This window comes from Trachurus japonicus, unplaced genomic scaffold (genome assembly GCF_045865225.1).
Source record: "Trachurus japonicus isolate A0001 unplaced genomic scaffold, Traja_1.0 AP031020.1".
Taxonomy (NCBI): domain Eukaryota; kingdom Metazoa; phylum Chordata; class Actinopteri; order Carangiformes; family Carangidae; genus Trachurus; species Trachurus japonicus.
The window spans coordinates 724,492-796,580 of record NW_028221153.1 but is presented as its reverse complement, the minus strand read 5'-3'; the positions used below and the strand labels follow the sequence as shown (position 1 = coordinate 796,580).

Genomic DNA, 72,089 nt, shown 5'->3' with positions numbered 1-72,089 from the left:
ACACTGATACTAATATATTCATGTTCATATATATATTCATATGTTCAGAGGAGCTGCAGCAACACCTGTAGTATGGAGAAACAACTTTATTTGACCGACGGGTTTCAGCTCGTGGCCTTCAACAGGGTCATGGCCACAAGCTGAAACGTCAAAGCGTCGGTCAGATAAAGTTGTTTTTCCATATTACCAGTGTGTTTTCACTCTCCATGCACCACAGACCACTCTCTACTTCCAAGCACTGATATATTCATGGTAGTAGATTCAGATCTTAAAGGGATAGTTCCCTCATGATCCCCCCCCCCCCCATGTGGACTAAGGGCTGGGAGAAGTTTCAGAGTCCTCCGTGGCTTCTCTGAGTTACAGGGGGTCTCGGCGTAGCAGTGCATGTCCATATGATGGTTGCAAATGGATACCAACTGTCTTCGTAACAAAAAGACACACCAGAAAACATCCAGATACCTCCATGCTGCTCGTATGTAATGTCCGTCTTGTATTGTCTTGTATTGTATCTTCCCAGGTCGTCAAATTTGGACGAACTGGGAACAGAAGCTTCGAGAAGCTTCCGCTACAAAACAAGCTTGAAATATAGACTTATTTAATTTTCTTCGGGACAATTTCGCATTTATAATGAGTGAAATTTCAATTTTGGGTGAACTATCCCTTTAACAATAATAATAATAAACCTTGTTCATTACTACGGACTGGACCTTTAACCGACTGCTGGTCTGGAGCAGAACAGGTCTCCATGGTAACAGACTAAGGGGGGGCTAAACTCAGACAGGATCAAATCCAGGATTAATCCACTATCTCAGTTTAGTGGGGTGGGGGTAGTTAGTGTGTACTTACCCCCCCACTGCCCCCCGCTGACACACTGAGGGTTAAAAGAGAAACTCACACTCACTATGGAACTACATTATTATAACAACACACACATATGGATGTATATATCCTATATCCTAGAACCTTGTTACGTCCTGGAGGTCAGAGGTCAGAGGTCAGAGGTCAGAGGGGCTGAACACTGCAAAAACTCTACATCTTACCAAGAACATGTCATTTCTAGTCAAAACTAATCTCATTCTACTTAAAATAAGACTCATCACATTAAAAGCAGCTTGTTTTTAGACACTTTTTACTTCTTTCAAGCAGATTTTCACTTGAAATAAGTAGAAAAATCTGATAGTGGAGCAAGTTTTTCTTTCTTATTACAAACACACAAAAAAACTTGCTTTCACTGGCAGATTTTTCTACTTATTTCAAGTGAAAATTAGTTTGAAACAAATGAAAACTGTGTAAAAACAATCAGAATGTCTTTATTGTCATTATACTACTGTATAACGACATTTTAAGCCCTACCCTCCTTCAGTGCAAACAAGCATAGCCTACTATAAAAATACAATATAAAACCACTTTCAATAATATTGAAAGTGGTTTTATATTGTATTTTTATAGTAGCCTATGCTTGTAAACGAGTGAAAACTGTGTAAAAACAAGTTCATTTTTAGGTGATGAGTCTTATTTTAAGTGGAAAGAGATTAGTTTTGACTAGAAATGAGACATTTTGACAAGAAATAAGACAAATATTCTTGGAAAGATGTAGAGTTTTTGCATTGAATCTCTTACCTATCAAACAAACTGAACTCTGGACTGTGGAAGTCTGGACAGTCAAAATACAGAAGTCCATGACGTGAACAGTCTGTATATGTATATTTATATGTATATTTAAATGTATATTTACAGCCCAGAGTCACATAAACTAACTCTGAGGTCAGAAGCAGTTCTGTGTAACGGACCAATCACAGAGCTCCGTGGCCCCGTGTCAGACAGCATCTCTCTCTTTATGTTCTGTTGAAGTTTATGAGATGAGATGATGATAGGTGTAGTATAGAATATACAGCGGGGAAAATAAGTATGTGGCCTCCATGCACACACACCATGCAAGACATGGAGGCCATGGCGGTTGAGTGCATTACTTATTGTTTTCTTTCAAACAACTGTACCTGCTGATCCCAGGTCTTTCTGAAGCTCTCCACCAGTGGTCCTGGACTGTTAGGGAACCCTTCTGATTATTGTTTTGACTCTTCTGTCTGAAATCTTTGGTTGCGTAGGTCTTTAGACAGCTCTTAGACAGCTCTTTGCTATTACCCATCATGCAATTCTTCTTGTCTGACTCCTTGGTGGTGAGAAACCTTTTTAAAAGGCATCAATCAGGACTAAACCAGCAGATATTACTTTGCACTGATAGGAGACAGGATGACAAACTCCAGCTGCTTTCTTGGCTTTCCTTCTTTACCTTTTTGCCCCTCCCTTTCTTCATGTGTTCAATACTTATTCCCTGTGTCACTTCACTTTATTACACACAACTTAATTTATGGACATTAATGTTCGGATTTCTTTGTATGTGTGCATTACTTGGGTTGATGCCGACATCTGGTGAAAATTTCATGTCAATAGTTCTGTTAGAAATATATTTTCTGAGAAAAATGTTGACGTGTTCAATACTTATTTTCCCTGCTGTAGGTGAATATATATTGACTCTCTGATGCTGAGGCTGCCTGTGATTGGCTGAGAGAGATGAGAAGTTAGTTTCATCTGTCTGGTCCCTCCTCTGTTGCTCACCCTGAGCTTTCTCCTCTGTTGCTCACCCTGAGCTTTCTCCTGGTTTTCCCTGTTAAAGGGTTTTCCATGGAGTTTTTCCTCAGTGGATGTGAGGGTCTAAGGACAGAGGATGTTGTTATGATGGGATGTAAAGCCCTTTGAGACAAACTGGTGGTAACAACGGGCTATACTAATAAAACTGTCTTGCCTTTCTATCTGTTCATTCAGTCAGGATGAGTTTCTGTCAGGAGTTTGATGTGACGGGACGATGGTGTAGAGATATATCGGCTAAATATATAAATATATAAATATCTATGGTCGGTTTTGTACTTATTCTCCCCCATTTGTATTTATTTATTTATTTATTTTTTAAATTACTTTTGTAGTATGTGTATTATTATTTTATTGTGTATTTAAGTTCCTTTCTTTCGTTAGTGATTTATATTCATCATTTGTGTTGTTATGTCTTGATGGTGAATTGAAGACATGGCTTCTACACGGTTTGGAGATGTATATGGGTGGATGACGACGTGACATGGCTTTACTGTCTTCAGTATCAAACATGTATGAATAAAAAATATATTTGCCAAAAACCTTCTCAATATTGTGCAGAGCATTTTACATACTCAACATTTAAACAGTTCATCACTCATTCTTTCAGAATTTCCAACCAAACATAACAAAACTCATATGGTGTGACTGTCCAGCACTTGTTTCTCAAAGTGAGAACTTGAGTAAAACTAAGAAAAATAGGTGCAAGAATTCTCAAAAAAATACAGAAAAATAATACAGATGTCTATTTGTGAGCCTACTCGTTTCACTGTCCAAGCATGATGTTTTGAGTCAGTTCTAATCAAAAAGATTTTGTCACACAAATCAAAATCATATGGTGTGACACTGTTTTGGGATATTTCAACGGGCAATTGTTTTGACACCCTTGGGAAGGAGAGGACCCTCTTCAAGAAGACTGTAGTCCAGTCATTTTATGAGAAAAGGTTAAACAAATTGCAACAGAATCAAACTCAACTGGTTTTGTATCCTCAACATGTCCTGAGTGAGGGAAAAAAAGCCCAGAAGAATCCCATTAGGGGAAAGTTTAGAAAAACACCCAAACATATCCCATTTATACGCATATAAAAAAAAATTTTCACGTGAATAGGGTAAAATTTTTAACCTTTAGATATCTCCATGAAAATTACTGAGTTGATTACTTACATTAAGACAAACAAAAAATGTATTACAAGTTTTTTGAAATTCTTTGTTAACATGAGCAAATTTGCATAAATTTGCATAAATTGCACCGTTTTGACGGCACATGTATATATGAAGTTGCTGTGGTGGTACCGGCATGAAAACTGGAATGAGTTGACTCCATCGGTCAACCGACAAGTTGACCACTTTAAATTTCAAGATGACTGCAATTTTTCAAGACAGCCACATCCTTAGTAGAGCAGGTATGACATGCTCCATCTCTATTAATGCTCATGGGCCTAAATTAGTTCCATTGCTTTTTTAACTGTAATATCATATTGCAGTTGAAAATGTCTTGTTCAATCTTGTTAACATATTATATGTTAACAAGATTGAACAAGACATTTTCACCTGCTCTACTCAATGTTTAGATCAGGTGTTGTATGTATGCAAATGAGCCATACGTAATTGGATTATGCACTGTTGGCTCATGTCATACCTGCTCTACTAAGGATGTGGCTGTCTTGAAAAATTGCAGTCATCTTGAAATTTAAAGTGGTCAACTTGTCGGTTGACCGATGGAGTCAACTCATTCCAGTTTTCATGCCGGTGCCACCACAGCAACTTCATATATACATGTGCCGTCAAAATGGTGGAATTTATGCAAATTTATGCAAATTTGCTCATGTTAACAAAGAATTTCAAAAAACTTGTAATACATTTTTTGTTTGTCTTAATGTCAGTAATCAACTCAGTAATTTTCATGGAGATATCTAAAGGTTAAAAATTTTACCCTATACACGTGAAATTTTTTTCTTATATGCGTATAAATGGGATATGTTTGGGTGTTTTTCTAAACTTTCCCCTAATGGGATTCTTCGGGGCTTTTTTCCCCTCACTCAGGACATGTTGAGGATACAAAACCAGTTGAGTTTGCTTCTGTTGCAATTTGTTTAACGTTGACCCCTTTTTTGGCCTAAAATTACTGGACTACTGTACAGTACTGGCAATGTATTGCTAGTACTGTCTGTAACCTGAGTTGTGCCATCATTTTTATTTTTACAATAAATCAGATCTTGTTGGCACTCTGATAAAGGTCCCACTTCCAGATGTCTTTTGGTGTGACACATTTTTCATAAAAATGCAAAATAAATTTTTATTATCTTGTCATATTTACATGTAAACCTATGTTGCTTTGTTACATCTAGCATGTTGTTGGTATGCTAATGTGTAGCTACAAGACTCAAGGTTGTGCTAAGTGCAGAAAACATCATGTGGTGTGACACTTGGTCATAATGGTGTGACATGTCTGCCTGTCACACCATATGATTTTATTGTCACACCATGATATGAATTGTAAGTGTGTGTTATTATGTCTGAAAACAAATAAAGATATAGTTGGGGGGAAAAATATATATATATATATAAATATAAATATCTGTGCTGATTCAGATGGTTGCATTGAATAGTGGTTGTTGTGATTATGTCTCTGTATTTACATGAGCCTGTTATCCTGTAAACCTGGAAATAACGGATATTGATTGATTGATTGATTGATTGATTGATTGATTGATTGATTGATTGATTGATTGATTGATTGATTGTGCTGACAGACAGACAATTCCAGCCGTGTGACGTCACCACGCCGCTCAGGATTGGTGGAGGGATTATTACGCTCAAGAGAAATGTAGCCCATTTGTTTTATGGTTGTTTATATATATAGTAGTACATGTTGGAAAGAACTTGAGAATTATATATTATGTAAAACAAAACACAAAATCAACATTGAGGAGAAGAATGTTATCACTTATTCTGATTTCAAAGAAAAGAAACTATGTACTATAGTAAACCTTTTAGTAAGGGCATTTTAGCAGACATTTGACCAATCTGGGAACTAAATCCTTACCAAGAAATTTCTTCACAATTGTCCTTAGGAACATGTGTAATATCATGTCTTAAAATGTTGAAATTCAACTCCCGTGGGAAACCCCCTAAAAAACTACTCAAAGTTGGGGTACCCGTAACTGGATTTTTGAACATTCCGTAATGTTAAATTTGGCCTTAAGTAACTTGTGACGGGTCAAACTAGGGGTTTTTCATGATCCTGAGTTGATCGCAAACATTAGTTTTACGCCCAAAACACTCCTTGGTGGAGAAAAAAACAGCCACACCCACTTTTCTTGTTCATCGGAACCCCCATCACTACCACCAATAGAATGTATTGCAGAGAAGCCATTCCTTATCATTACAGAGGTTGTGTTACATAATACTACTAAATACTCAATATAATATAACTTTTATTCTACCCTTTTTTCTATTTATACAGACCCTCCAGGATTTTGTGGTGTCGCTAAATTTATTAAAAAAGTTATTATAAATGTAATTTATTATGCGGACCGGTAGCAAGCAGCGAGAGAGAAAAGACAGTGGACATGCACCAGATTTCACATACCAGCAACAACTGAAACAAGTTTGTTCGAAATGAAGATAGGAAAAGTACAAAAAATACACAGTGGTGCTACATTGATTGCAAACATGATCATGTTAATCTGCACACACACTGAGCATCAATCTCCATCGAGCATCCAGACTCTTTTTGAAGAATGGAAAAAGATAGATGTTGCAGTGTGTCACAAACTTGTTCATTCCAGCTTGGGCCTATTGCTTGGTCATGACTGTACGGTAGCTGTTGTAGTGTATTATGGGATTTGTAATGTGAGTAATGTGAATGCTATATTGGTGGGCCATTATTAACATAATATTTTGTATACACTTTTATATTATAAAAGTGTATCGCAGGACAGATCTCCCCCAGGTTTTTGACATGACATTGACGTGTGTGCTAGATTAATGTCCAACAATGTAAAAAGGTAGAATATAAGTTATATTAAGTATTCAGTAGTAATAGTAGAAGTTTTTTGTGACATTAAAGAAATCCTCTGTCATGCAGGAATAGCTTACTGTATCTCTAATGTATTCTATTGAGTATAGTAGATCACCGCCTAAACCTAACTGCATAAATCCTCGCGAAGACAATAGGCCTACACCATGTTATCCTAGTTTGATAGCTAATGGAGCAGTCAGCTAGCATTTAGGAAAATAAAATGGTCAGATGGTCATCAGATTCAGTCGCACATAGGAGTTGGCTAACTAACCATATTATTTACTGTTAGCCAACTAACAACCATTTTGGTAAGACTTTGATGCCTATCTCTATAATGCATTATAACTATACTTATAATGAGTTATAATGTGGTTATAGCACTGTATAACTATAATTATAATCATTCATAAATGATCATAATACTTTATAACAATAATCGTAACACACTATAAAGCATTTTATTGTGACTTATAAGGTCAGGTATTATAATACGTTATAATTGTTAGTAACTCACTGACAATGCCCACATCGATAATACATTATAAATATAGTTATAATGTGTTATAATTTGCTTATAAACGTGTATAACCATCATTATAAATACTCATAAATTATCATAAGGCTTTATAACATTTAGCATAACACATCATATAGTCCAGTCATTTTATGAGAAAAGGTTAAACAAATTGCAACAGAATCAAACTCAACTGGTTTTGTATCCTCAACATGTCCTGAGTGAGGGAAAAAAAGCCCAGAAGAATCCCATTAGGGGAAAGTTTAGAAAAACACCCAAACATATCCCATTTATACGCATATAAAAAAAAATTTTCACGTGAATAGGGTAAAATTTTTAACCTTTAGATATCTCCATGAAAATTACTGAGTTGATTACTTACATTAAGACAAACAAAAAATGTATTACAAGTTTTTTGAAATTCTTTGTTAACATGAGCAAATTTGCATAAATTTGCATAAATTGCACCGTTTTGACGGCACATGTATATATGAAGTTGCTGTGGTGGTACCGGCATGAAAACTGGAATGAGTTGACTCCATCGGTCAACCGACAAGTTGACCACTTTAAATTTCAAGATGACTGCAATTTTTCAAGACAGCCACATCCTTAGTAGAGCAGGTATGACATGCTCCATCTCTATTAATGCTCATGGGCCTAAATTAGTTCCATTGCTTTTTTAACTGTAATATCATATTGCAGTTGAAAATGTCTTGTTCAATCTTGTTAACATATTATATGTTAACAAGATTGAACAAGACATTTTCACCTGCTCTACTCAATGTTTAGATCAGGTGTTGTATGTATGCAAATTAGCCATACGTAATTGGATTATGCACTGTTGGCTCATGTCATACCTGCTCTACTAAGGATGTGGCTGTCTTGAAAAATTGCAGTCATCTTGAAATTTAAAGTGGTCAACTTGTCGGTTGACCGATGGAGTCAACTCATTCCAGTTTTCATGCCGGTGCCACCACAGCAACTTCATATATACATGTGCCGTCAAAATGGTGGAATTTATGCAAATTTATGCAAATTTGCTCATGTTAACAAAGAATTTCAAAAAACTTGTAATACATTTTTTGTTTGTCTTAATGTCAGTAATCAACTCAGTAATTTTCATGGAGATATCTAAAGGTTAAAAATTTTACCCTATACACGTGAAATTTTTTTCTTATATGCGTATAAATGGGATATGTTTGGGTGTTTTTCTAAACTTTCCCCTAATGGGATTCTTCGGGGCTTTTTTCCCCTCACTCAGGACATGTTGAGGATACAAAACCAGTTGAGTTTGCTTCTGTTGCAATTTGTTTAACGTTGACCCCTTTTTTGGCCTAAAATTACTGGACTAATAGAGCATTTTATAATGGCTTAAGGTCAAGTATTATAATAGAGTTATAATGCTCTATAATGTGTTATGCTTATTGTTATAAAGCCTTATGATAATTTATGAGTGTTTATTATGATAGTTATACACGACTATAAGCCAATTGTAACACATTATAACTATATTTATAATGCATTATAAATGTGGGCATTGTCAGCGAGTTACTAACAATTATAACGTATTATAATACCTGACCTTATTAGTCATGATAAAATGCTTTATAGTGTGTTATTTGTTATAAAGCATTATGATCATTTATGAGTGTTTATAACTGTAGTTATACAGTGCTATAACTGCATTATAACTTTTATTATTATAACCCATTATAAGTATGATAATAATGCATTATAGAGATAGGTATCAAATAAAGTGTTACCACAATTTTTAAGTTTCTTATGCATGTTATCAACGCATTGACATGACGTATTTCAAGTTCTTAAAAAAAGATGTAGATAACACATATCAGGTGTAAAAAGTAGTATGTCTGTCAATGGTCGAAGGTTGTAAATGGCTTCAACATGTCTAGCACTATAGCTAACTCCAAAATTCTTCACTTTTAATGCTAACCAACTACAACTACCACTAAACAATACTTAGGCCGATTTACCATGGCAATAAATAAAAAGTAGAAGAAAGCAACATTTTAATGTACATGTACCCAATAGTGAGAAGTGTGTGTGTGTGTGTGTGTGTGTGTGTGTGTGTGTGTGTGTGTGTGTGTGTGTGTGTGTGTGTGTGTGTGTGCGCTATGTGTATGTTTCCGTTTTTACTGGTATGTGAACTGGTGTGCACCTGATGTCTTTCCTTCTCTCTCGCTCCCGATCCGCATAAAACTTAATGTTATATGAAAACAATAACTAGTAATAAAAACACAGACATGCAAAAAAAAAAAACATAATGGAAACACTGTGGCAGCTGACCACAGCGGTCCATGACAGCAAATTTGCTGAAAAGTTGCAGTGGCAAGGCCAAAGAATTCATGATTGAATTTGCATTAATAGTTGAAATCGTCACCATAAAATCCTGGACAGTCAGTATAATGTCCTTTAGAAAAAAGGGTGGAATAAAAGTTATATTATATTGAGTATTTAGTAGTATTATGTAACACAACCTCTGCGATGCTAAGGAATGGCTTCTCTGTAATACATTCTATTGGTGGTGGTGGTGATGGGGGTTCCGATGAGCAGGAAAAGTGGGTGTGGTTGTTTTTTTCTCCACCACGGAGTGTTTTGGGTGTAAAACTAATGTTTGCGATCAACTCAGAATCATGAAAAACCCCTAGTTTGACCCCTCACAAGTAACTCAAGGCCAAATTTAACATTACGGAATGTTCAAAAATCCAGTTACGGGTACCCCAACTTTGAGTAGTTTTTTAGGGGGTTTCCCACGGGAGTTGAATTTCAACATTTTAAGACATCATATTACGCACGTTCCTAAAGACAATTGTGAAGAAATTTCTTGGTAAGGATTTAGTTCCCAGATTTTCATATGTTGCCCTTACTATTTATATTTTATTGGGGAAGCTTCATATCCATAAATGCAAATTTCAGAATTCTTCACCATCATTTAAGTTGTTTTTGATTGAAGTTGATTATTATTTTAAGTCTCTTAATTGAATTACAAACAAGAAATGTATAACAATAATGAACATACATTCAGAAATGTCTAATGAATAATCTGTCACAATAACTATTATTGTAATCTTCATGGGATACGAGGTCTGTCACCACATTTATTTCCTTTATTGTTAACTTGATTGTTTAGAGATATCTCCTCCCTCTGTGATTGTGAGAATAAGAAGCTGTTAAAACGTATGATCTCTGTAAGCTTTACAACATATTTATCTAAGTTTATGTTTTTTCTGTCATGTTGTCAACCCCTGGCGTATTTATGATGGTTTGGTTGTGTATTAAATCAATGTTTATTTAATTTTATATTTAATTTATTTTTGACTATTTATTTTGAGACATTTTTAATTTCATTTCAACTGCTCTAAATGTATTCTACTGAAGCACTAATGTGTATGTTCCTATTGTGAGTTAACTTGCACTAATGTTGAATGATGTTCATCCGGCATTCCCTTTATGGTATATGCACTATGAAAAATGCCAGTATTGTTGATTTTTGTACTTTTTCAATAAAAATAAATAAATAAATAAAATAAACCAAAAAAAAAAAAAAGTTGTATACACTTATTTAATCTAACTCAGGGGTGTCAAACATGCGGCCCGTGGGCCAGGACCGGCCCTGCAGAGGGTCCAATCTGGCCCTCACGATGAATTTGTCAAGTGTGAAAATTTGAAATTGCACATATTTTTATCAATAAATTTCAGGTGGTTCATAATATGTTTTGTAAAAGGATAGTTCAGTAACTGTAAACATCTTATTAATGTACTAAAACAGAGGAAAATCGCAATTTTTAAAGTATATTTAAAGGTTATTATGCTATTATTTTACTGGTCCGGCCCACTTGACATTAAATTGTGCTGTTTGTGGCCCCTGAACTAAATTGAGTTTGACATCCCTGATCTAACTGTATTCAGTCCTGTGTATACTCTTGGTGTCAATAAAGTTGTTTAAAAAAAAAAAAAAAAAAGGGATTACGCTGAGGAATTCCAGTCCTGGCCGCCTATTGGCTGCCGCTGCTGCCAGTCATCGGCTGATCCCAGAGCTCCATGGAAGAAGGAGGAAAAAAACCTCAAAATAATCTGAGCAGAGGAGCCGCCATCTTGGATCTAGGAGCTGCTGGAGGAGACGGAGGAGGAGAGAAACAACACAACAACACAACACAACACACAGCGGCGTTTCACTGCGACTCAGGCCGGGAAACCCTCACCGGCCGCCGGCCAGCAGAGCAGAGCAGAGCCGCTGTCCTGGTCCTCTCTCCCCGCGGAGCTCCGCTGAAGAGGCGGCGAGCTGCGGAGCTAAGCTAACCGCTGAGCTAACGGCTAGGCTAACCGCTAAGCTAACGGCTAAGCTAACGGCTAGGCTAACGGCTAGCTGAGCTAACGGCTAAGCTAGCGGCTAGCCGAGCCGCTGCGCTGTGACTGTCCGAGGTTGTGGTGGTGGTGGTCGGCGGCGGCGGCGGATGGAGGCGACGGACACCGGAGCCGGTCGGCGGTGACGTCACACAGCACCGGGGAAGCGTCACTGGGTCGTGTGACGTCAACAGGTCCGGTTCGGCTCGGCTCGGCTCGGCTCGGTCCGGTTCGTTTTAGCCCCGGTGTCGGTGTCGGAGCTGCAGCCGGAGATCAGGTCATCTCCTCCGGACTCAGCTCAGGAGAGAGGCCGCTGGAGGAGAGGTCCAGGACCAGGACCAGAACTAGAGACCTGGACCAGAACCAGGACCAGGACTAGAGACCAGGACCTGGACCAGAACCAGGACTAGAGACCAGCACCAGGACCAGGACCAGGACTAGAGACCAGCACCAGGACCAGGACCAGGACTAGAGACCAGGACCAGGACTGTATCTGCTGTTGGAGCTGTTAATGTGTTGGGTCGGTACCGGTTGGTGATGACAGTCCGGCTGTGACCGGGTCAGGCCTCTGCTGCTGCTTCTCCTCTCTCCTCCTGGTTCTGGTTCTGGTTCTGGTTCTCCTGGTCCCGGAGAGACGGTCTGCAGCTGCCGGTGTCGGTGTGAAGCTCCAGGACCAGGACCAGTCCCAGTCTGGTTCTCAGTCCCGGTCCAGTTCTCTGCTCCAGAACCAGACCCAGACCCAGTCCCGGTCCACCATGGGCTCAGCCACCAAGCTGGCCTTCAGCGTGTTCCTCATCTCCTGCTCCTCAGGTGAGTTCACCTGGTCTCACCTGGACCGTGTCCCTCCTCCCTACTCACTATACATCAGGTCCGTTTCCTAACATCCACAACGCTGGGTGTTTTGTCACTTCTCTCAAAATCCAAAACATTTCATATTGCAGCCTTATCTTTATCTCAATAAGTGTAACTAAAATATATATTCAATTTTCTAATTCATATCAATGCCTTGTTAAAGTTCAGCTTAGTTTCCAATTTTCTCTCTGCTGGAATTGCCCATAGTGAATTCAATATAGTGACTCACTGGTCAAATAAAAAAACACTTTTGAACACGACTCCGCCGCACATTTAAAGGGACAACCAGGAGTTTTGTTAAAGTGAAGTGTTTCCACACTACATTTATGAGCCTCCGCACCGTGAAATTCTTTGACCGGTGCAAGACAGACTCATGTTTTCATTCATCAAGAATTAAAGTCAGAGGTTGGAAGACGATCACATACCGTCGTAGTTCCCACCATAAACGGAGATTCATACGGCGGCGTTATTCTCATGACTCGCCACGAAACCGAAAGTAAAGAAACGCTGGTCGGCTCGCCCAGCATTTCCACCACCACTAATAATAACAAAATAACCATAGAGACAAAACCATAGATTTATCTAAAATGGACCATTAACAAGTGGTAACGGAGATTCATCCACATTAATATCAGACTTTTTTATTGTAGCGGAATTTTTCATTTTGCCGATGGAGAAACTCCTCGTTGTCCCTTTAATTACGTATTATGTCGCGTAATTAAAACGCTCCGACCTCGATCGTAATGGCCGGTGTAGTTACCATGGATACAACCATGGTAGGTACCAACATAAAAAGAGGAGTAAAGCAATATATTAAGCGGTAATATTTATTTTGTTCAATCAAACCCACATAGTTTGAAACAACGTTCAAAACACACACAGCCAGTGTCACAACTAAGCATAAAGTCTGCTAGCTTAATGCTAACGTATAATGTAAAACACCATAGACGGGCTAACAGAAATTAGCCTCGCTATCCAGAGTCTGTGGTCAGTTTAGAACACTTGTTAGGAAACTTGCTCCGACGTTTGTTGTGGGAGTCTGTGGAAGCTGCAACCGGACAACTCTGGCAGCTGGACACATTTATTGAGGCTGCTGCACTACTGCATTTATTTGGTAGCTACACCGGTCACTACTTCATTTATTTGGTAGCTACACCGGTCACTACTGCATTTATTTGGTAGCTACACCGGTCACTACTTCATTTATTTGGTAGCTACACCGGTCACTACTTCATTTATTTGGTAGCTACACCGGTCACTACTGCATTTATTTGGTAGCTACACCGGTCACTACTTCATTTATTTGGTAGCTACACCGGTCACTACTGCATTTATTTGGTAGCTACACCGGTCACTACTGCATTTATTTGGTAGCTACACCGGTCACTACTGCATTTATTTGGTAGCTACACCGGTCACTACTTCATTTATTTGGTAGCTACACCGGTCACTACTTCATTTATTTGGTAGCTACACCGGTCACTACTGCATTTATTTGGTAGCTACACCGGTCACTACTGCATTTATTTGGTAGCTACACCGGTCACTACTTCATTTATTTGGTAGCTACACCGGTCGCTACTGCATTTATTTGGTAGCTACACCGGTCGCTACTGCATTTATTTGGTAGCTACACCGGTCACTACTTCATTTATTTGGTAGCTACACCGGTCACTACTTCATTTATTTGGTAGCTACACCGGTCACTACTTCATTTATTCGGTAGCTACACCGGTCACTACTTCATTTATTCGGTAGCTACACCGGTCACTACTTCATTTATTTGGTAGCTACACCGGTCACTACTGCATTTATTTGGTAGCTACACCGGTCACTACTGCATTTATTTGGTAGCTACACCGGTCACTACTGCATTTATTTGGTAGCTACACCGGTCACTACTTCATTTATTTGGTAGCTACACCGGTCACTACTTCATTTATTTGGTAACTACACCGGTCACTACTGCATTTATTTGGTAGCTACACCGGTCACTACTTCATTTATTTGGTAGCTACACCGGTCACTACTTCATTTATTTGGTAGCTACACCGGTCACTACTGCATTTATTTGGTAGCTACACCGGTCACTACTTCATTTATTTGGTAGCTACACCGGTCACTACTTCATTTATTTGGTAGCTACACCGGTCACTACTGCATTTATTTGGTAGCTACACCGGTCACTACTGCATTTATTTGGTAGCTACACCGGTCACTACTGCATTTATTTGGTAGCTACACCGGTCACTACTTCATTTATTTGGTAGCTACACCGGTCACTACTGCATTTATTTGGTAGCTACACCGGTCACTACTTCATTTATTTGGTAGCTACACCGGTCACTACTGCATTTATTTGGTAGCTACACCGGTCACTACTTCATTTATTTGGTAACTACACCGGTCACTACTGCATTTATTTGGTAGCTACACCGGTCACTACTGCATTTATTTGGTAGCTACACCGGTCACTACTGCATTTATTTGGTAGCTACACCGGTCACTACTGCATTTATTTGGTAGCTACACCGGTCGCTACTGCATTTATTTGGTAGCTACACCGGTCACTACTGCATTTATTTGGTAGCTACACCGGTCGCTACTGCATTTATTTGGTAGCTACACCGGTCACTACTTCATTTATTTGGTAGCTACACCGGTCGCTACTTCATTTATTTGGTAGCTACACCGGTCACTACTTCATTTATTCGGTAGCTACACCGGTCACTACTTCATTTATTCGGTAGCTACACCGGTCACTACTTCATTTATTTGGTAGCTACACCGGTCACTACTGCATTTATTTGGTAGCTACACCGGTCACTACTGCATTTATTTGGTAGCTACACCGGTCACTACTGCATTTATTTGGTAGCTACACCGGTCACTACTTCATTTATTTGGTAGCTACACCGGTCACTACTGCATTTATTTGGTAGCTACACCGGTCACTACTTCATTTATTTGGTAGCTACACCGGTCACTACTTCATTTATTTGGTAGCTACACCGGTCACTACTTCATTTATTTGGTAGCTACACCGGTCACTACTGCATTTATTTGGTAGCTACACCGGTCGCTACTGCATTTATTTGGTAGCTACACCGGTCGCTACTGCATTTATTTGGTAGCTACACCGGTCGCTACTGCATTTATTTGGTAGCTACACCGGTCACTACTGCATTTATTTGGTAGCTACACCGGTCACTACTGCATTTATTTGGTAGCTACACCGGTCACTACTGCATTTATTTGGTAGCTACACCGGTCACTACTGCATTTATTTGGTAGCTACACCGGTCACTACTTCATTTATTTGGTAGCTACACCGGTCACTACTGCATTTATTTGGTAGCTACACCGGTCACTACTTCATTTATTTGGTAGCTACACCGGTCACTACTGCATTTATTTGGTAGCTACACCGGTCACTACTGCATTTATTCGGTAGCTACACCGGTCACTACTTCATTTATTTGGTAGCTACACCGGTCACTACTGCATTTATTTGGTAGCTACACCGGTCACTACTTCATTTATTTGGTAGCTACACCGGTCACTACTGCATTTATTTAGTAGCTACACCGGTCACTACTGCATTTATTCGGTAGCTACACCGGTCACTACTTCATTTATTCGGTAGCTACACCGGTCACTACTTCATTTATTCGGTAGCTACACCGGTCACTACTGCATTTATTTGGTAGCTACACCGGTCACTACTGCATTTATTTGGTAGCTACACCGGTCACTACTGCATTTATTTGGTAGCTACACCGGTCACTACTGCATTTATTTGGTAGCTACACCGGTCACTACTGCATTTATTTGGTAGCTACACCGGTCACTACTTCATTTATTTGGTAGCTACACCGGTCACTACTGCATTTATTTGGTAGCTACACCGGTCACTACTGCATTTATTTGGTAGCTACACCGGTCACTACTGCATTTATTTGGTAGCTACACCGGTCACTACTGCATTTATTTGGTAGCTACACCGGTCACTACTTCATTTATTTGGTAGCTACACCGGTCACTACTGCATTTATCTGGTAGCTACACCGGTCACTACTGCATTTATTTGGTAGCTACACCGGTCACTACTTCATTTATTTGGTAGCTACACCGGTCACTACTTCATTTATTTGGTAGCTACACCGGTCACTACTTCATTTATTTGGTAGCTACACCGGTCACTACTTCATTTATTTGGTAGCTACACCGGTCACTACTTCATTTATTTGGTAGCTACACCGGTCACTACTTCATTTATTTGGTAGCTACACCGGTCACTACTGCATTTATTTGGTAGCTACACCGGTCACTACTTCATTTATTTGGTAGCTACACCGGTCACTACTTCATTTATTTGGTAGCTACACCGGTCACTACTGCATTTATTTGGTAGCTACACCGGTCACTACTTCATTTATTTGGTAGCTACACCGGTCACTACTGCATTTATTTGGTAGCTACACCGGTCACTACTTCATTTATTTGGTAGCTACACCGGTCACTACTTCATTTATTTGGTAGCTACACCGGTCACTACTGCATTTATTTGGTAGCTACACCGGTCACTACTTCATTTATTTGGTAGCTACACCGGTCACTACTGCATTTATTTGGTAGCTACACCGGTCACTACTTCATTTATTTGGTAGCTACACCGGTCACTACTGCATTTATTTGGTAGCTACACCGGTCACTACTTCATTTATTTGGTAGCTACACCGGTCACTACTGCATTTATTTGGTAGCTACACCGGTCACTACTGCATTTATCTGGTAGCTACACCGGTCACTACTGCATTTATTTGGTAGCTACACCGGTCACTACTGCATTTATTTGGTAGCTACACCGGTCACTACTTCATTTATTTGGTAGCTACACCGGTCACTACTGCATTTATTTGGTAGCTACACCGGTCACTACTGCATTTATTTGGTAGCTACACCGGTCACTACTGCATTTATTTGGTAGCTACACCGGTCACTACTGCATTTATTTGGTAGCTACACCGGTCACTACTTCATTTATTTGGTAGCTACACCGGTTGCTGTGGTAACGGCGATCCGTGACCGCAATGCATGATGGGATATCTTGCTCCGGTTAGTGACCATCGGATGTTCACTACATTTGGCGGTGAATTATGGGATAGATTCAGTCACTAGATATTGAACATTAGGGTTGCAAAATTCTGGGAATTTTCAAAGTTGGAAATTTTCCATGGGAATTAACAGGAATATATGGGAATTAACAGGAATATATGGGAATAAATCCTAAATTTACAAAATTCAAGGTCGGCCTTTAACATGGAATTTAAATATAGGCTAGTTGGTGAAAATATATCATAGCATCATCTTGGCTAAAACAACCAGATTTAATGCAAGTACTTGAATATCTGCTATTCCTCAATCACATGCAGCAAAATCTGTTGAAATGTCATGTTTTTTATAGGGATGACCCAAAAAAATTGAAGCTTCGAAGCTTCGTTCGTTGCCATGGTAATCAATCATGAAGTCCGTGATGGATTGTTTTTTTTTTTTTTTCTTTTTTCCTTTTTGACACCGGTTCTCATCGGTAATTGTTACATTAAAATGAGTCGGCTACTTGGCACCTGCCTGATTGTGGCGTTACAAACGCGCACCCCCCCCCGGCCGTCGGAGCTTCGATTTTGATCGATTTTATGTCCGCGAAGCTTCGATTATCAAAATATGATAATCGGGTCAGCCCTAGTTTTTTAATTGTATTATTTTGCATGGATGTGTGCTTATGACAAAACTAAATATTCACATGATACCAGGGTTCCTACACAAGTATGGAAAGTATGGAAAAGTATGGAATTTGATTTTATACATGTCCAGATTTGGAAAAGTATGGAAATGGAAACTATTTTATGGAAATATATATTTATCTTAATACTTATCTGGGTTTGGGTTATTTGGGTTAATTTATTTGTATGTGCTATTAGCTACAATCTCCTGGAAATTGTTTGGTGACATAATGGCATACAAATTCAGAATAATGAAAACAAATGATTAATTGCATAATTTAGTTACACAATACGCATCTAATTACTCAAATGTCACAAATTATTTGAATTTTGAGAAACTGAGAAGTCTGGAAATTAGGGTCTGGAAAAAGTATGGAATTTTGAAATTTCAAATGTGTAGGAACCCTGTGATACAGTTTGTTTAAATTTCCAGTTGATTTCCATAAATTCCCATGGCAAGTTTCCAATTTGGAATATTTCCGAAATTCCCCAGCTTAAAGCAGAAGTAAGTGGTCCAGTGGTTTTGGCTAATGCTGCGTTCCAGGCAGGCTTTTGAAATCGTAAATTACAGCTTCAAGTCACGACTTACGACTTTGTAGCGTTCCAGGCAACCCACTCGTGTTTCTCCGACCTGTTTTACCTGTGAAAGTCACTATAACGGCCACTCGTAACTTCTGACCCGTGAACTCGTACCAGATCGAACTGGTACCACTTCACAGGTCGGAAAAACACCAGTTACGAGTTTCCTTGAACGCACCATAACAGTCCTCGTCCCTACGTCACCACATTCAGGCGCATCCCTTGGCTGCACACACAGAGAGGACTGCCCCTTTATGCCGTTCTCTCTCCTCATTGGATAAAGGTTGTAGGATACAAGAAAAGTTTTCTCCTGGGCTCAGAGCAGAGCAGAGTGACTGACAGACCCGTGTTTCAGACCAAACACTCTATAGAAGTGATTGCTGTCGGAAGATACAACTATTTAAGACTTAGATTAACACAAATATATCACTTACTTCTGCTTTAACTTCCCATGGAAAGTTTCTGGAAATTTACTGGAAATGTTCTGCCCCTTTGCAACCCTAGTGAACATTAATAATCACTGAACATTCAGACACCACGACAACAACTGGTCTCTAGATAGAGGGGGGGGGTGGTTAGGACTCAGCCCTGGTCTCTGATTGGTTACTGATCGATGCAGTGTGAGGTGTCAGTACAACATCTGGACACGTCGTGCTGCTGCTGCAGGACTCACATCTGGATGACAACCCCCTGCTGTGTGTGTGTGTGTGAGTGTGTGTGTGTGTGTGTGTGTGTGTGTGTTGCGTGCAGCTCATACACATTTGATGAGAGTGAATATTTAAAGCAGCTGCTCCATGTTTTCAGTGATGGAGCTGCACGCACACACACGGCACGCAACACACACACACACACACACTGACAGACACACACACGGCACGCAACACACACACACTGACAGACACACACACGGCACGCAACACACACACACTGACAGACACACACTGCACGCAACACACTGACACACACACACAGACACACACTGCACGCAGGTGGAGGCGAGGCAGGTTCCAGTTTGTCTCTTAGTTCTTTACACAGCATCAGAACAACATCGTCTGACCTTTGACCCCTCACATCCACTGAGGAGAAACCAGGAGGAGAAGGAGGGGGAGGGGGGGGGAGAGGAGAGGGGGAGGGGAGGGGAGAGGAGAGGAGAAGAGAGAGGAGGAGGGGAGAGGAGAGGAGGAGAGGAGAGGAGAGGAGGGGAGGAGAGGAGAGGAGAGGAGAAGAGAGAGGAGGAGAGGATAGGAGGGGAGAGGAGGGGAGGGGAGGAGATAGGAGGAGAGGAGGAGATAGGAGGAGGGGAGGGGAGAGGAGGGGAGGAGAGGAGAGGAGGGGAGAGGATAGGAGGGGAGGGGAGAGGAGGGGAGGGGAGGAGATAGGAGGAGAGGAGAGGAGGAGATAGGAGGAGAGGAGAGGAGGGGAGAGGAGGAGAGGAGTAGAAGAGATGAGAGGAGGAGAGGAGAGGAGAAGAGGGGGGAGGAATGGAGGGAGGAGAGGAGAGGAGGGGATGGAAGGAGAGAGGAGAGGAGAGGGGGAGATGAGAAGAGGAGAGGGCTCCATATAACCAAATGTGTCCCTCAACAGTCTAATTGCAGCGTAGCTGTTAAATGGTTCAGAGCAACTAAAGGTTTTAACCCTGGACTTGAAGTAGAGAGGGTGGAGGTCTCTCTGACCCATGGAGAGGAGAGGAGGAGAGGAGGGGAGGAGATAGGAGGAGAGGAAGGGAGAGGAGAGGAAGGGAGAGGAGAGGAGAGGAGAGGAGAGGAGAGGAGAGGAGGGGAGGGGAGGGGAGGGGAGGAGATAGGAGGAGAGGAAGGGAGAGGAGGAGAGGGGAGAGGAGAGGGGAGAGGAGAGGAGGGGAGGAGAGAGGAGGAGAGGAGGGGAGAGGAGAGAGGGGAGGAGAGGAGGAGAGGGTAGGAGATAGGAGGAGAGGAAGGGAGAGGAGGGGAGGGGAGAGGAAAGAAGAGAGGAGGAGAGGAGAGGAAGGGAGAGGAGGGGAGGGGAGAGGAAAGAAGAGAGGAGGGAGGAGGAGAGGAGAGGAGAGGAGAGAGGGCTCCATGTAACCAGATGTGTCCCTCAACAGTCTAATAGCAGCGTAGCTATAAAATGGTTCAGAGCTACTAAAGGTTTTAACCCTGGACTTGAAGTAGAGAGGGTGGAGGTCTCTCTGACCCATGGAGAGGAGAGGAGGAGAGGAGGGGAGGAGATAGGAGGAGAGGAAGGGAGAGGAGAGGAAGGGAGAGGAGAGGAGAGGAGAGGAGAGGAGAGGAGAGGAGAGGAGGGGAGGGGAGGGGAGGGGAGGAGATAGGAGGAGAGGAAGGGAGAGGAGGAGAGGAGAAGAGGAGGGGAGGAGAGGAGAGGAGGGGAGGAGAGAGGAGGAGAGGAGAGAGGGGAGGAGAGGAGGAGAGGGTAGGAGATAGGAGGAGAGGAGAGGAGGGGAGGAGATAGGAGGAGAGGAGGGGAGGAGATAGGAGGAGAGGAAGGGAGAGGAGAGGAGAGGAGGGGAGGGGAGGAGATAGGAGGAGAGGAAGGGAGAGGAGAGGAGAAGAGGAGGGGAGGAGAGGAGGGGAGGAGAGGAGAGGAGGGGAGGAGAGAGGAGGAGAGGAGGGGAGAGGAGAGAGGGGAGGAGAGGAGGAGAGGGTAGGAGATAGGAGGAGAGGAGAGGAGGAGATAGGAGGAGAGGAAGGGAGAGGAGGGGAGGGGAGAGGAGAGGGGAGAGGAGAGGAGGGGAGGAGAGAGGAGGAGAGGAGGAGAGAGGGGAGGAGAGGAGGAGAGGGTAGGAGATAGGAGGAGAGGAAGGGAGAGGAGGGGAGGGGAGAGGAAAGAAGAGAGGAGGAGAGGAGAGGAAGGGAGAGGAGGGGAGGGGAGAGGAAAGAAGAGAGGAGGGAGGAGGAGAGGAGAGGAGAGGAGAGAGGGCTCCATGTAACCAGATGTGTCCCTCAACAGTCTAATAGCAGCGTAGCTATAAAATGGTTCAGAGCTACTAAAGGTTTTAACCCTGGACTTGAAGTAGAGAGGGTGGAGGTCTCTCTGACCCATGGAGAGGAGAGGAGGAGAGGAGGAGAGGAGGGGAGGAGATAGGAGGAGAGGAAGGGAGAGGAGAGGAGAGGAGAGGAGGGGAGGGGAGGGGAGGGGAGGAGATAGGAGGAGAGGAAGGGAGAGGAGAGGAGGGGAGGGGAGGGGAGGGGAGGGGAGGAGATAGGAGGAGAGGAAGGGAGAGGAGAGGAGAAGAGGAGGGGAGGAGAGGGGAGGAGATAGGAGGAGAGGAAGGGAGAGGAGGGGAGGGGAGAGGAAAGAAGAGAGGAGGAGAGGAGAGGAAGGGAGAGGAGGGGAGGGGAGAGGAAAGAAGAGAGGAGGGAGGAGGAGAGAGGAGAGGAGAGGAGAGGAGAGAGGAGGAGAGGAAGGGAGAGGAGAGGAGAGGAGAGGAGGGGAGGGGAGGGGAGGGGAGGAGATAGGAGGAGAGGAAGGGAGAGGAGAGGAGAAGAGGAGGGGAGGAGAGGAGAGGAGATAGGAGGAGAGGGGAGAGGAGAGGAGGGGAGGAGATAGGAGGAGAGGAAGGGAGAGGAGAGGAGAAGAGAAGAGGAGGGGAGGAGAGGAGATAGGAGGAGAGGGGAGAGGAGAGGAGGAGAGGAGGGGAGAGGAGAGAGGGGAGGAGATAGGAGGAGAGGAAGGGAGAGGAGAGGAGGGGAGAGGAAAGAAGAGAGGAGATAGGAGGAGAGAGGGGAGGAGAGGAGGAGAGGGTAGGAGATAGGAGGAGAGGAAGGGAGAGGAGAGGAGAAGAGGAGGGGAGGAGATAAGAGGAGAGGAGGGGAGGAGATAGGAGGAGAGGAAGGGAGAGGAGAGGAGGGGAGGAGATAGGAGGAGAGGAAGGGAGAGGAGAGGAGGGGAGGGGAGAGGAAAGAAGAGAGGAGGAGAGGAGAGGAGGGGAGGGGAGAGGAAAGAAGAGAGGAGGAGAGGAGATAGGAGGAGAGGAAGGGAGAGGAGAGGAGGGGAGGGGAGGAGAGGAACGGAGAGGAGAGGAGGGGAGGAGAGGAAGGGAGAGGAGAAGAGGAGGGGAGAGGAGAGGAGGGGAGGAGATAGGAGGAGAGGAAGGGAGAGGAGGGGAGGAGATAGGAGGAGAGGAGAGGAGAGGAGAGGAGAGAGGAGGAGAGGAGAGGAGGAGGGGAGGAGATAGGAGGAGAGGAGAGAGGAGAGGAGGGGAGGAGATAAGAGGAGAGGAGGGGAGGAGATAGGAGGAGAGGAAGGGAGAGGAGAGGAGATAGGAGGAGAGGAAGGGAGAGGAGAGGAGGAGGGGAGGAGATAGGAGGAGAGGAGAGGGGAGAGGAGAGGAGGGGAGGAGATAGGAGGGGAGGAGATAAGAGGGGAGGAGATAGGAGGAGAGGAAGGGAGAGGAGAGGAGAAGAGGAGGGGAGGAGATAGGAGGAGGGGAGAGGAGAGGAGAGGAAGGGAGAGGAGGGGAGGAGATAGGAGGAGAGGAAGGGAGAGGAGAGGAGAGGGGAGAGGAGAGGAGGGGAGGAGATAGGAGGAGAGGAAGGGAGAGGAGAGGAGAAGAGGAGGGGAGGGGAGGAGATAGGAGGAGAGGAAGGGAGAGGAGGGGAGGGGAGAGGAAAGAAGAGAGGAGGGAGGAGGAGAGAGGAGGGAGGAGGAGAGAGGAGAGGAGAGGAGAGAGGGCTCCATGTAACCAGATGTGTCCCTCAACAGTCTAATTGCAGCGTAGCTATAAAATGGTTCAGAGCTACTAAAAGGTTTTAACCCTGGACTTGAAGTAGAGAGGGTGGAGGTCCCGTTGCCCCGGTAACTGTAGACTCCCGTTGCCCCGGTAACTGTAGACTTCCGTTGCCCCGGTAACTGTAGACTCCCGTTGCCCCGGTAACTGTAGACTCCTGTTGCCCCGGTAACTGTAGACTCTGTCTCTCTTTCAGGCGCCATCTTGGGTCGATCAGAGACTCAGACGTGTGTCCACTACAACTACAGCCCTTCTTCTTCCTCCTCTTCATCCCTCTCCTCCTCTTCCTCCCTCTCCTCCTCCTCCTCCTCCTCCTCCTCCTCCTCCCCTCTCTCCCCCTCCTCCCCCCTCTCCCCCCTCCCCTCCCCCCCCCGGGCCAACCGGAGCGTGGTGAGCTGCTCTGGGGAGAAGGACAAGAGAGTCCACTGCTTCGCCACCTGGAAGAACGTGTCGGGGTCGGTCCGGGTGGTGAAACAGGGCTGTTGGCTGGACGACCTCAACTGCTACGACAGGTAGGGTCCACTACAGACCACTACAGACCATAATAGACCACTATAGACCACTATAGACCACTACAGACCACTACAGACCACTACAGACCACTACAGACCACTACAGACCACTACAGACCACTACAGACCACTACAGACCACTACAGACCACTACAGACCTCTACAGACCACCTCAGACCACTACAGACCACTACAGACCTCTACAGACCTCTACAGACCACTACAGACCTCTACAGACCACCTCAGACCACTACAGACCACTACAGACCACTACAGACCACTACAGACCACTACAGACCACTACAGACCACTACAGACCACTACAGACCTCTACAGACCACCTCAGACCACTACAGACCACTACAGACCACTACAGACCAGTGTACCGGGTGGTGAAACAGGGCTGTTGGCTGGACGACCTCAACTGCTACGACAGGTACTGGTCCACATGAGTCCACTACAGACCACATCGGTCCACTACAGACCACTACAGACCACTACAGACCACTATAGACTACTATAGACCAGTACAGACCACTATAGACCACTACAGACCACTACAGACCACTATAGACCACTACAGACCACTATAGATCACTACAGACCACTATAGACCACTACAGACCACTATAGACCACTATAGACCACTATAGACCACTATAGACTACTACAGACCACTACAGACCACTATAGACCACTATAGACCACTACAGACCACTACAGACCACTACAGACCAGTGTACCAGGTGGTGAAACAGGGCTGTTGGCTGGACGACCTCAACTGCTACGACAGGTACTGGTCTACATGAGTCCACTATAGACCACTACAGACCACTATAGACCACTATAGACAACTATAGACCACTACAGACCACTACAGTCCACTATAGACCACTACAGACCACTATAGACCACTACAGACCACTATAGTCCACTACAGACCACTACAGTCCACATCGGTCCACTACAGACCACTACAGACTACTATAGACCACTATAGACAACTATAGACCACTACAGACCACTACAGTCCACTATAGACCACTACAGACCACTATAGACCACTACAGACCACTATAGACCACTATAGACCACTACAGACCACTATAGACCACTATAGACAACTATAGACCACTACAGACCACTACAGTCCACTATAGACCACTACAGACCACTATAGACCACTACAGTCCACTACAGACCACTACAGTCCACTACAGACCACTACAGACAGTCCAGAAAATAAGAATTTTGTTCTTAATTTGCTCGCCTGGTTGAATAAAGGTTAAATAAAATAAAAAAATAAAATACAGACCACTATAGACCACTACAGACCCCTTCAGTCAGTCCAGACCACTACAGTCCACTACAGACCACTATAGACCACTACAGACGACTTCAGTCAGTCCAAACCCCTTCAGACCACTTCAGACCTCTTTAGTCTTCAGACCCCTTGAGTCCAGACCACTACAGACCTCTTTAGTCTTCAGACCACTACAGACCACTACAGACCACTACAGACCACTACAGACCACTACAGACCACTTCAGACCACTACAGACCACTACAGACCACTACAGACCACTACAGACCACTACAGACCACTACAGACCACTACAGACCACTTCAAACCCCTACAGACCACTACAGACCACTTCAAACCCCTTCAGACCACTTCAAACCCCTACAGACCACTATAGACCACTACAGACCACTACAGACCTCTTTAGTCTCCAGACCACTTCAGACCACTACAGACCACTACAGACCACTACAGACCACTTCAAACCCCTATAGACCCCTACAGACCCCTACAGACCACTACAGACCACTACAGACCACTACAGACCACTACAGACCACTACAGACCACTACAGACCACTACAGACCACTACAGACCACTACAGACCACTACAGACCACTACAGACCACTACAGACCACTACAGACCACTATAGACCTGTTTCCTGTGTGTTCCAGGAGTGCCTGTGTGGAGAAGAAAGATGCTCCTGAAGTTTTCTTCTGCTGCTGTGAAGGAAGTTTATGTAACGACCAGTTCTCCTACAGTCCTGAAGGCACCACGGCCCCCGTTCCCAGTAAGACTCACCTGTCTCTAATACACCTGTATACACCTGTATACACCTGTATACACCTGTAGTAGTTCTCCTACAGTCCTGAAGGCACCACGGCCCCCGTTCCCAGTAAGACTCACCTGTCTGTAATACACCTGTATACACCTGTACTACACCTGTATACACCTGTATACACCTGTATACACCTGTATACACCTGTATACACCTGTACTACACCTGTATACACCTGTATACACCTGTACTACACCTATACACACAGTACTACACCTGTCTCTACTACACCTGTACTACACCTATACACACCTGTAGTAGTTCTCCTACAGTCCTGAAGGCACCACGGCCCCCGTTCCCAGTAAGACTACTACACCTGTACTACACTGTACTACACCTGTACTCACCTGTATACACCTGTATACACCTATACACACAGTACTACACCTGTATACACCTGTACTACACCTATACACACCTGTAGTAGCTCTCCTACAGTCCTGAAGGCACCACGGCCCCCGTTCCCAGTAAGACCTGTACTACACCTGTACTACACCTATACACACCTGTAGTAGTTCTCCTACAGTCCTGAAGGCACCACGGCCCCCGTTCCCAGTAAGACCTGTACTACACCTGTACTACACCTATACACACCTGTAGTAGCTCTCCTACAGTCCTGAAGGCACCACGGCCCCCGTTCCCAGTAAGACCTGTACTACACCTGTACTACACCTATACACACCTGTAGTAGCTCTCCTACAGTCCTGAAGGCACCACGGCCCCCGTTCCCAGTAAGACCTGTACTACACCTGTACTACACCTATACACACCTGTAGTAGTTCTCCTACAGTCCTGAAGGCACCACGGCCCCGTTCCCAGTAAGACTACTACACCTGTACTACACCTATACACACCTGTAGTAGTTCTCCTACAGTCCTGAAGGCACCACGGCCCCCGTTCCCAGTAAGACTACTACACCTGTACTACACCTATACACACCTGTAGTAGTTCTCCTACAGTCCTGAAGGCACCACGGCCCCCGTTCCCAGTAAGACTACTACACCTGTACTACACCTATACACACCTGTAGTAGTTCTCCTACAGTCCTGAAGGCACCACGGCCCCCGTTCCCAGTAAGACTACTACACCTGTACTACACCTATACACACCTGTAGTAGTTCTCCTACAGTCCTGAAGGCACCACGGCCCCCGTTCCCAGTAAGACCTGTACTACACCTGTACTACACCTATACACACCTGTAGTAGTTCTCCTACAGTCCTGAAGGCACCACGGCCCCCGTTCCCAGTAAGACTACTACACCTGTACTACACCTATACACACCTGTAGTAGTTCTCCTACAGTCCTGAAGGCACCACGGCCCCGTTCCCAGTAAGACCTGTACTACACCTGTACTACACCTATACACACCTGTAGTAGTTCTCCTACAGTCCTGAAGGCACCACGGCCCCGTTCCCAGTAAGACTACTACACCTGTACTACACCTATACACACCTGTAGTAGTTCTCCTACAGTCCTGAAGGCACCACGGCCCCCGTTCCCAGTAAGACCTGTACTACACCTGTACTACACCTATACACACCTGTAGTAGTTCTCCTACAGTCCTGAAGGCACCACGGCCCCCGTTCCCAGTAAGACTACTACACCTGTACTACACCTATACACACCTGTAGTAGTTCTCCTACAGTCCTGAAGGCACCACGGCCCCCGTTCCCAGTAAGACCTGTACTACACCTGTACTACACCTATACACACCTGTAGTAGCTCTCCTACAGTCCTGAAGGCACCACGGCCCCCGTTCCCAGTAAGACCTGTACTACACCTGTACTACACCTATACACACCTGTAGTAGCTCTCCTACAGTCCTGAAGGCACCACGGCCCCCGTTCCCAGTAAGACCTGTACTACACCTGTACTACACCTATACACACCTGTAGTAGTTCTCCTACAGTCCTGAAGGCACCACGGCCCCCGTTCCCAGTAAGACTACTACACCTGTACTACACCTATACACACCTGTAGTAGTTCTCCTACAGTCCTGAAGGCACCACGGCCCCCGTTCCCAGTAAGACTACTACACCTGTACTACACCTGTACTACACCTATAGTACCTGTACTAGGGCCGATTATAGCCCGTTTGAGAATAATCGGTAATGGGCCAAAACTCGCAGATAGTGGCCGATATTTTCAGAAATGAAATGCAGGGAATAAGACTTGGTTTGACTTTGAAAAGATCCCCGACATGAGGCTGTTTATCCTGTAGAGGGCGCCGTGCATCCAACTGCATCCCATAATATAATACATCCAACTGCATCCACTATCCACTAACCAGCTCACAGCACAGCACAGCAGAGTGACTGACACGCTCTGCCAAAGCCTCGTCACACACACATCACACAGCTTATTACAACTTGATTAAAGGGATAGTTCACCCTAGAATGATATTTCGCTCATTATCTACTCACCCTCATGTTGACTAAGGGCTGGAAGAATTCTCAGAGTCCACCGTCCCTTCTCTGAGTTACAGGGGGTCTCAGCGTAGCAGTGCATGTCCATATAACGGTTGCAAAGGGACACCAGAGCTCTTCGTAAAAAAACACACACAAAAAAACATCCAAGTCGCTTTTGATTTAAAAAAAAAAAAAGAGAGAGAGAGACCTGCCGTGCCGTGTAAAAAAACAAAACAACAAAAAAGTGTCACGTGTCATGACTTCCTGTACCTGGCCCTTCAAAATAAAAGCCCCATAGCCTTTCCTATACAGTTCAGTCATATTGATTTTGACTTAATTTTGACAAGACTCGGCTCCAAATGTTGTTGTTTTTTTTCCTGCGACCAATGAGATTTTGGTCGACCAGTGCTTGGTCGACTATTTGGGGGCAGCCCTAATTTATATATTATATATTATATAATATATATAGATATATTACTTAAATTAATACAATTTTAAAACTTTATTTAAAAAAAAATAATCGGCCAATTAATCGGTTATCGGATTTTCCCCCCCTAATAATCGGCCCCAAAAAATCCATATCGGTCGGGCCCTAACCTATACACACAGTACTCACCTGTCTGTACTACACCTGTACTCACCTGTGCTGTGAAACCCCTTGTGATGATTAACATGTGTTGTTGCTGTGTTGCCGTAGCGACCAACCGGCCGGTGGAGGCCCCTCCCCCGGTGCTGACCACTCTGATGTACTCTCTGGTCCCCATCATGGCCGTCACCGCCATCGTCCTCTTCTCCTTCTGGATGTACACTCACCACAAGCTGCAGTACCCGCCGGTGCTGGTGCCCACACAGGTACAGACACACAACTACACACAGACACACACACACAGGAACATGTAGACAAACAGTGACATCACAGTGAGTCATATAAACACGTAGCTGCCTCCTCTGACGCTGCTGCTCCATTGGAACGATGCGTCAACGCGGCGGCCATCTTGGTGAGGGGGAAGCCGTGTCTACTTCCTGCATCAGAGGTCTATCAACCATTAACATCACCACAACTCACTGGATATTCAACCCATTCCCAAGCCCTGTGGTTTATTATAAATGATGATATTGATATGATATTTATGATTCAACAAAAAAAAAAAAGTATTAAACATGCACTAACATACTCAGACACACACCCACATGCATAAACACACTGTAACATGTTCTACAAGGGTCTGACTGCTGGTCAGACGTTTATATGTCTATGGTCAGAAACCCCTCACCAAGATGGCCGCCGTGTTGACGTACGCTGAGAAGCCCGAATGCAGCATAGACCAGAGCGGCTTTTTTATGCAAATGAGAATGACTGATGCATCCTGGGTAATTCAGGGGCAGCGCCCGGCATCCCTCCATTGTAAAGTTCAGCCTAACTGTCTTGACAAACTAAGTAACAAAAAGTTGTCTATTAACAGGCTGTTTCCAGACAACACTGAGCCAAAACCTCCCGGTGATTCCACCAAATACATGTAGATGTCTGGGTCAGACATTTCTGGCCACTGTGGGAGGCTAAAGGAGCATACCGTAGATTCATTCAGACATTTCTGGCCACTGTGTGGAGTCATTGATCACTGTGGGAGGCTAAAGGAGCATACCGTAGATTCATTCAGACATTTCTGGCCACTGTGTGGAGTCATTGATCACTGTGGGAGGCTAAAGGAGCATACCGCTAGATTCATTCAGACATTTCTGGCCACTGTGTGGAGTCATTGATCACTGTGGGAGGCTAAAGGAGCATACCGCTAGATTCATTCAGACATTTCTGGCCACTGTGTGGAGTCATTGATCACTGTGGGAGGCTAAAGGAGCATACCGTAGATTCATTCAGACATTTCTGGCCACTGTGTGGAGTCATTGATCACTGTGGGAGGCTAAAGGAGCATACCGTAGATTCATTCAGACATTTCTGGCCACTGTGTGGAGTCATTGATCACTGTGGGAGGCTAAAGGAGCATACCGCTAGATTCATTCAGACATTTCTGGCCACTGTGTGGAGTCATTGATCACTGTGGGAGGCTAAAGGAGCATACCGCTAGATTCATTCAGACATTTCTGGCCACTGTGTGGAGTCATTGATCACTGTGGGAGGCTAAAGGAGCATACCGTAGATTCATTCAGGACATTTCTGGCCACTGTGTGGAGTCATTGATCACTGTGGGAGGCTAAAGGAGCATACCGTAGATTCATTCAGACATTTCTGGCCATTGTGTGGAGTCATTGATCACTGTGGTGGAAGGCTAAAGGAGCATACCGTAGATTCATTCAGACATTTCTGGCCACTGTGTGGAGTCATTGATCACTGTGGGAGGCTAAAGGAGCATACCGTAGATTCAGTCAGACATTTCTGGCCACTGTGTGGAGTCATTGATCACTGTGGGAGGCTAAAGGAGCATACCGTAGATTCATTCAGACATTTCTGGCCACTGTGTGGAGTCATTGATCACTGTGGGAGGCTAAAGGAGCATACCGTAGATTCATTCAGACATTTCTGGCCACTGTGTGGAGTCATTGATCACTGTGGGAGGCTAAAGGAGCATACCGCTAGATTCATTCATTGTAGTTTGTCAAGATAGCGTGAACGGTTGGTTTCAAAGACGGTGTCAAAATAATTATGAGACATAGTGCTACAAAAGAAACACAAAATAAAACATTCAAATTGATTGTTAGTTAGTCTACGCTCCATCAAAACACACAAAGCCACTGAGGGCAATGTAAAAATGCCGGGCGCTGCCCCTAAATTACCCAGGATGCATCAGTCATTCTCATTTGCATAAAAAAGCCGCTCTGGTCTATCTACGTGTATATATCTATGACAGTGACAGTGAGTGAGCTGATACTGTCAGAGCAGTGACATCACAGTGACATCACAGGGTGCAGCTCACCTGTGTGACCGTGTCTCTCTCTCTCAGCACGCCTTTCACATAATGATCGAGGTAAGGACACAAACCGCCGCCGCTACGCTGCATCAACCTCCTTTTACTTTCAGTTTGCACTTCCTGTTTGGCCTGACACCACCTTCACCTTTATTTTGAAATCACGCCTGAGACCACCTTTATTTTGAAATCACGCTGTGTCTCTGCCACTGTGTGTGTGTGTGTGTGTTGTTGATGCTGTGATGTTGTGGTTGTGTGTGCGCAGCGGGACCCACAGTGTGTGCAGGGGTGTGCGGTACGGACAACAATAACATCAATGTTGCTGCTGTAACGATAACTGATCATAATAATAATAATAATCAATCTCTAAAGTTTAAAGAATCCTAACAACACGTTGGTGAATGAACCAGCTTTTAGTTCAGTTCAGTTTATTTGGGTGTTGAAAAACAAAACAAAAAAAATCAAGTTAATATTAAAAACTAAGAATCTACTAGTTCCTTTTAGCAGCAAATAAACAGAGTCAAAACAAGAAAAAACCAAAAACAGCTGTACATCCCATCACTCTAACTGGTATAAACTGATCCTCCTGTTTCTGAGTGTTTTTTAGATGAGATTATGGTTCTGCGTGTTTTTAAATCATTCTCCAGATGATTCCACAGATGACGGCTGTTTTTCCGTCGTACGTCTTAGTTTAGTGTTGGGTAACGTGTTATTTAGAGGCCGGTTTATAGGTGGTAAAACACTGTGGCACTGCTCCTTTAACGTCTGCTGAGTGTCTTCATTCTGCAGCCGGAGCAGCTCTCCAGTCGTCCAGCAGGTGGCGCTGTCACACTGACTGAACCTGCACAGACTTACTCAGGGTTCACACACCATTTATCCAGGCTTAATTACTTAGTAGGGCTGGGCAACGATTAACATGTTTCCAATTCATCCAATAATGAATTCAACAGTAAAGTGAACTTTTATTTCAGTGTTCTGCTGCCATATGAACTAAAGTGCCATCACATTTGTTGTTAAATAAAATAAAACAAAACTCATCAGTCCAGTCACTTTGCCACCTTTTGAATTTGAATTTGAATTTGAATGTATTTATTCAGGATAGCCCCGTGAGATGAATCATCTCATTTTCGAGGGGGTCCTTCCACAAAAAGATACAATGATACAATGTCAAGTAAAGAAATAAAAGAAAAACAAATACATTGAAACACATTACAGGACTTACATACACACACACACACACACACACTCACTCACACACACACAAGACAAGGCTCTCCTAACCCCAGCTTATCCACAAACGGCCAGATATCAGAATAATAGTCAACTTGTGATATCTAAACTTACAAATGGGAAAAAGAAAGAAAGAAAGAAAATAATAATATTATAATAGTAAAAAATAAGTAAATAAATAATCAGATAAGAGAATCACACACACAAAAAAGAAAAATATTACAGTTAATGTTAATAATAGTCTAATGTGAGCAACATATGTTAATGTGCGATAAAATAAATGTCGGCGTTAATAGTTTAACTTGCCCAGTCCTATTAATTAGATTCATTGATTTGAATTGATCGCATGCATTGCATCATTTTTTTAATTTATTTTTTTTGCCGGACACCCTAGCCCAGGCGCTATAGCTTTCAGGCCGGGGGGGGCGCGTGGCCAAATAAGGTCAGCAGGAAACCCTGGATGTATGGCACCCCCCTGTCTGTGTCCATGTGCATGTTAGCAGGAGGAGCATGGACTACGTTTCCCAGCATCCCTCACTCAGCCGGTCCTGATGATGATGATGTGACAGTGTGTTGTTCTTCTTGTTGCCCCCCCAGGACCCCGGGCCGCTGCCCCCCTCCCCCCCCCTGGGGCAGAAGCCCCTGCAGCTGCTGGAGCTGAAGGCCCGAGGTCGCTTCGGCTGCGTGTGGAGAGCTCAGCTGCTCACCGAGACCGTGGCCGTCAAGGTCTTCCCCCTGCAGGTGGGTTGGCTACTGATGACACCTGACCTCTGACCTCTAATGACTACTGACCTCTAACCCTCTGCCCCTGACCCCTGATGACCTCTGACCTCTACTGACCTTTAACCTCTGACCTTTAACCCCTGACCTCTGCCCCTGCAGCACAAGGCGTCGTGGCAGAACGAGTTTGAGATCTACAACACGACGGGGATGAGACACGACAACCTGCTGCACTTCCTAGGAGCTGAGAGGAGAGGGAGAGACCACGAGGCTGAGCTGTGGCTGGTCACACAGTACCACAACAAGGTACTACTACTACTGTTATACTACTACTACTACTATACTACCACTATACTACCACTATACCACTACTACACACTATACAACCCACTACACTACCACTATACCACTACACCACTACTACAGCACAGTGGAGCTGAGAGGAGAGGGAGAGACCACGAGGCTGAGCTGTGGCTGGTCACACAGTACCACAACAAGGTACTACTACTACTGTTATACTACTACTACTACTATACTACCACTATACTACCACTATACCACTACTACACACTATACAACCCACTACACTACCACTATACCACTACACCACTACTACAGCACAGTGGAGCTGAGAGGAGAGGGAGAGACCACGAGGCTGAGCTGTGGCTGGTCACACAGTACCACAACAAGGTACTACTACTACTGTTATACTACTACTACTACTATACTACACTATACAACCCACTACAGCACACTACAACACACTATACTACCACTACACCACTACCACTACACTACACCACTACACTACAGTGGAGCTGAGAGGAGAGGGAGAGACCACGAGGCTGAGCTGTGGCTGGTCACACAGTACCACAACAAAGTACTAGTACTGTTATACTACCACTACTATACTACTACTACACACTATACTACTACTACACTACTACTACACACTATACAACACACTACTATACCACCACTACACCACCACTTCCTAGGAGCTGAGAGGAGAGGGAGAGACCACGAGGCTGAGCTGTGGCTGGTCACACAGTACCACAACAAGGTACTGGTACTGTACTACTACTACTATACTACTAACCTAAAGGTAACCAACTAACTAACCCTAACAGCCAGGTAACCAAGGTAACTGTCTGAACTCTAGCGTTCTGAGCGGTCCCAAATCATCAGAAAAATTGAAAAATGGACGACATCAGGTGTTTTTTTTACATGGAAAAGGGGAGATGTTTCTGCAGTCGTGGTGGCTCGCGGCGGCGGCAGGGTGGGTCAGTGGACCGGCCCGGTACGGCGTGGTGCTGCAAGTGACACGCTGACGTTAGTGTGTTTACATTTTTCTAACGTCTATGAGCGCGAGGAGTGCCTACCGTAATTCATTTATTCTCGGTCCGAATCCGCCCCAGTCCCAGCCAGGCCAGACCAGGCCGAGTCATATGCTCAGCTAACGCTACAGAGGCTCATGGTATTTACGGGCATTCTCTCAAAACTCATCAAATACACAATCCAACAACTCCAAAACGCTCTGGTGGGGTGGTGCCCCCAGACCCCCCTGCTAAAGTGCTTTAGATAGACAGCAAACCGAGGGGGGGGTCTTGAAAATTCATTGAAAAGTTATGGAAAACCATTGAAAAGTTATAGAAAACCATTGAAAAGTTATGGAAAACCATTGAAAAGTTATAGAAAACCATTGAAAAGTTATGGAAAACCATTGAAAAGTTATAGAAAACCATTGAAAAGTTATGGAAAACCATTGAAAAGTTATAGAAAACCATTGAAAAGTTATGGAAAACCATTGAAAAGTTATAGAAAACCATTGAAAAGTTATGGAAAACCATTGAAAAGTTATAGAAAACCATTGAAAAGTTATAGAAAACCATTGAAAAGTTATGGAAAACCATTGAAAAGTTATAGAAAACCATTGAAAAGTTATAGAAAACCATTGAAAAGTTATAGAAAACCATTGAAAAGTTATGGAAAACCATTGAAAAGTTATAGAAAACCATTGAAAAGTTATGGAAAACCATTGAAAAGTTATAGAAAACCATTGAAAAGTTATAGAAAACCATTGAAAAGTTATAGAAAACCATTGAAAAGTTATAGAAAACCATTAAAAAGTTATAGAAAACCATTAAAAATTTATAGAAAACCATTGAAAAGTTATAGAAAACCATTAAAAAGTTATGGAAAACCATTGAAAAGTTATAGAAAACCATTGAAAAGTTATGGAAAACCATTGAAAAGTTATAGAAAACCATTGAAAAGTTATAGAAAACCATTGAAAAGTTATGGAAAACCATTGAAAAGTTATAGAAAACCATTGAAAAGTTATGGAAAACCATTGAAAAGTTATGGAAAACCATTGAAAAGTTATAGAAAACCATTGAAAAGTTATGGAAAACCATTGAAAAGTTATAGAAAACCATTGAAAAGTTATGGAAAAACCATTGAAAAGTTATAGAAAACCATTGAAAAGTTATGGAAAACCATTGAAAAGTTATAGAAAACCATTGAAAAGTTATAGAAAACCATTGAAAAGTTATGGAAAACCATTGAAAAGTTATGGAAAACCATTGAAAAGTTATAGAAAACCATTGAAAAGTTATGGAAAACCATTGAAAAGTTATAGAAAACCATTGAAAAGTTATAGAAAACCATTGAAAAGTTATAGAAAACCATTGAAAAGTTATGGAAAACCATTGAAAAGTTATAGAAAACCATTGAAAAGTTATGGAAAACCATTGAAAAGTTATAGAAAACCATTGAAAAGTTATAGAAAACCATTGAAAAGTTGTAGAAAACCATTGAAAAGTTATAGAAAACCATTGAAAAGTTATAGAAAACCATTAAAAAGTTATAGAAAACCATTGAAAAGTTATAGAAAACCATTAAAAAGTTATAGAAAACCATTAAAAAGTTATAGAAAACCATTAAAAAGTTATAGAAAACCATTGAAAAGTTATAGAAAACCATTAAAAAGTTATGGAAAACCATTGAAAAGTTATAGAAAACCATTGAAAAGTTATGGAAAACCATTGAAAAGTTATAGAAAACCATTGAAAAGTTATGGAAAACCATTGAAAAGTTATAGAAAAACCATTGAAAAGTTATGGAAAACCATTGAAAAGTTATAGAAAACCATTGAAAAGTTATGGAAAACCATTGAAAAGTTATAGAAAACCATTGAAAAGTTATAGAAAACCATTGAAAAGTTATAGAAAACCATTGAAAAGTTATAGAAAACCATTAAAAAGTTATAGAAAACCATTGAAAAGTTATAGAAAACCATTAAAAAGTTATAGAAAACCATTAAAAAGTTATAGAAAACCATTGAAAAGTTATAGAAAACCATTAAAAAGTTATGGAAAACCATTGAAAAGTTATAGAAAACCATTGAAAAGTTATGGAAAACCATTGAAAAGTTATGGAAAACCATTGAAAAGTTATGGAAAACCATTGAAAAGTTATGGAAAACCATTGAAAAGTTATGGAAAACCATTGAAAAGTTATGGAAAACCATTGAAAAGTTATAGAAAACCATTGAAAAGTTATAGAAAACCATTGAAAAGTTATAGAAAACCATTAAAAAGTTATAGAAAACCATTAAAAAGTTATAGAAAACCATTGAAAAGTTATAGAAAACCATTAAAAAGTTATGGAAAACCATTGAAAAGTTATAGAAAACCATTGAAAAGTTATGGAAAACCATTGAAAAGTTATAGAAAACCATTGAAAAGTTATGGAAAACCATTGAAAAGTTATAGAAAACCATTGAAAAGTTATGGAAAACCATTGAAAAGTTATGGAAAACCATTGAAAAGTTATAGAAAACCATTGAAAAGTTATGGAAAACCATTGAAAAGTTATAGAAAACCATTAAAAAGTTATAGAAAACCATTAAAAAGTTATAGAAAACCATTGAAAAGTTATAGAAAACCATTAAAAAGTTATGGAAAACCATTGAAAAGTTATAGAAAACCATTGAAAAGTTATGGAAAACCATTGAAAAGTTATAGAAAACCATTGAAAAGTTATAGAAAACCATTGAAAAGTTATGGAAAACCATTGAAAAGTTATAGAAAACCATTGAAAAGTTATGGAAAACCATTGAAAAGTTATGGAAAACCATTGAAAAGTTATAGAAAACCATTGAAAAGTTATGGAAAACCATTGAAAAGTTATAGAAAACCATTGAAAAGTTATGGAAAACCATTGAAAAGTTATAGAAAACCATTGAAAAGTTATGGAAAACCATTGAAAAGTTATAGAAAACCATTGAAAAGTTATAGAAAACCATTGAAAAGTTATGGAAAACCATTGAAAAAGTTATGGAAAACCATTGAAAAGTTATAGAAAACCATTGAAAAGTTATGGAAAACCATTGAAAAGTTATAGAAAACCATTGAAAAGTTATAGAAAACCATTGAAAAGTTATAGAAAACCATTGAAAAGTTATGGAAAACCATTGAAAAGTTATAGAAAACCATTGAAAAGTTATGGAAAACCATTGAAAAGTTATAGAAAACCATTGAAAAGTTATAGAAAACCATTGAAAGGTTATAGAAAACCATTGAAAAGTTATAGAAAACCATTGAAAAGTTATAGAAAACCATTAAAAAGTTATAGAAAACCATTGAAAAGTTATAGAAAACCATTAAAAAGTTATAGAAAACCATTAAAAAGTTATGGAAAACCATTGAAAAGTTATAGAAAACCATTAAAAAGTTATGGAAAACCATTGAAAAGTTATAGAAAACCATTGAAAAGTTATGGAAAACCATTGAAAAGTTATAGAAAACCATTGAAAAGTTATGGAAAACCATTGAAAAGTTATAGAAAACCATTGAAAAGTTATGGAAAACCATTGAAAAGTTATAGAAAACCATTGAAAAGTTATGGAAAACCATTGAAAAGTTATAGAAAACCATTGAAAAGTTATAGAAAAACATTGAAAAGTTATAGAAAACCATTGAAAAGTTATAGAAAACCATTAAAAAGTTATAGAAAACCATTGAAAAGTTATAGAAAACCATTAAAAAGTTATAGAAAACCATTAAAAAGTTATAGAAAACCATTGAAAAGTTATAGAAAACCATTAAAAAGTTATGGAAAACCATTGAAAAGTTATAGAAAACCATTGAAAAGTTATGGAAAACCATTGAAAAGTTATGGAAAACCATTGAAAAGTTATGGAAAACCATTGAAAAGTTATAGAAAACCATTGAAAAGTTATGGAAAACCATTGAAAAGTTATAGAAAACCATTGAAAAGTTATAGAAAACCATTGAAAAGTTATAGAAAACCATTGAAAAGTTATAGAAAACCATTAAAAAGTTATAGAAAACCATTGAAAAGTTATAGAAAACCATTAAAAAGTTATAGAAAACCATTAAAAAGTTATAGAAAACCATTGAAAAGTTATAGAAAACCATTAAAAAGTTATGGAAAACCATTGAAAAGTTATAGAAAACCATTGAAAAGTTATGGAAAACCATTGAAAAGTTATAGAAAAACCATTGAAAAGTTATGGAAAACCATTGAAAAGTTATGGAAAACCATTGAAAAGTTATAGAAAACCATTGAAAAGTTATGGAAAACCATTGAAAAGTTATAGAAAACCATTGAAAAGTTATGGAAAACCATTGAAAAGTTATAGAAAACCATTGAAAAGTTATAGAAAACCATTGAAAAGTTATAGAAAACCATTGAAAAGTTATAGAAAACCATTGCTAAAAAAGTGTATGAACCCTGTGTGACCTCACCGTGACCTTTGCCCACACCGTGACCTCTCTGTGACCTCACCGTGTCCCCAGGGTTCCCTTGGCGACCACCTGAAGGCCAACGTGTTGTCGTGGTCTCAGCTGTGTGTCATCGCCCAGACGACGGCCAGAGGTCTGGCCTATCTCCATGACGACCTACCGGCTCAACACAAGCCGGCTATCGCACACAGGTACACACACAGACGTACACACACAGACACACACACACACAGGTACACACACAGAGACACACACACACACAGGTACACACACACAGGTACACACACACAGGTACACACACACACACACAGGTACACACACACAGGTACACACAGGTACACACACAGACGTACACACACAGACACACACACACACACACAGGTACACACAGGTACACACACACACACACACAGGTACACACAGGTACACACACAGACACACACACACACACAGACACACACACAGACACACACACAGACACAGACACACACACAGACACACACACACAGACACACACACAGACACACACACAGACACACACACACAGACACACACACAGACACACACACACACACACACACAGACACAGACACACACACAGACACACACACACAGACACACACACAGACACACACACAGACACACACACACAGACACACACACAGACACACACACACACACACACAGACACACACACAGACACACACACACACACAGGTACACACAGGTACACACACACACACACACAGGTACACACAGGTACACACACAGACACACACACACACAGGTACACACACAGACACACACACACACACAGGTACACACACAGGTACACACACAGACACACACACAGACACACACACACACACAGGTACACACACAGACACACACACAGACACACACACACAGGTACACACACAGACACACACACAGACACACACACACACAGACACACACACAGACACACACACACACACACACAGGTACACACACACACACAGGTACACACACACACACACACAGACACACACACACAGGTACACACACACACACACACAGACACACACACACACACACACACAGGTACACACACTCTGTTTTTCGTCACTTTGCCGTGGTTGTGTGTGGTTGTGTGTCTGTGTGTGTCTGTGTGTGTCTGTGTGTGTCTGTGTGCGTCTACAGGGACTTTAAGAGTAAGAATGTGTTGCTGAAGGCCGACCTCACCGCCTGGTTGTGTGTCTGTGTGTGTCTGTGTGCGTCTGTGTGCGTCTACAGGGACTTTAAGAGTCAGAATGTGTTGCTGAAGGCCGACCTCACCGCCTGGTTGTGTGTCTGTGTGTGTCTGTGTGTGTCTGTGTGCGTCTACAGGGACTTTAAGAGTAAGAATGTGTTGCTGAAGGCCGACCTCACCGCCTGGTTGTGTGTCTGTGTGTGTCTGTGTGTGTCTGTGTGCGTCTGCAGGGACTTTAAGAGTCAGAATGTGTTGCTGAAGGCCGACCTCACCGCCTGGTTGTGTGTCTGTGTGTGTCTGTGTGTGTCTGTGTGCGTCTGTGTGCGTCTACAGGGACTTTAAGAGTCAGAATGTGTTGCTGAAGGCCGACCTCACCGCCTGGTTGTGTGTCTGTGTGTGTCTGTGTGTGTCTGTGTGTGTCTGTGTGCGTCTACAGGGACTTTAAGAGTCAGAATGTGTTGCTGAAGGCCGACCTCACCGCCTGGTTGTGTGTCTGTGTGTGTCTGTGTGTGTCTGTGTGCGTCTACAGGGACTTTAAGAGTCAGAATGTGTTGCTGAAGGCCGACCTCACCGCCTGGTTGTGTGTCTGTGTGTGTCTGTGTGTGTCTGTGTGCGTCTGTGTGCGTCTACAGGGACTTTAAGAGTCAGAATGTGTTGCTGAAGGCCGACCTCACCGCCTGGTTGTGTGTCTGTGTGCGTCTGTGTGTGTCTGTGTGCGTCTACAGGGACTTTAAGAGTCAGAATGTGTTGCTGAAGGCCGACCTCACCGCCTGGTTGTGTGTCTGTGTGCGTCTGTGTGTGTCTGTGTGCGTCTACAGGGACTTTAAGAGTCAGAATGTGTTGCTGAAGGCCGACCTCACCGCCTGGTTGTGTGTCTGTGTGTGTCTGTGTGTGTCTGTGTGCGTCTGCAGGGACTTTAAGAGTCAGAATGTGTTGCTGAAGGCCGACCTCACCGCCTGGTTGTGTGTCTGTGTGTGTCTGTGTGCGTCTACAGGGACTTTAAGAGTCAGAATGTGTTGCTGAAGGCCGACCTCACCGCCTGGTTGTGTGTCTGTGTGTGTCTGTGTGTGTCTGTGTGTGTCTGTGTGCGTCTACAGGGACTTTAAGAGTCAGAATGTGTTGCTGAAGGCCGACCTCACCGCCTGGTTGTGTGTCTGTGTGTGTCTGTGTGCGTCTGTGTGCGTCTACAGGGACTTTAAGAGTAAGAATGTGTTGCTGAAGGCCGACCTCACCGCCTGGTTGTGTGTCTGTGTGTGTCTGTGTGTGTCTGTGTGTGTCTGTGTGCGTCTACAGGGACTTTAAGAGTCAGAATGTGTTGCTGAAGGCCGACCTCACCGCCTGGTTGTGTGTCTGTGTGTGTCTGTGTGTGTCTGTGTGTGTCTGTGTGCGTCTACAGGGACTTTAAGAGTAAGAATGTGTTGCTGAAGGCCGACCTCACCGCCTGGTTGTGTGTCTGTGTGTGTCTGTGTGCGTCTGTGTGCGTCTACAGGGACTTTAAGAGTAAGAATGTGTTGCTGAAGGCCGACCTCACCGCCTGGTTGTGTGTCTGTGTGTGTCTGTGTGTGTCTGTGTGCGTCTACAGGGACTTTAAGAGTCAGAATGTGTTGCTGAAGGCCGACCTCACCGCCTGGTTGTGTGTCTGTGTGTGTCTGTGTGTGTCTGTGTGCGTCTGCAGGGACTTTAAGAGTCAGAATGTGTTGCTGAAGGCCGACCTCACCGCCTGGTTGTGTGTCTGTGTGTGTCTGTGTGTGTCTGTGTGTGTCTGTGTGCGTCTGCAGGGACTTTAAGAGTCAGAATGTGTTGCTGAAGGCCGACCTCACCGCCTGGTTGTGTGTCTGTGTGTGTCTGTGTGTGTCTGTGTGTGTCTACAGGGACTTTAAGAGTCAGAATGTGTTGCTGAAGGCCGACCTCACCGCCTGGTTGTGTGTCTGTGTGTGTCTGTGTGTGTCTGTGTGTGTCTGTGTGTGTCTGTGTGCGTCTACAGGGACTTTAAGAGTCAGAATGTGTTGCTGAAGGCCGACCTCACCGCCTGGTTGTGTGTCTGTGTGTGTCTGTGTGTGTCTGTGTGCGTCTACAGGGACTTTAAGAGTAAGAATGTGTTGCTGAAGGCCGACCTCACCGCCTGGTTGTGTGTCTGTGTGTGTCTGTGTGTGTCTGTGTGCGTCTGTGTGCGTCTACAGGGACTTTAAGAGTAAGAATGTGTTGCTGAAGGCCGACCTCACCGCCTGGTTGTGTGTCTGTGTGTGTCTGTGTGTGTCTGTGTGTGTCTGTGTGCGTCTACAGGGACTTTAAGAGTAAGAATGTGTTGCTGAAGGCCGACCTCACCGCCTGGTTGTGTGTCTGTGTGTGTCTGTGTGTGTCTGTGTGCGTCTACAGGGACTTTAAGAGTAAGAATGTGTTGCTGAAGGCCGACCTCACCGCCTGGTTGTGTGTCTGTGTGTGTCTGTGTGTGTCTGTGTGCGTCTACAGGGACTTTAAGAGTAAGAATGTGTTGCTGAAGGCCGACCTCACCGCCTGGTTGTGTGTCTGTGTGTGTCTGTGTGTGTCTGTGTGTGTCTGTGTGCGTCTACAGGGACTTTAAGAGTAAGAATGTGTTGCTGAAGGCCGACCTCACCGCCTGCATCGCTGACTTCGGTCTCGCTCTGCGCTTCCAGGCCGGGAAGTCTCCGGGGGACACGCACGGCCAGGTGAGTCTCTGTTCCCATGGTGACGGACCACAGGTGTGTCTGACCTCTGCCCCCGTGTTGACCTCTGACCTCTGCCCCTCCCCCCCCCCCCCCCCCCCCCCCCCCCCCCCCCCCAGGTGGGCACCAGGAGGTACATGGCCCCCGAGGTCCTAGAAGGAGCCATCAACTTCCAGAGAGACTCTTTCCTCCGCATCGACATGTACGCACTGGGCCTGGTGCTGTGGGAGCTGGCTGCTCGCTGCACCGCTGCTGATGGTAAGACCTGGACCTGGACCTGGACTAGACCTGGACCTGGACTAGACCTGGACTAGACCTGGACTAGACCTGGACCTGGACTAGACCTGGACCTGGACTAGACCTGGACTAGACCTGGACTAGACCTGGACTAGACTAGACTAGACCTGGACTAGACTAGACTAGACTAGACTAGACTAGACCAGGACATGTACGCACTGGGCCTGGTGCTGTGGGAGCTGGCTGCTCGCTGCACCGCTGCTGATGGTAAGACCTGGACCTGGACCTGGACTAGACCTGGACCTGGACTAGACCTGGACTAGACCTGGACTAGACCTGGACCTAGACTAGACCTGGACTAGACCTGGACTAGACCTGGACTAGACTAGACTAGACTAGACTAGACCAGGACATGTACGCACTGGGCCTGGTGCTGTGGGAGCTGGCTGCTCGCTGCACCGCTGCTGATGGTAAGACCTGGACCTGGACTAGACCTGGTCCAGGACTAGACCTGGACCTGGTCTAGACCTGGACCTAGACTAGACCTGGACTAGACCTGGACTAGACCTGGACTAGACTAGACTAGACTAGACTAGACCTGGACTAGACCTGGACTAGACCTGGACCTGGACTAGACCTGGACTAGACCTGGACCTGGACTAGACTAGACTAGACCAGGACCTGGTCTAGACCTGGACTAGACCTGGACCTGGTCTAGACCTGGACCTAGACTAGACCTGGACTAGACCTGGACTAGACCTGGACTAGACTAGACTAGACTAGACTAGACCTGGACTAGACCTGGACTAGACCTGGACCTGGTCTAGACCTGGACTAGACCTGGACCTGGACTAGACTAGACTAGACCAGGACATGTACGCACTGGGCCTGGTGCTGTGGGAGCTGGCTGCTCGCTGCACCGCTGCTGATGGTAAGACCTGGACCAGGACTAGACCTGGACCTGGACCTGGACTAGACCTGGACCTGGACTAGACCTGGACCTGGACTAGACCTGGACTAGACTAGACTAGACTAGACTAGACCAGGACATGTATGCACTGGGCCTGGTGCTGTGGGAGCTGGCTGCTCGCTGCACCGCTGCTGATGGTAAGACCTGGACCTGGACTAGACCTGGACCAGGACTAGACCTGGACCAGGACTAGAGCTGGACCTGGACTAGACCTGGACCTGGTGTAGACCTGGACCTGGACTAGACCTGGACTAGACCTGGACCAGGACTAGACCTGGACTAGACCTGGACTAGACTAGACCTGGACTAGACTAGACTAGACTAGACCAGGACATGTACGCACTGGGCCTGGTGCTGTGGGAGCTGGCTGCTCGCTGCACCGCTGCTGATGGTAAGACCTGGACCTGGACCTGGACTAGACCTGGACTAGACCTGGACTAGACCTGGACTAGACCTGGACTAGACCTGGACCTGGACTAGACCTGGACCAGACTAGACCTGGACTAGACCTGGACTAGACCTGGACTAGAGCTGGACCTGGACTAGACCTGGACCAGACTAGACCTGGACCCGGACCTGAACTAGACTAGATCAGACCAGACCCTGAACTGTCAACCTGTGTAGATGAACACCAACAGAAGCAGCTCTCAGTGGTCTGGACCTGGACCTTCTCCTCAGCCTCAGACCTCCAGACAACATGTTGATGTTCAGGTTTTCAGCTCCTGGTTCTGGTCTGTTCTGGTCTCTGACGGTCCCCCTTGTCTCCGGTTCTCTGTTGTCGACTCTGATGTCCCCCTTGTGTCCGGTCCAGGTCCAGAGCTCTGTATCTGTTCTGGACTCTGTTCTGGTCTGTTCTGGACTCTGATGTCCCCCTTGTCTCTGTATCTGTTCTGGACTCTAACGGTCCCCCTTGTCTCCGGTCCTCTGTTCTGGTCTGTTCTGGTCTCTGACGGTCCCCCTTGTCCCCGGTCCTTTGTTCTGGACTCTAACGGTCCCCCTTGTCCCCGGTCCTCTGTTCTGGTCTGTTCTGGACTCTAACGGTCCCCCTTGTCCCGGTCCAGGTCCAGTAGACGAGTACTCCCTGCCGTTTGAGGAGGAGGTGGGGCAGCACCCGTCCCTGGAGGACATGCAGGAGGTGGTGGTCCACAAGAAGCTGAGGCCGGTGCTGAGGGAGTGTTGGCAGAAACACACTGTGAGTTACTACGTTACCCATAATACACCACACCACGTTACCCATAATACACCACACTACGTTACCCATAATACACCACTCTACGTTACCCATAATACACCACACTACGTTACCCATAATACACCACACTACGTTACCCATAATACACTGCTCTACGTTACCCATAATACACCGCTCTACGTTACCCATAATACACCACACTACGTTACCCATAATACACTGCTCTACGTTACCCATAATACACCGCTCTACGTTACCCATAATACACCACATTACGTTACCCATAATACACCACACTACGTTACCCATAATACACCGCTCTACGTTACCCATAATACACCACACTACGTTACCCATAATACACCACACTACGTTACCCATAATACACCACACCACGTTACCCATAATACACCACACCACGTTACCCATAATACACCACACCACGTTACCCATAATACACCACACTACGTTACCCATAATACACTGCTCTACGTTACCCATAATACACTGCGTTACCCATAATACACCACTCTACGTTACCCATAATACACCACACTACGTTACCCATAATACACCACACTACGTTACCCATAATACACCACTCTACGTTACCCATAATACACTGCTCTACGTTACCCATAATACACCGCTCTACGTTACCCATAATACACCACACTACGTTACCCATAATACACCACACTACGTTACCCATAATACACCACACCACGTTACCCATAATACACCACACCACGTTACCCATAATACACCACACCACGTTACCCATAATACACCACTCTACGTTACCCATAATACACTGCTCTACGTTACCCATAATACACTGCGTTACCCATAATACACCACTCTACGTTACCCATAATACACCACACTACGTTACCCATAATACACCACACTACGTTACCCATAATACACCACTCTACGTTACCCATAATACACTGCTCTACGTTACCCATAATACACCGCTCTACGTTACCCATAATACACCACACTACGTTACCCATAATACACCGCTCTACGTTACCCATAATACACCACTCTACGTTACCCATAATACACCACTCTACGTTACCCATAATACACCACACTACGTTACCCATAATACACCACACTACGTTACCCATAATACACCACACTACGTTACCCATAATACACCACACTACGTTACCCATAATACACCACTCTACGTTACCCATAATACACCACACTACGTTACCCATAATACACCACACCACGTTACCCATAATACACCACTCTACGTTACCCATAATACACCACACTACGTTACCCATAATACACCACTCTACGTTACCCATAATACACCACACTACGTTACCCATAATACACCGCTCTACGTTACCCATAATACACCGCTCTACGTTACCCACAATACACCACTCTACGTTACCCATAATACACCACACTACGTTACCCATAATACACCGCTCTACGTTACCCATAATACACCACACTACGTTACCCATAATACACCACACTACGTTACCCATAATACACCACACTACGTTACCCATAATACACCGCTCTACGTTACCCATAATACACCACACTACGTTACCCATAATACACCACACTACGTTACCCATAATACACCACACTACGTTACCCATAATACACTATGTTACCCATAATACACCGCTCTACGTTACCCATAATACACCACTCTACATTACCCATAATACACCACACCACGTTACCCATAATACACCACACCACGTTACCCATAATACACCACACTACGTTACCCATAATACACTGCTCTACGTTACCCATAATACACTGCGTTACCCATAATACACCACTCTACGTTACCCATAATACACTGCTCTACGTTACCCATAATACACTGCGTTACCCATAATACACCACTCTACGTTACCCATAATACACCACACTACGTTACCCATAATACACCACACCACGTTACCCATAATACACCACACTACGTTACCCATAATACACCGCTCTACGTTACCCATAATACACCACTCTACGTTACCCATAATACACTGCGTTACCCATAATACACCACTCTACGTTACCCATAATACACCACACTACGTTACCCATAATACACCACACCACGTTACCCATAATACACCACACTACGTTACCCATAATACACCGCTCTACGTTACCCATAATACACCACACTACGTTACCCATAATACACCACTCTACGTTACCCATAATACACCGCTCTACGTTACCCATAATACACTGCGTTACCCATAATACACCGCTCTACGTTACCCATAATACACTGCTCTACGTTACCCACAATACACTGCTCTACGTTACCCATAATACACCACACTACGTTACCCATAATACACCACACTACGTTACCCATAATACACCACTCTACGTTACCCATAATACACTGCTCTACGTTACCCACAATACACTGCTCTACGTTACCCATAATACACCACACTACGTTACCCATAATACACCACTCTACGTTACCCATAATACACCACTCTACGTTACCCATAATACACCACTCTACGTTACCCATAATACACCACACTACGTTACCCATAATACACCACACTACGTTACCCATAATACACCACTCTACGTTACCCATAATACACCACACTACGTTACCCATAATACACCGCTCTACGTTACCCATAATACACCACTCTACGTTACCCATAATACACCACACCACGTTACCCATAATACACCACACCACGTTACCCATAATACACCACACTACGTTACCCATAATACACCACACTACGTTACCCATAATACACCGCTCTACGTTACCCATAATACACCACACTACGTTACCCATAATACACCGCTCTACGTTACCCATAATACACCACTCTACGTTACCCATAATACACCACACCACGTTACCCATAATACACCACACCACGTTACCCATAATACACCACACTACGTTACCCATAATACACTGCTCTACGTTACCCATAATACACTGCGTTACCCATAATACACCACTCTACGTTACCCATAATACACTGCTCTACGTTACCCATAATACACTGCGTTACCCATAATACACCACACTACGTTACCCACAATACACCACACTACGTTACCCACAATACACTGCTCTACGTTACCCATAATACACTGCGTTACCCATAATACACCACACTACGTTACCCATAATACACTGCTCTACGTTACCCATAATACACTGCGTTACCCATAATACACCACTCTACGTTACCCATAATACACCACACTACGTTACCCATAATACACCACACTACGTTACCCATAATACACCACACTACGTTACCCATAATACACCACTCTACGTTACCCATAATACACCACTCTACGTTACCCATAATACACTGCGTTACCCATAATACACCACTCTACGTTACCCATAATACACCACACTACGTTACCCATAATACACCACACCACGTTACCCATAATACACCACTCTACGTTACCCATAATACACCACACTACGTTACCCATAATACACCACTCTACGTTACCCATAATACACCACACTACGTTACCCATAATACACCGCTCTACGTTACCCATAATACACCGCTCTACGTTACCCACAATACACCACTCTACGTTACCCATAATACACCACACTACGTTACCCATAATACACCACACTACGTTACCCATAATACACCACACTACGTTACCCATAATACACCACACTACGTTACCCATAATACACCGCTCTACGTTACCCATAATACACCACACTACGTTACCCATAATACACCACACTACGTTACCCATAATACACCACACTACGTTACCCATAATACACTATGTTACCCATAATACACCACACTACGTTACCCATTATACACTGTTACCCATAATACACCACTCTACGTTACCCATAATACACCACACTACGTTACCCATAATACACCACACCACGTTACCCATAATACACCACACTACGTTACCCATAATACACCACACTACGTTACCCATAATACACCACTCTACGTTACCCATAATACACCACACTACGTTACCCATAATACACCGCTCTACGTTACCCATAATACACCGCTCTACGTTACCCACAATACACCACTCTACGTTACCCATAATACACCACACTACGTTACCCACAATACACCACACTACGTTACCCATAATACACTGCTCTACGTTACCCACAATACACCGCACTACGTTACCCATAATACACCACACTACGTTACCCATAATACACCACACTACGTTACCCATAATACACTGCTCTACGTTACCCACAATACACCACACTACGTTACCCATAATACACCACACTACGTTACCCATAATACACCGCTCTACGTTACCCATAATACACCACACTACGTTACCCATAATACACCACACTACGTTACCCATAATACACTGCTCTACGTTACCCATAATACACTGCTCTACGTTACCCACAATACACCACACTACGTTACCCATAATACACTGCTCTACGTTACCCACAATACACCACACTACGTTACCCATAATACACCGCTCTACGTTACCCACAATACACCACACTACGTTACCCATAATACACCACTCTACGTTACCCATAATACACCACACTACGTTACCCATAATACACCACTCTACGTTACCCATAATACACCACACTACGTTACCCATAATACACCACTCTACGTTACCCATAATACACCACTCTACGTTACCCATAATACACCACACTACGTTACCCATAATACACCGCTCTACGTTACCCACAATACACCACACTACGTTACCCATAATACACCACACTACGTTACCCATAATACACCACTCTACGTTACCCATAATACACCACACTACGTTACCCATAATACACTGCTCTACGTTACCCATAATACACCACACTACGTTACCCATAATACACCGCTCTACGTTACCCATAATACACCACACTACGTTACCCATAATACACCGCACTACGTTACCCATAATACACTGCTCTACGTTACCCATAATACACCGCACTACGTTACCCATAATACACTGCTCTACGTTACCCATAATACACCACACCACGTTACCCATAATACACCACACTACGTTACCCATAATACACTATGTTACCCATAATACACCACACTACGTTACCCATTATACACTGTTACCCATAATACACCACTCTACGTTACCCATAATACACCACACTACGTTACCCATAATACACCACACCACGTTACCCATAATACACCACACTACGTTACCCATAATACACCACACTACGTTACCCATAATACACCACTCTACGTTACCCACAATACACCACACTACGTTACCCACAATACACCACACTACGTTACCCATAATACACCACACTACGTTACCCATAATACACCGCTCTACGTTACCCATAATACACCGCTCTACGTTACCCACAATACACCACTCTACGTTACCCATAATACACCACACTACGTTACCCACAATACACCACACTACGTTACCCATAATACACTGCTCTACGTTACCCACAATACACCACACTACGTTACCCATAATACACCACACTACGTTACCCATAATACACCACACTACGTTACCCATAATACACTGCTCTACGTTACCCACAATACACCACACTACGTTACCCATAATACACCACACTACGTTACCCATAATACACCGCTCTACGTTACCCATAATACACCACACTACGTTACCCATAATACACCGCTCTACGTTACCCATAATACACCACACTACGTTACCCATAATACACCACACTACGTTACCCACAATACACCACACTACGTTACCCATAATACACCGCTCTACGTTACCCATAATACACTGCTCTACGTTACCCACAATACACCACACTACGTTACCCATAATACACCACACTACGTTACCCATAATACACCACACTACGTTACCCATAATACACCACACTACGTTACACATAATCCACCGCTCTGCATTCACCCATACACCACTCTACGTTACCCATAATCCCCTGCACTACCTTACCCATAATCTCCTGCTCTACTTTACCCATAATCTCCTGCACTACTTTACCCATAATATCCTGCACTACATTACCCATAATCCCCTGCACTACTTTACCAATAACACCTTGCACTACTTTACCCATAATCTCCTGCACTACTTTACCTATAATCTCCTGCACTACTTTACCCATAATCCCCTGCACTCCGTTACCAATAACACCTTGCACTACTTTACCCATAATCTCCTGCACTACCTTACCCATAATCCCCTGCACTACTTTACCAATAACACCTTGCACTACCTTACCCATAATCTCCTGCTCTACATTACCCATAATCTCCTGCACTACTTTACCCATAATCCCCTGCACTCCGTTACAAATAATACCTTGCACTACCTTACCCATAATCCCCTGCACTACCTTACCCATAATCTCCTGCACTACCTTACCCATAATCTCCTGCACTACCTTACCAATAACACCTTGCACTACCTTACCCATAATCTCCTGCACTAATTTACCCATAATCCCTTGTACTCCGTTACCAATAATACCTTGCACTACTTTACCCATAATCTCCTGCACTACTTTATCCATAATCCCCTGCTCTACTTTACCAATAACACCTTGCACTACTTTACCCATAATCTCCTGCACTACTTTACCCATAATTTCCTGCACTACTTTACCCATAATCTCCTGCACTACATTACCCATAATCCCCTGCACTACTTTACCAATAACACCTTGCACTACTTTACCCATAATTTCCTGCACTACTTTACCCATAATCTCCTGCACTACATTACCAATAACACCTTGCACTACCTTACCCATAATCTCCTGCACTACTTTACCCATAATCTCCTGCACTACTTTACCCATAATCCCCTGCACTACTTTACCAATAACACCTTGCACTACTTTACCCATAATCTCCTGCACTACTTTACCCATAATCCCCTGCACTACTTTACCAATAACACCTTGCACTACCTTACCCATAATCTCCTGCTCTACATTACCCATAATCTCCTGCACTACTTTACCCATAATCCCCTGCACTCCGTTACAAATAATACCTTGCACTACCTTACCCATAATCCCCTGCACTACCTTACCCATAATCTCCTGCACTACCTTACCCATAATCTCCTGCACTACCTTACCAATAACACCTTGCACTACCTTACCCATAATCTCCTGCACTAATTTACCCATAATCCCTTGTACTCCGTTACCAATAATACCTTGCACTACTTTACCCATAATCTCCTGCACTACTTTATCCATAATCCCCTGCTCTACTTTACCAATAACACCTTGCACTACTTTACCCATAATCTCCTGCACTACTTTACCCATAATTTCCTGCACTACTTTACCCATAATCTCCTGCACTACATTACCCATAATCCCCTGCACTACTTTACCAATAACACCTTGCACTACTTTACCCATAATTTCCTGCACTACTTTACCCATAATCTCCTGCACTACATTACCAATAACACCTTGCACTACCTTACCCATAATTTCCTGCACTACTTTACCCATAATCTCCTGCACTACTTTATCCATAATCCCCTGCTCTACTTTACCAATAACACCTTGCACTACTTTACCCATAATCTCCTGCACTACTTTACCCATAATCTCCTGCACTACTTTACCCATAATTTCCTGCACTACTTTACCCATAATCTCCTGCACTACATTACCCATAATCCCCTGCACTACTTTACCAATAACACCTTGCACTACTTTACCCATAATTTCCTGCACTACTTTACCCATAATGCCCTGCACTACTTTACCAATAACACCTTGCACTACCTTACCCATAATCTCCTGCTCTACATTACCCATAATCTCCTGCACTACTTTACCCATAATCCCCTGCACTCCGTTACAAATAACACCTTGCACTACCTTACCCATAATCCCCTGCACTCCGTTACCAATAATCCCCTGCACTACTTTACCCATAATCCCCTGCACTACCTTACCCATAATCCCCTGCACTACTTTACCCATAATCCCTTGCTCTACCTTACCCATAATCCCCTGCACTACTTTACCCATAATCCCCTGCTCTACCTTACCCATAATCCCCTGCACTACTTTACCCATAATCCCCTGCTCTACCTTACCCATAATCCCCTGCACTACTTTACCCATAATCCCCTGCTCTACTTTACCCATAATCCCCTACACTACTTTACCCATAATCCCCTGCTCTACTTTACCAATAATCCCCTGCTCTACTTTACCCATAATCCCCTACACTACTTTACCCATAATCCCCTGCTCTACTTTACCCATAATCCCCTGCTCTACTTTACCCATAATCCCCTACACTACTTTACCCATAATCCCCTGCTCTGCATTCACCCATAATCCCCTTCTACTTTACCCATAATCCCCTGCTCTGCATTCACCCATAATCCCATAATCCCCTTCTACTTTACCCATAATCCCCTGCTCTGCATTCACCCATAATCCCATAATCCCCTTCTACTTTACCCATAATCCCCTGCACTACCTTACCCATAATCCCCTACACTACTTAACCCATAATACCCTCCCCTACTTTACCCATAATACCCTGCTCTACTTTACCCACAATCCCCTGCACTCCGTTACCTATAATTCACCACTCTGCATTCACCCATACACCACACTACATTATTACCCATAATCCCCTGCACTCCGTTAACCATAATCCTCTGCACTACCTTACCAATAATCCCCTACACTACCTTACCCATAATCCCCTGCTCTACTTTACCCATAATCCCCTGCTCTACCTTAACCATAATCCCCTGCTCTACTTTACCCATAATCCCCTGCTCTACTTAACCCATAATGCCCTGCTCTACTTTACCCATAATCCCCTGCTCTACCTTACCCATAATCCCCTGCTCTACTTTACCCATAATCCCCTGCTCTACTTTACCCATAATCCCCTGCTCTATTTAACCCATAATCCCCTGCTCTACCTTACCCATAATCCCCTGCTCTACTTTACCCATAATCCCCTGCTCTACCTTACCCATAATCCCCTACACTACCTTACCCATAATCCCCTGCTCTCCCTTACCCATAATGCCTTGCTGCAGGGCCTGGCGCTGCTGTGCGAGACCATCGAGGAGTGCTGGGACCACGAGGCCGAGGCGCGGCTGTCCGCCGGCTGCGTGGAGGAGCGCGTGGTGCAGATGCAGCGGCAGACCGTCGCCACGGCGCCCGAGGAGATCGTCACGGTCGTCACCATGGTAACCAACGTGGACTTCCCGCCCAAGGAGTCGAGCCTATGACGGCTCGGGACCGATCGGGGACGGAGCGGGGACGGGACGGGACTCGCCTCGGTGAACTGACGAGGAAACGCGAGGAACAACCGCTGACCTCCGCTCACTTCCTGTTTTTTACTACAAAATAAAAGACTTCTTCTTTTTCTACAACAACAACGTGAGGATGATTTCAGAATAAAAGCCCCGGCTTGTTGTTGTTTTACATGCCGTTTGTGACGCGGCGCCATGAGAAGCTCCTGAATGTCACCGCTGTACATAGACAGATTGTTATTCTATACGTATTTACATCCAATAATCAGGTTATTGATCACACGTCAAACAGGAAGTCTCAGACAGGAAGTCTCTGACAGGAAGTCTCTGACAGGAAGTCTCTGACAGGAAGTCTCTAACAGGAAGTCTCAGACAGGAAGTCTCAGACAGGAAGTCTCTAACAGGAAGTCTCAGACAGGAAGTCTCGGACAGGAAGTCTCTGCTGAGCCTTCGTCAGATCAGTGATCGATAATCCTCCGACAATCCGACGCTACAGGTTTCCCTCCTCAGAAGCCGTGGAGTCGAACCGATCGATACCTGATAGCCGATTGGCTGCCGAGGCAACGAAGCACTTCCTGTTTGGTTTGCAGTGAACATTGACAGCATGCCTTTATTTGTGTTTGTTTTATTTTGAAATCTGTAGTTCTCTCCTCCTCCTCCTCCTTCCTGTCTGTGGTGCGGTTCAGGGAATCAGACCTGGACCGGGGACTTGGATTAGAAAAATTAAATGTTTTATTGATTATTGACGAGTAGCTCCTCGTCAGTGGCACCAACGAGGTTCTGGGTTCAATTCCCGGAGTGTTTTTTTTTTTTTTTTGTGAAAGCAACCAGGACCGGACAGGGACTTCGCTTCAGAAACCCACTGCGCCACCTCGTCGCCCCGGCGCTCCAGATGTTCAAACACCTGCTGAAATCCTGGTTCCTCTGGTCCAGGTCCAGTTTCAGGGATGCAAACAGCTGAAAACAACTCGCTTTGTTCATGACCAGTTAGGTGACTGGTGTGAATCCTTCAGATCCCAAGAGTTTTAGTTTTTTAGGGGGGGGGGGTCTCAGCGTCTCAGAATCAGAATCAGAATGCCTTTATTGTCATTATACCACTGTATAACGACATTTTAAGCCCCCCCCCCCTTCAGTGCAAACAAGCATACTATAAAAATACAATACAAAAACACTTTCAATAATATAAAAATAAATAGATAAGAATAAATTATATGCACAGTATATAAGCACAGCGAATTTGTGTATATTGCACAATCAACAATGTCTCAGCTGGGGGGGGGGGGGTCTCAGCGTCTCAGCTGGGGTCAGTAAAATGTTTTTCTAACAGGCTGACAGTGACAATCACGTGAAACTGAGGTGAACTCATTCATGGTCTCTGATAGGGATGCACATGATTAACCGTTAACCGATAACAAGAACTTTGACTGATTAATACTATCGGTTATTTATTTATTTTATTAGGTCCTTATGTCGTCAACTCATGGGGGCGTGTCGACACGTGCAGAGTTCACTGCCTTCAGTCATATTTCCCAGCAAAAAGTTCCACAGGAGGACTGACAGTATGTGCAGCAGCCGCCATGAAGGAAGGTCAGACCATAAATGTAGCTACACGGACATAGATGTGAATCACCTGTAACTACGGCGCTGGAAAAAAAAAAAGGAGGACGAGGACGTCGCTGCTCTCCAGTCGTTCACCTGCAGCAGCTCTCCTGCAGCTCCACAGAGGAGCTGTCAGAGGAGCTCTGCTGTTCCTTCAACCTGGTGTTTGGCTGCACTTTGTATAAAAACAGTTCCACATTGGACGATCTAACCTCCATATGAGCGATCAGCTGAGACAGAGCACAGTGGATGTGGCACTGCTCTGTCGCGGCGCACGTTTGTATTTTTGCCGTGCGCCGCAAGCATCTTAATCTTATCGGTTAACGGTTAATAATTGGTTAAAGCAGATATCAGCTTCACGGCCGTTTCGGCTAATGCTGTGTTCAAGGCAGGCTTTTGAAACCGTAAGTTACAGCTTCAAGTCACAACTACGACTTGGTAGCGTTCCAGGTAACCCGTAGCTCGTGTTTTTACCGTCCTGTTGTCTGTGAAAGTTCCCTATAACGGCCACTCGTAACTTCCGACCACTGAACTCGTACCAGATCGAACTGGTATGACTTCACAGGAAGGAAAAACACAAAGTACGAGTTTCCTTGAACGCACCATGAGTTAGCAGCCCCCGCCCTTGTCAGGCATCAATTGGTCCTCGTGCTACGTCACCACATTCACGCGCATCCCTTGGCTGCACACACAGCCCTTCATGCCGTTCTCTCCCCTCATTGGATAACACTTGTATCCCACAAGGAAAATTTTCTCCTCGGGTTACAGCAGAGCAGAGTGACGGAGAGACTCGTGTTTAGGCTGAAATACTTCATGTAAGTGATTGCTGACGGAAAATAGGACTATTTAGGACTTATATTAACAAAAACATTCCACTGATATCTGCTTTAACGAGCGTCGGTTATCGGTCAGAAAAAAAATTCTAAATGTGCATCCCTAGTCTCTGATTATACTGATAACATCTATAACTATTCACCTCCAGTGTAGACGCGTGACGTGCGCTCGTTACCCAAAGCGGTGCATATCCACGTGCAGTCGGTGCGACGGCGACGCTGTTTTTTCTCCCAACGTTTTTTCTTTTTCATGCACGGTTCCCTACGTTGCTGTGTCAGGCTGCAGGTGTTTCCACGGAGCTCTGCCCCGTTTCAGAGGTGAAGGAAGCCCTGAGTGGAAAGACGTCGCCTCAGATGTAGAATGTGTTCAATTAAAGTGAAACTAACACATTATATAGGCCTATATGTCCATTACACACTGAATGAAACATCCCATGTCTTTATTTATTCAGTTTATTTTAATAGTAATAATTATGACTAACATTCAGTGAAGACCTAAAAATCAGTATCTCCAAAACTGAAAGGAATTCTTCATTTTTAATCTAGAAATGTTGTCCTTCTGAAAACTATGTCCATCTATATGCACTCAATACTTGGTTGAGGTTGAACTGCTGGAAATGGACTTTTCCGTGATATTGTAATGTAATTATTTGTTAATGGTGAGCACCCCCCCCCCCCTCCCCCGACCCCGACCCGTTTGCATCCCCGAGGTTCCTCCGGTCCTGGTCCTGGTCCTGGTCCCGGTCCCGGTCCCGGTCCTGGTCCGGTACCGTGGTGCGTTCAGGGACCTTCAGGAGCTCAGACAGTCTGTAAATATGAATGTTCAGATGTGATTTTAGCATGAAACAAAAACCTGGAAAAGTTTTATATTAGTGATGAAGATGATGATGGTTACTATGGTGATGATGATGATGATGGTTATTATGATGATGAAGATGTACAAATGAAAAACAATGGCTGTGTTCGAAATCACCCCCTATCACGGATGTAGTGCACTATATAGTGTGTTCGCCATTTTGTAGTGTTGTTCGAATTCTCCGCGATTAATTTCATCCACTATGTAGTGGACGACAAAACACCCACAATGCACCGCGAAATTGAGTGAACAAGCGATGTACACTACTTTCTACTCCCGTATCCCACAATGCAATGCGGTCGTGTTTTGCCAGAGAAGAAGAGGAAGCTAATTAGCATGTTAGCTACGATTTATTTAGGCAATTTACCAAAACAACTCCATTGGCTCCATTTGCCTCGCCCGAGCAGCAGGAGTTGGGCAGCAGCATCCGAACATTAACAGGCAGCATTAAATCAATCTAATTAAGAAATTGTAGTAGAATATGTAGTAAATACGATCTAACGAGCTAAGCTAATAGCCACAGAGCCGCTAACGGCTCACGGTCGGGACACACAACAGTAGTTTACCAAACCAAACTTCCGATATTTCAACAGTTTATTGTAGAGTAACACAACCACACAGAATCACATCCTCTAATGTTCCCGCAAGTGTCTGGTTTTTATTATTTTATGTTTTATGTGTCCGGTTTGTTTCATACATCCATGGCTTGTTTACATGATTCTCGGCGCGTCTGCTTCCGTCACAGCAACACCTGGAGCATCAGCTGACGCAACCACGTCCAGAAAATTACCGTCTAGTGTCCGAATTCTCCTCCCGTCGTTCACTACATCGTGTACATGATGTAGTCCACTATATGATATACATGATGTAGTGGATAGGGAGTGAGTGAGTGAGTGGATGATTTCGAACACAGCCAATCTGTCTCATTAATTTATGTTGAACTTCTAAACACTAACTTCCTGTGTGTGTGTGTGTGTGTGTGTGTGTGTGTGTGTGTGTGTGTGTGTGTGTGTGTGTGTGTGTGTGTGTGTGTGTGTGTGTGTGTGTGTGTGTGTGTGTGTGTGTGTGTGTGAGTGTGTGTGTGTGTGAGAGAGCGATGCCCTTGACCATCATTATGACATCATCGTGACATCATGGGGACACTGACCTCTGACCTGCAGCTTCTCCTCTTGTTTGGTTTTGACCTTTTATTTTGTTAAATTCCTGTAAAAACAAAGTGTTTGTTATAAATTGAACCCTGAGCTTTTATTGTGAAAGGCAGCAGCCGGAGGAAGTGGATCCTGTACAGAAGAAAATAAAGAGCAGTCACCCTGGTTCTGGTCTGGTTCTGGTTCTTCTTCCCCTGCTGTGGCCCAGCTGTGGTTGCCATGGCGACGCAGGAACAGCTGGACCCTTAGCGACAGCTGCTAATGTTAGCAACTTGACTGGATCATAGGGATGTCACAGTAGTAGTCTAAGAAAAAAAAAAGGAAAAGTTAGGGGGAGGGGCCCACTTTAGTATTCTTTAAGGTGGTGTAGTCTATGTGATACTCAGGTTTACTCAGTATAGCCACTGAAAATGCATAAATATTTCAGTTTACCCAGTACAACAAAACTAACTAAAGTAAATGTCAATGGTTCTCAAAGTGGGAGGGTTGACAGGGTTAAAGGCTCCACTACTTTTTATTGACATTTTACCACTTTTTCCTAGAATTTTTCACTTTTTTCATTGTTTTAATTTTTTTAATTTTATTTTTTCTTTGGAAATTTTACCACTTTTCCTAGAATATTTTTGAGAAATTTTACCAGTTTCTTCTCAATTAAAAAAAACCTTTTTATTATTGTTTAACTTTTTTTTTTTTTAATTTTACCACTTTTTCTGAGAAATTTTACCAGATTTTTCTAAAAAAAAAAAAAAAAAAGAAATTGCAAAATTTTACCACTTTTTTCTAAAAAAATTTAAACTTTTTTGTTTATTTTTGTGAGAATTTTTACCACATTTTTCTAGAAATGTTTCAACTTTTTTGGAGAAATTGTACCACTTTTTTTTCAAATCTTTCAAAAATCTTTTTTCAAATCTTTCAAAAATGTACAAAATGTACCCCCATTGTCCAATTGGGGTCTGTGGTCTAGTTTGTGTCAATTTTGGGGTCCTTGATATAAAAAAGTAGCTATGTAGCCTACAGTTAACCTGCCTAAAAAGCAGTATACCCAATACAAAGACTTAGACTACACCACTGCACACAACCACACAACAACAACAACTAGGGATGTCACAATTACTTGTTTTCACAATTAATCGTGGTATTTAACGCCACAATTATTTAATCGTAAAGATTCCTAAATACCGTCACTTTCCCAGAAAGATGATGTTGGACGACAGATGTGGCGCAAAAATAAAGGTAAATGCTCAGATACTGGTCCATTTAACTAACGTAACATTGAATTTGTAGGAATTTAAATGTTAGCGTGTCATTTTTAATAAAAATAAAAAGGAAAACAAAACAAAAAACTATTAAAATAAACGTAAACATTTGGTATAGACGACAATTTATGACCTGAATATTTCAAACACTTCCCCTGGGGGTTAATAATTGGTCATATATTAATAGATACTTGAAATATTTTGTGTAAACTATGAGTAATGTAATTATATTTTGACTATATTTGATTTTACACATTCATAGTGTTGTGAAATTAATTAATGCAGAATAATCGTGATAATCGTAACACCGTGATTATTTCTCTGACAATAATCGTACCAAGAAAATGTATAATGGTGACGTCCCTACTGGATCATGTTTAAAACACAATCAGATCAATCAGACTCTGTCTCAGTTAGATGAAGAATAAAGATTTTAATATTCATTTTATTTGCTGCTGAAGCGGTAATTAATCATCTGAGGTTGTAACTGAACAGATAAAACAGCCCTGTGTTTAATAGTTATATGATATAATTATTCTAAATGTGGTAAAAGGCTCTGGTCCAGTCCACAGTGCAGTGCTGTGTCCTGTCACCAGGGGGCAGTGAGAGCCTGAGTTCACCTACATCACTAAGACTAAAGGAGAATAGAGCCACTTAGCCACTGTTCTGGCACATTTACACTGATATATGTTGATTTATGTGCACTGTCCCTGTTCAATCAATCAATAAATGAAATGAAAGAGAGAGGTTAAAGGTCAAATTAATGAATAGTTGACAATTAAAGACCAGAACAGCTGCAGAGATCTGGTGATTGTTCTGTTCATGTGTCAGATGATGATATGAAATGAAGTGAGAACATTTAGAAGTAAAAGGTCAACAAATGCTACACTAAAACATAGACATGAAACAGAATGAACGAGTGTCCTGATGCTGTAAGTAATGAGGAAAGTAGAAGGTGAAGAAAAGAGTGTGTTACAGGTTGGAGATTTTATTCTGGAGCATTTTTTACTGAATTATTTGAAGTCCTCTAAACACCCCGACTGCAACTAAGTAATTAAAGGTCCAGTCTGTAAAATGTTGGTAAAACTGTGACGTCCAGCGTTCAGATTCTAGTTCACAGCGCTCACTCTTCCACACACACACCAGCTCTGTCTTGACCTTAAGATCGTGGGTTTGATTCCCATGTTGACAGAGATGTCCAGTGTCTTTACTTGTTAGTGTGTAGCGTCCTCAGTTGTTTTGATAAAAGCAGTCCATTTCTCCCATTTCCTCTAGATCGGAGAGAGAAAGTCATCTTTTCCATTAAACACATTTCCTTCACTTTGTCCATCCATTGGTTAATGCTTGGAGATTCTGTTTTATACCAGCATCTTGTTATAACTTCTTTACAAGCCATCAACAGTATTTTACACAGATACCAGTCTTTTTTAAGAACCACATGTTCATTTAGGACACAGAAATAGAGGACCGTCACATTGTTAGGGATTGTGTATCCCAGGATCTTTGCCACAGTAGTAGGCTACATACAGGGCAGAGCCAGAATATATGGGAATGGTCTGCGTTCATGTTTCCACACTGCCTCCAGCACTGTTCTTGTGCTTTTATAAGAGGTGTAATGAAAAAACGACTGCGGAGTCATTTCTATGTTGTGTGTACATCAGTCCAGTAGGTGTCCTCAGTGTACCAGGTGTACTCGACATAGGTGGGAACTTTCTCTCAGGTGTCAGGGTGTTGCAAGACTTAGGAAGGAAGCACACAGATTTCACCTGTTCTGTTCCACTACAGCATATAGTGCTATAATAACTCAGCTATAATAACAGAACTGGTCGGGATTTTATTAGTCGTTGGCGCTATAAGTGTCCTATAGACCTAAATACACTACATGTAAAATAAATAAATATGAGGGGAAAAACCCAACAGCACTTCCCATTGTAGCCAGACACCGAGAGTTTGTAATAGAAGCAGTTTTCAGATGAATGTTATGTTGCTTTTAATTAAACTTAACAATAAAGCAATAAAGAATCAATACCTAGGTCTGTATTTATTTAAACCTGAGTCTCTGGACCATCACAGCCTGTGATACACACAACTCTGTTATCTTAAAAATCTATGTAGACACACCACAAGGAATTATTATCCAATTATTTAAACGTTGTTTAACAACTCTCCTCATACGGCTGGGCAATAAAGCCTAAAAGAAATTCTGTTTCAGGATTTAAATTGATTTTTCCCTCCTGAATCCGTTACAGTGAGAAAGTAACTTTTCAATAAACGTATTCTAGTTTCAAACTGACAATGACAGAAATGCAAGGTAAAACCACACAGCCCATCTGCAAACTTGGTTAAAGATCTGTTCACGTGAAAGACCGTCAGACAACCTTACAGGGACATCTGGGAAAGGTGAGTCTCTCCTGCCGACTCACCTGCAGCTCACTGAGATCTAATTAGTCACCAAAACATTCAACATAAATTATTAATAGGCTACTAGTCCTCAACATGAAACAACAAAAAACGAGGGGCTGCTGTACTGGAACTTGTAATTGAAAGATTGTCCGTCATCTTCTGGGTCCAATGAATCCAACACGTCTTTTGCAATCATCAACATTTATTTATAGACTTGCCCTCTTGACAATACGCACCCTTACCTAACTCTGAACCTGCATACAAACAACAAAAGGCTCACACCACAAAGCATGAACAAAGACAACGACTCCAGGTAATAACCAAAAAAATAAACACAAATACACACATAAAGTTAACTCAAACTATTTATACTATGGCTTCATGCTTTTTAACTGGGTTACATGTATGTCTTGTATGTCACATGGCCGTGGGAAGTGGGACTGCTGGCCAGAGTGAGACTGGAAAATAATATTTCAAATAATTATGAATACGTAGTGTTAGAGACATTTTTTGGTTATGTGTGTATTTGTGTTTATTTTTTTGTTTATTACCTGGAGGCCACAGTAGGTGGTGCTCTGTACTGTGAGGTGCAAGAAGTATTACTGTAAATACAGCAACAGGTAATTACTCAGCAGGTGTGCTGCTGATGGGAAAGAGCACACAGTTTTTTGAAAGCCATCGTCTTTGTTCATGCTTTGTGGCAAATATGTGAGTCTTTTGTTGTTTGTATGCAAGTTCCATTGACTGAATGGGCGCGAGCTGCTGCGGGTGTCGCGCCGCGGCCGTTCCCAGTGTATTTCAGCCGTAAGAAAACACAACATAAACAGCAATAAAAAAGTAAAAGTAAACAGAAAATCCACAGGATGATCCATGAGGGTCATCATGGCTGAAATATGGGAATGAAGGTCCCTCTACTCATGTGGGGAAAAAAATAGTTTGCTGCACAGGAGCCACAGGTAAAGAGAAGCTGGGATTAGCAGGGGGAAGCTCCAGTAAAGGGTGGGGCATATGAAACTGGAGCTGGCTGAGACACAGCACCTTGAGCTTGAGGTTGCTGTGCAGGCTGAGGGGGCATGTAATGGAATAGATACAACACTGCTTGGGTGATAAGCAAATGGTTTGGAAGACAGGGAAACCTTTCTGGGGTTCGGAGCAGGTACAGGTGCTGATTCAGATAGGTTAGGTTCAGACTGGGCTTTCTCACATTGGGGGGGCAGTAGGGGTGGTTAGATGCATATGGTGTCTGTTGGGGCTCTATATTACATTCCTCTTCTGTATCTCCCTCCAAGTAACCCTGCTCATACTGCTCAACTCTGTCCATCAAGACTGGAACCATACCAACCATTATAGTTGTGCCGGTGCCGCTCTGGCCTGTGGTTGTTGGGGAGGCCTGCTGCCATAAAGTTAAGTCTGTAGATATCTTGGAGGCATTCTCTCCCACTGTGGCCTTTCTCCTTGCGCTCTCCCATCATGTTGCTGAACAGGTCATGGGTCCATTTTCCAGCATGGGTGTTCGCTCTGGCTCGAAGGACCATGAAAAAACTATGTGTGATGTCTATGGATATTCTCATTCATCCAGGTTCATCGTTCTTTTCTGGGCAAACTGAATCGTAGGCAACTGGTCTTATATTTATCTGGGAAGACGTTTCGCCTCTTATCCAAGGGGCTTCATCAGTTATACGCAACAAGTCTCACTAGTCCGCACTAGTTAGACAAAGACAGTGGAGTAAGACCCAGGTATTTAACCTCTGTGGGAGTGGTCACCAGAGTACCTGTGTGGGTGTGTTTACAAAGGTACTGGTTTCACTTGACCAGTGTTGGGGTCCCCTGTGACATGATGTGTGATGTCCAAAAAGAGTGTTAAATGACTTTTAATGTTTTATTGGCTATCTGTGTTCTTTTTAGAATTAATGACGATCTGCCTATACAGTATATGGGAAAATAACAAAATGCAGAAAAAATTTAAAAAGCTGCCCCTATGAAAAGGCTATCATATTTTAATTTACTTATATTGACCCTAAAAACAATTTAGTATAGGTAAGGTTTTGCCCACTTAAGTGATACCGATATCTGGTCTGGCCCAAGGACTATAAGTCCTAAACATGGTCTACAGAGACATCAAGTCCACCAAGAGCAGCAACATGGCTACAGTGGCAGGAAAAACTTCTGCTTTCACCAGATTTGTTACACATCATCCTGATACTAGTGATCAAAAAGGTGCTGGTGATTTAAAGAACGTCAGTCTGTCTGGGCGTGGCTGCCACATGTGTTTTAACTCACCAATAAATGAAGAACTCTCATGCATACATACTTCATTGAAACAGCTTCAAGGTGATAAGAGCCCTGAATGGCCTGATATATTAATATCCCACCTTACTTATTAGAGTTAATAAATTATCAGTGATAAAATATGAGCATTAATCACTTTGTTCATGTGTAAAAGCACTTTATTGCAGTTAACCCAGTTCAAAAGCAAGATTTGAAACACCAGTGAAGCTATTCTGCAGGATTATCACCTAACTGAGACTTGAACAATGGTGATTTATACTTTAATTTGTCAGTGTGTGTGTGTAGATGTACAGGCTAAACATCATGAAAGTCTGTGCTAAGGAAGAAGCATTAACACTAGAACCGCCAAGACGGTCTCACAGACGTTTGTGTTTTTCTTATGTAAATTACTTTGTTTACATTAAACCTACAGGTCTCTCAGTCCGTGACTTTTCCTAAATATATGTGTTTAATGGTTTCTGAATCTTACAACTTATTAAAATGAAACACACTCGATTTCTGAGCAATTATACCTCGGACCGCCAGCAGCGGTCCCACAGACCGCTGCATATAAACGGCCGTTATTACCGCTGTGTCCAGCAATTATTGCAATGTTTCCATTTTGCAGTTTTCGCGCTGAGAGAGAGAGAGACAGAGAGAGAGAGAGCGGGAGAGACCGGGACCGGGACCGTGTGTATACGGGCAGAAACTGAAACGGGCCCGTTAGAAAAGAAAAAGGAAAATCAGAGAATACAGGATATGTCCAGGAGACTCCTCGGGATGTGAGGGAGGGGGGATCGGATGCTGGCTCAGGTAGTGATGAGGAAACTGTAAGCTGCATCTGTCAGCTATCAGCTGACGTGTGCTCCGTGCAGATGTAACGGAGGTGCGCGGACTGTCTGTGTAACGGAGGTGCGCGGTGCTCCGTTACACAGACACTTCACAAACTTTATTTTGTGGGCTCAGGACAGACTAGTGAAGGAAGAAAAAAGCAGTCGCTCAACTCATAGCCTTGATGTAGAAAAAGTATAAAAGGACCAACGTTTCGACCTCACACCTGTGTGAGGTCGAAACGTTGGTCCTTTTTTAATAAATTATATATACTTTTTCTACATCAAGGCTATGAGTTGAGCGACTGCTTTTTTCTTCCTTCACTGTTTTTGTTCCGGCTGTCAGCTCCTCTTCAATTCTGGTGTGCGCTCCTACCACGTTCTTCTCAGGACAGACTAGATCATGATTAGTCTGTGTTAAATATAAAAGCGCCATATATATAGCCTACTCACTCTCGTTTATAATGATTATTGAATTATAACGTAGGTAATAATAATTCTCTCGGCTGCTGTCCAGTCCGGTAATAACGGGTTTCTGTGGGCGTGGAGCCTAAACTATGTAATATCCAGGTAGAACAACTGTAAAACACTGGAGTTGATAACAAACTGACCTAGAAAAAATAAAAATCCAGTGAACAGCGACATCGACTCTTGAAAGGATGAAACATGAAAGCAGCACACGTGTCCAGATGCGTCACTTTCAACTGCAGACGTGTGTGCTGTAGGTGCAACAAGCGGTGCTGTAACATCACTCAGTCTAACCCCCCAACCACATCCAATCAAGACCCCAACACAATGTAATATGAAGGCAAGGCAAGACAAGGCAATTTTATTTGTATAGCCCGTTTTTACCACCAGTTTGTCTCAAAGGGCTTTACATCCCATCATAACAACATCCTCTGTCCTTAGACCCTCACATCCACTGAGGAAAAACTCCATGGAAAACCCTTTTAACAGGGAAAACCAGGAGAAAGCTCAGGGTGAGCAACAGAGGAGGGATCATCACCCAGGACGGACAGACGGGACTTATGGCGCTTTTCCACTGGCGCGGCACAGCACGGCCCGCTTTTTCTGCTTTTCCACTAGCCCTAGTACCTGGTACCAGGTACCATTTTAGTACCTCCTCGGCCCTGGTTCCAAGCAGCCGAATCGATACTATAACGTGACGTCAGCCGACTGCCTTCCACTGATTGGACAGAGCGTCGGCGCGAGCGCGACGTCCGACATGAGAATCAAACCCGGAAATTTCAAAAACACAGCGGCAACAGCAACAGCTGATCTGTATCAGACTGTTGTTGTTCCTTCACCTGAGTTAAATGTTGCTGTGTGTAAAACCACTGAGGTCTGTTAACGAGGTGCAGACGAGTCAGTTTGGAGCTGACGAGAGGAGAGAAACGAGACACGGACGATGCAACCCCACGATCACCCCCGTGTCGACCCCGCCCCCGCTGAGGAGGAACTAGAGAACTGAGCTGTAGTGGAAAAGCACCTTTACCAAGCCGAGCCATGCCGTGCCGTGCCGTTCCGTGCTGTGAAAGTGTAGTGGAAAAGCGACAATAGATGTTGTCACAAGGAAACAGCTTATAACACAGAATATGCAAAAACATGGAAATAATTACAGCACAAACTGTACAGAGTTGTGAAAGTGTTCCTGTTCTCATTACACCACAATGATACCAGATAGCAGTTAACCTGTTTGTCAGTTCTTTGGTTTGTGCATCACAAGTTGACCAGAAAAAGGTTCGGCACCAAAACCCTTTTAGTTCAGTTCAGTTCAGTAAACTTTATTGTCAATCACACAATGTAACTGACAGTTACACAGGGGATCGAAATTGCGTTTCCCCAAACTCCAAATGTGCAATTTAAAACATTAAAACATTTAAAAAGGAGAAACTGAGATGTTGTTACAGACTAGGGTGATGATCCCTCCTCTGTTGCTCACCCTGAGCTTTCTCCTGGTTTTCCCTGTTAAAAGGGTTTTCCATGGAGTTTTTCCTCAGTGGATGTGAGGGTCTAAGGACAGAGGATGTTGTTATGATGGGATGTAAAGCCCTTTGAGATGAACTGGTGGTAAAAACGGGCTATACAAATTGCCTTACCTTGCCTTGCCTCACCCAGGACGGAAAGACGTGACAGAGATGTTGTCACAAGGAAACAGTTTATAACAGAGAATATGCAAAAACATGGAAATGATTACAGCGCAAATAGTACAGAGTTGTGAAAGTGTTCCTGTTCTCATTACACCACAATGATAAAGGTTCGGCACCAACAAGGTGAAACATTCAGACCGCCACCATCAACCCAATAACTTGTGTAGTTATGTATGTCCCTGAGATTGTAAACTGCAGCTACAGCTTATGAACTTGATTAGTTTCAACAAGTCGGTCGGGTTTTACCGTTATGCCCGTTTATCACCAATAAACACAGTGGTAAGGAGGGTGAAGACAGGTGGGGTGGGGGTCTGCGGCGTGGAGCGGTTCGGGACTCTGACAGCAGCGGGGACTATCATGTCTCTGCTCCGTGACACTGTGAGACTGACCGCTGATGAATGCTTTGGGACAGGGCCGGGACTCAAAGCAGCGCCCGCAGTTGTTGAAAACAGCAGTGATACCTGCTTCTACATCAGAGTCTCCAAACCAGAAACGTCTGTAACCAGTCACATCTGAAAAAGTCGCTCTAGTAAAAGTAGAGAAGATCTTCTTTGACTTAATTTTGACTAGACAAGGCTCCAAATGTTTGTTTTTTTTCCTGCGACCAATCAACCAATGAGATTTTGGTCGGCTAAATTGCATTGTCTTATGATTGCTTAACTATTGTAAAGCGCATTGAGTTTGCCCTGTGCATTAATTTTGTTGGAGTCCTTCGCCTTTATACCCGCACCCCAGCACACTGCTGCGAAGAGAATGGTGCTTGCCACTACCGACTGGTAAAACATTTGGAGCATCTTACCGCCGATGTTAAAGGACCTGAGTTTACGGAGGAAGTAAAGTCTGCTCAGGCCTTTTTTGTACAGTACCTCGGTGTTTAGGGACCACTGCAACTTGCAGTCAAGGTTCACACCGAGGTACTTGTACTACGATGTTGCCTGCTCCACCTCTGTTCCCGAGAGGGAGATCGGCAGCGGTGATGTGTTTGTACGGCTGAAGTTGACCACCATCTCCTTGGTTTTATTGATGTTCAGCTGTAGATGGTTCTCCCCACACCAGCTCACAAAATCAGCCACCAGAGGAGCATCCACGTCCATTCTCTCCAGCTTTTCACTCAGCAGCCTAGGCTGGATGGTATTGAAGGCGGATGAAAAGTCGAAGAAAGTGATGCGGACCATGGTGTTGGGTTTGTCCAAGGCAGAGTAGGCCCTTTGCAGCAGGTATAGGATAGCATCATCCACTCCGACATGGGGCTGGTAAGCGAACTGCAGAGGGTCTTGGGCTGCACATACCTGTGTCCTCAGGACTAAATAGTAACTGTAATTTATTTTAATTTATTTATTTTGATATTAAGGCCTGAAAAAATTGTACATACTGCCCTGTTCTGATGTAGAGCCCCTGCCCCTCTATAGTCATGCGCACGTCCCTGATGTTATGCATACACATAGGTCACTGCTGATAATTTTTTGCCGACACTTATCAGTTATTTTTTTACTCACAGCAGTTATCACCCCACCAGAGCGCCAGTTTGTTAACTTGTGTCTGTGTCTGCGCATTCTTCTCTGTCTGCACTCCATATCTGTCCTATACATCAATGCCGAAATCCTTGTAATCATTATATTCGATCATGAACAGGTCGTCAGGGGTGTTAACTGTTATCGACCATCAATCTTGCAGGTGATTCTGCCTTCCCTGATAAAGGTATGTTGACATTTCTCCTTGGCATACCAGAAGAGCTTGTACCTCAAGCGTGTGAGATCGTCGCTGATGAAGATATCCTTGTGCTCTTCTTTTCCCCTCAGCTTTACTTTGTTCCTCATCAGCTCTGCTTTTTTCCTCCTGCTCACAAATTGTACAATTGTTGGTCTATTCTTGCCTTGCTTCCTCGCGCCCCCCACACGGTGCGCCGTGGAGATATCATTCTTGATGATGGTTACACCTGCCACCGCAGCAAGTTGACACTTTCTCCACGAGTTGGTCCTCGGTCTCCTCGTTAGTTTCCTCAATCCCACTGATGCTGACATTTTCTTTTTGACTGTACTGCTCAAGTTCATCATCTTTGTATCTGCTTTCCAATATGTTTTTGTCGAGCCTGTAACAATCCACCGAGTTGTGGTAAGGGTTAGGGTTACTAAGTTGCTTCTGCACTGCTTTGACTATTGCTGGCACTGCTGCTTTGATGGTTATTAGCACCACTTTAGCTAAATCTTCAGTGCTGAAGTTAGTCAAGACTAAGTCAAGTAAACATATTGTCGAACTGCAGCAGAAGAAACGTGGGAGATTGTCTATGTGGTTGGTAAAACAAGAAGAGAACAGACGAAGTGAAGAGAAGATAAGGCCTATAAGGCAAAGAACAAAAGAAAATTTGGTTCATCATAAAACGAGGAAGAGCTGCTGTGATCAGTGTTGGGCAACAGGTTCTCACTCGGGTCTAAACGCCCTGACCAGAGGGATCACAGACGGAGTCAATGGCGGCCCTGCCCTGCTCTACCGGTCGCTGATCACCATAGGCCGCTATCCCGGTTTCAATAATTCCACCGGTCCCACCCACATCAAATGAAATAGACCAGTAAAACATAGGCTAGAAGAATCTTTCATTTTAAATCAAATCTAATGCTACTCTGTCTGTAGTGCAGCCCAGTAGGCTAAGTAGTCCCAATTCAAGTCTCTCCGGCCATATGGTGCCCACGTGAATGCACAGCTGAACGGAGCTTCTCCGGCTTCCGTCGTCCTCCCTCCGCTTATTAGTCACCTTCACCTTCGTCACCTTCTCATCCTGTAGGCTTCATCCACAAACACTGTGGACCTAGTGCACCATCTCAGAAAGTGCAACTTCTGCTCTGCCGGTGAGCAAAGGGAAGTTTACTTTGAAAAAATGCGAGGAAAAGATGAATTAACCTGATTAGGATGTGTTAATAGCCTAGTTTAGATTTGGTGATCTGCCTTTAGTTATTATCAATTCTAGGTGTTTTACAGTTGTTTCACCTGGAGATGACGTAGCCTACACACCCACAGAGACAGGTGATGAACCGGACTACAGCAGCGAGAGATTAATGATGTTACGTAATTCAATAATCAATATTAACGAGGGCGAGTATGGTGTCTGCTTATTTCCAACACGTCACTGTCTGTTTACAAAATCACCATCTAGCTTATTCCTAAAGTTTGTGAAGTGTGTGTGGAGCGGTCAAGCGGACCTGCTGACAGATGTGCAGCTGACAGTGACAGACATCTCTACCAGCTGATCCTCTCTCACTCACGTCCTGAGGACGGGACAAAGTCTCCTGGATATTATTTTTTCTTTTCCTTTATTCATTTCTAACTGGCTCGTTTTGCCAGTAAAAACCAGAACTTGTGAGAAGAAGAAGAGACGCGCGAAAACAACAAAATGGAAACATTGTAGCTAATAATGTGGCCACAGCTGGCCGAGTGGTCTATAACAGTATATGAAGCGAGCACGGATCCCTCTGTATGGAAAAGAGCACCTTCATATTCCTAAGGCTGATTTTCTGTTTGATCCATGATGATTAATTTACCTACTGAAAAACTAAATGCATGGTAACATTGTTAATATTTTAGAGATCTCAAATTCACAAATTATGTTTTCTATTAGGCTATTATATTCTGATTAAAAATTGGGTCAGGTCGGACCATGGGCTTCCTTATTTTATTTTTTTTTGCCGTGGTCCAGCCGAGAATATAATGCTTGTGAGTCCGGCTGTCTTTGAGTCTTTGAGAACTGTAGAAACTGCTCAAAGGGGCTTTAGGTGTATTCACAAGAACTTGATTTTAGTAGGAGTAGATCAGCTTCAGCATGTGTTTGTGCGTGCAATCAAGTTTGCACACGTTTCATGCAAACCTTTAGTAGATCCGGCCCCAAATGGAGGAC

At 43.5% G+C, this 72,089-nt stretch overlaps 1 protein-coding gene across 1 annotated transcript; it reads left to right on the top strand.

Annotated features, from left to right (window-relative positions):
• The first annotated feature begins 12,145 nt into the window (after positions 1 to 12,145).
• Positions 12,146 to 55,965, top strand: acvr2aa (activin A receptor type 2Aa). Its single transcript, XM_085772869.1, has 12 exons — positions 12,146 to 12,359; positions 23,686 to 24,001; positions 25,981 to 26,096; positions 29,251 to 29,405; positions 31,511 to 31,534; positions 33,302 to 33,445; positions 33,587 to 33,730; positions 39,250 to 39,386; positions 42,999 to 43,113; positions 43,230 to 43,368; positions 45,379 to 45,509; positions 54,642 to 55,965. The coding sequence occupies exons 1-12, from the start codon at positions 12,305 to 12,307 to the stop codon at positions 54,834 to 54,836; spliced, it is 1,671 nt and encodes a 556-aa protein (XP_085628995.1). The 5' UTR covers positions 12,146 to 12,304; the 3' UTR covers positions 54,837 to 55,965.
• Positions 55,966 to 72,089: the final 16,124 nt, after the last annotated feature.

Bases quoted from the DNA above. Each gene is read 5' to 3' on its own strand.
- acvr2aa (XM_085772869.1), top strand. From the start codon at position 12,305: ATGGGCTCAGCCACCAAGCTGGCCTTCAGCGTGTTCCTCATCTCCTGC. The intron at 43,114-43,229 runs GTGAGTCTCTGT...CCCCCCCCCCAG, and splicing joins CGGGGGACACGCACGGCCAG to GTGGGCACCAGGAGGTACAT. The intron at 43,369-45,378 runs GTAAGACCTGGA...GTCCCGGTCCAG, and splicing joins TCGCTGCACCGCTGCTGATG to GTCCAGTAGACGAGTACTCC.